At 36.2% G+C, this 72,089-nt stretch overlaps 5 protein-coding genes and 1 pseudogene across 21 annotated transcripts; 5 read left to right on the top strand and 1 right to left on the bottom strand.

Annotated features, from left to right (window-relative positions):
• The first annotated feature begins 11,901 nt into the window (after positions 1–11,901).
• On the top strand, positions 11,902–15,665 carry LOC110912832 (protein NRT1/ PTR FAMILY 5.10). Its single transcript, XM_022157649.2, has 4 exons — positions 11,902–12,125; positions 12,244–12,461; positions 13,186–13,718; positions 14,709–15,665. The coding sequence occupies exons 1-4, from the start codon at positions 11,981–11,983 to the stop codon at positions 15,523–15,525; spliced, it is 1,713 nt and encodes a 570-aa protein (XP_022013341.1). The 5' UTR covers positions 11,902–11,980; the 3' UTR covers positions 15,526–15,665.
• Positions 15,666–18,599: 2,934 nt separating this feature from the next.
• On the top strand, positions 18,600–21,451 carry LOC110912842. Of its 17 annotated transcripts, none has more exons than XR_002578215.2 (8): positions 18,616–18,725; positions 18,841–18,966; positions 19,036–19,141; positions 19,483–19,691; positions 19,810–19,870; positions 20,548–20,606; positions 20,712–20,800; positions 20,992–21,447. XR_002578215.2 is itself a non-coding variant. In XM_022157661.2 (5 exons), the coding sequence occupies exons 1-5, from the start codon at positions 18,710–18,712 to the stop codon at positions 21,192–21,194; spliced, it is 477 nt and encodes a 158-aa protein (XP_022013353.1). In that variant the 5' UTR covers positions 18,616–18,709; the 3' UTR covers positions 21,195–21,451. The 17 variants fall into 17 exon arrangements, 2 of the variants coding, with proteins under 2 accessions (XP_022013353.1, XP_035835708.1); XR_002578203.2 differs by having other exon boundaries at positions 19,071–19,141; positions 19,478–19,691; XR_002578194.2 differs by having other exon boundaries at positions 19,071–19,141.
• A 16,027-nt stretch (positions 21,452–37,478) lies between these two features.
• Positions 37,479–46,290, top strand: LOC118484662 (annotated as a pseudogene).
• A 2,116-nt stretch (positions 46,291–48,406) lies between these two features.
• On the top strand, positions 48,407–54,683 carry LOC110912808 (protein NRT1/ PTR FAMILY 5.10). Its single transcript, XM_022157635.2, has 4 exons — positions 48,407–48,622; positions 48,705–48,922; positions 52,410–52,945; positions 53,687–54,683. Exons 1-4 carry the CDS (start codon positions 48,478–48,480, stop codon positions 54,501–54,503), a joined length of 1,716 nt encoding a protein of 571 aa, XP_022013327.1. The 5' UTR covers positions 48,407–48,477; the 3' UTR covers positions 54,504–54,683.
• A 2,465-nt stretch (positions 54,684–57,148) lies between these two features.
• Positions 57,149–57,877, bottom strand: LOC110887808. The gene has a single exon (XM_022135377.1). It carries the CDS (start codon positions 57,875–57,877, stop codon positions 57,149–57,151), a length of 729 nt encoding a protein of 242 aa, XP_021991069.1.
• Positions 57,878–61,100: 3,223 nt separating this feature from the next.
• LOC110912824 (protein NRT1/ PTR FAMILY 5.10) lies at positions 61,101–65,229 on the top strand. Its single transcript, XM_022157643.2, has 4 exons — positions 61,101–61,402; positions 61,492–61,709; positions 63,166–63,698; positions 64,226–65,229. The coding sequence occupies exons 1-4, from the start codon at positions 61,243–61,245 to the stop codon at positions 65,052–65,054; spliced, it is 1,740 nt and encodes a 579-aa protein (XP_022013335.1). The 5' UTR covers positions 61,101–61,242; the 3' UTR covers positions 65,055–65,229.
• The last annotated feature ends 6,860 nt before the right edge of the window (positions 65,230–72,089 follow it).

The raw sequence follows: 72,089 nt of genomic DNA on the forward strand, positions 1-72,089 counted from the left end.
CTATGCGGATAAAAGGCTAAAACCTCTGAAGTTCGAGGTTGGAGATAAAGTTCTGCTTAAGGTATCACCCTGGAAAGGGGTGATGCGATTTGGTAAGAAAGGCAAATTAAGCCCAAGGTATATAGGACCATTCGAGATCATCGAATGTGTAGGAACAGTGGCTTATAAGTTAAACATACCTGAAGAGCTCAGTGGTATTCACAATGTATTCCATGTCTGCAATCTGAAGAAATGTCTAGCTGATGAATCGCTAGTCATACCACACACAGATGTGCACATAGATGAGAGCTTGAAATTTGTGGAAAAACCTTTGTCGATTGAGGATCGACAGGTAAAGAAGCTTCAAAGGAAGCATGTGCCTATTGTCAAGGTGAAAATGGGATGCCCGTAGAGGTCCGAATATACGTGGGAGTTAGAGTCCACAATGAAAGAAAAATATCCTCAATTGTTTCAGTAAATCTCGAGGTCGAGATTTCTTTTAAGGGGGTGAGGATGTAACACCTCGTAAAATCATACCCAATAAAATAAAGACACGTGTCATGTAAGACAAACGTGTCAGGAACCCGGATCAAATAAAAGATGTATGGTAGGATTTATGAAGGGCGACATATTTTTAAAATACCTCTGAGCGACCCAAGTTATAAATCCCAAGATCCTTAAATCGTTACGATAAACATCAGACATATTAGCCAGTTGTTCTTAAATAGATAAATTCCATTTTTATATGGAAATTAGGTTCTTTAAAATGTTACTACAAAATCCTGATTTAATTCTTGTTTAAAAGAAGTTGAATTTAGTTTACTAAGGCATGGCCAACCTCCATAAGAATCCAAAGGTGAATTCTTGATATTCCGACACTTCAAAAACCTTGCATAAGGAGCCAAAGTGGTGTAAGTGCATGCAAAGCATGCAAGGGCTAAGCAAAGAGACCCTTAACTGAAAAGGATGGCATGAGATTCGGACTTGTAAGAGTTGCATGGTCAAAACTTGAAAGTTGCAAAATTTTTGTCCTCAGACCATCGGTTACGGACCGTAAGGGTCCAAGCTTACGGTCCGCAAGAGGCATACCTGGGCACATCAGACCAGGGTCGGTTACGGACCGTATCCGTATAGGCTTACGGTCCGCAACGGGAGCTTACAGACCGCAAGGGCTTCAGCTTACGGTCCGTAAGGCTGTCGCTGGCAGCAAGTTTTGGACAGCTGCCTGTTCAGCCTGTTGCACCGCCTTATTTAGGTGGTTTTCGAAATCAGGGGCCTTTCAACTGGTATATAGCAACATAGGGACACCTGGGATGATCTTGCAACATTAGTAGACTACTTTGGCATCATATTGTGACATTTTGTTCACTATATAAAGGAGTAGAAGTTGCAACATCGTGTTCACTTCATTCAACTCACTTCAAAACTTTCCTGGAGCTTATCTGATCAGCAACAAGCCATCTTAGGATCCTCAAGCATACTTAGGACTCTTGTAAGTGTCCTTAATCCTCTTTAATTTAGTTTAGCTTAGTTAATTAGCTAAAAGTCAAACCATCGTAATTAAGGTTTGACTTCGAGATTAAACAACAATTATCCAGTCAAATCTCGAATTAAAAATACCTATAAGTAGCTAATTATGTGGGTAATAAACCCTTAAAAGGGTATTCTCAGATTCCCAATCTAACTATGTCAATTGTCGGGTCAAAGCTAATTACAAAAAGTCAACAGAAAGCTTTATTTCAAATTAATACATAATTAGCAATGTAAATGTAACTTGGTAATTAATATAAGAACATGTCTAAACATGTTCAACTCGACAATTTTCAGTTTAGCCTCGGTTTGGAACCGAAAGTCGCATAGTTTGACTTTTGCTTTTACTTTCAGTTCTGACCCGTTTAAGCCAAGTTTCGGATTGCCCTAGAGCTTCTTTTGGACCTATTTATATGTTAGTATAACCCTCTGTGATTATACAACTTGGTTCATTAGATATCCGAATCATATGCATGTTTCCGTTAATTGCCTAATCGTTGACTATTATGCCATTTTCACCTTAAATTATGATTTTTGAAAATATAAAAGAGTAGACACCTTAGTTACTGATTTATAAACTTGTACCTAAAATTTGACATCAGTTTGAGGTCTAGATTTAGAGTTATGCTCATTAGCGTAATTAGAAGCCTTCTTAGTAATTAAATGGTGTAATTAGCATATAGCCTATCTAAACCCAAATTTTAATATCAAACATTTTACCTACTGATATAAAATAATACTTTGGAATTTTTGGAGATTTTTATTTATTTTTAGGCTGAGCATAACTTAGAGTTTTAAGCTTATTTCGGTTATTGCCGGTTTTGCCCTTTTGGGCTATAAAATGAGTTTTATAAATCCTTTTGACCTCAAACCATTTTCTACTGATTCATTATGTTAAATAAATTATTTTGAGCCTTCTGGAATATTAAAAATATCAGCTTTTTATACAAAACCTGGAAATGGCTCCAAATCGCATTTTTAAGCATTTTTACGACATAGTATGTATCAAAACTGGTTTATATATATAAAGTTTGATACCTACTGATATATTCAGCAAATTTTTATATTATAATAGTAAACAAAGGCTTTAAATTAGATTTTCAGTTTTGACCTTTTAGGCTTATGTGAAATTACCAAAATACCCCTTCGGTGCATAGTATGGTTATAATTAATAAATTTCACATATATATGATACCCTACTGTTATAACTTATTAAATTAAGTATAATTACTAAATAAATCAGACCTGTAACTCAGATTACAATTAAACTCTTTTATACCCTTTAAAATGACCAAAATGCCCTTATGAGGCATAGTTTGCAATTAAAATCATTTTGGGCATAATAGAAGATATCTTACTGATGTCACAACATATTTAGTGCATAATAGCTCAGGGAACGTGTATATGATTCATATGGTTACTTGTTACGCACTTTCCGCGTTCGGATCGGCTTATGTAACTAGTTTACACATTTTAGCCGAAACGGGTCAAACCATATCATTATTGTCTCAAAATCCAGAATGTGTTTAAGTTACCCATATTAAACGAGCATGCAAGCTTGTCGGGTCAAAACCACATTCTAAACCGGTCTTCGCCTTCCATGCGATCGAACCGTATTCTTTCTTTAAAACTAACCGCTCTAAGCTTAGGCTAAATTAAAGACCCGTTAGGATTCTAATAGGTTATTATAAACCTTCGTTCCAGAATAGGAGATCCAGTAAAAGCTATTTGCACTTGCTTATTGTGACTATACTTGCTCAGGTAAATACTTTTAACTTATTTTCCCTATACGGGCTTGGAGTACGGTATATAAAATACCGCTTGGTCGGGCATTGAATCTTTAATCAAATGTAGGTTAAATCATTGAAATGACCCATTAAAATTGTTTTGTTTGCTTAAAGCCTTTGGGGGGTTAATGACCATGTCCCGGATATCCTTGGCATCATTTTACGAAATGGCCACGACCTAAGCATACGGGTGTAGGCGTAGACCCGTTGTGCATAAATATTAAGGTATAATCGCCGGTTTTGGGTTAAACCGCTGCGAGATTATATCATGTGGTGTGTCTATTGATCTTTAACTCGGTGTAGACCCGGGCTACTGGACGCATAAGAAACATGTAAATCTTTTACAAGTTTATATTCAAATAATTATCCCAAGTTATAAAAATCTTTTTGTGCCATGTGCATTCAAATCAATTTTAAACCTTTTCAAAATGAGTCAGTTAAATTGTATTTACCAGTGTAAACTGACGTATTTTCCCAAAAAGATTAAGTGCAGGTACTACGCGTAATAGGCTGGCCTCTCCTTAGCATCATTTAGAGTCTCGCAAGCTTGGATGCAAATAAATCTGTTGAACAAATTTCCTTTTTCTTTTGATCCGCCTGCGGATCTATTTCAACTGTTTGTGATACTTAATATTACAATATTTATTCGGTTGAAATAAATCTATCTTTTTGCTTCCACTGTGCATTTTAAATTTGTGTTGTTTGACTATGATGATATCAACTACGTCACGATACTCCCCACCAGGCCCACCGGTGACATGTGGAAAATAGGGGTGTGACACATCCCCAAACAGATGGACAAAGTGAAAGAACGATTCAAACCCTAGAAGACTTGCTTAGAGCATGTGTAATAGATTTTGGTGGAAACTAGGATGACCACCTACCATTAATAGAATTCTCCTATAACAATAGTTACCACACCAGCATCAATGCTACCATGTTTGAAGCACTGTATGGACGAAAGTATCGAACTCCCGTATGCTAGGTAGAAATAGGAGAAAGTCAATTATCAGGGCCCGAGATTGTTCAGGAAACCACCGACAAGATAACTCAAATCAAGGAAAGACTGAAAACGGCTCGAGATTGCCAGAAAAGTTATGCAGATAATCGACGTAAGCCGTTAGAATTTCAAGCTGGAGACAGGGTACTCTTGAAAGTTTCTCCTTGGAAAGGAGTGGTTCGGTTCGGTAAGAAAGGAAAGCTAAGTCCAAGGTACATAGAACCATTCTCAGTTACCCAACGAATTGGACCAGTTGCTTATAAATTACAACTACCAGAAGAACTAGCCGGGGTACATGATGTGTTTCATGTATCCAATCTCAAGAAATGTTTATCTAATGAATCCCAGGTAGTACCTCTTCAAGATATAGAGGTAAATGAAAAGTCAAAATTTGTTGAGAAACCTCTTCAAATAGAAGACAGAAAGGTCAAGTTCTTCAAACACAAGAGACTGGTGCTGGTCAAAGTAAAATGGGATTCGAAGAGAGGACTTGAATACACATGGGAACTGGAATCAGAAATGAAGCGAAAGTACCCTTACCTATTTCAGTAAATCTCGAGGACGAGATTTTAAATAAGGTGGGGAGGATGTAAGGACCTGTAAAAATGTCCCACAACCCTTCGTAAGTGAAAACCCGGACCCCTAAAACCCTAATCCTTGTGAAAAATCAAGAAATTCAAATTTGTTGATCTGTCGCGGGCCGCGTAAGAGATAACCGAGGCTTACGCGGGGCAAAACAGCTTGAAAGTTCTCCGGATAAGCTTTAGGCCACGTGTCAGACACGTGGCAGACCTACACCGTGACACGGCATCCCTAGCCGTAGCTAGGGTGGCCCTCACGGGCCACGTAGGTGTTCATTCGAGTTTACGCGGGCTGCGTAAAACTCAAAAATCTGCTATCAATGGGACGTTGCATGGCTTTCTTCTGTATTCGAAAAATCAGTTCAAAACGTCAATATTCTGCTTAGATACGAGTGTTTAAGTGTCGAAACGCTGCTACGATTACAGGGTAATAACTCGATCACTGCTACGATACAATGTCCGATCGATTGAAACCGATCTGATGGATGTTTGAGTGCTTCCCGAATTCGGGCTATACTTTGTCATTCGTCGTGAGGGTTTTGATTTCGTCAGCTTATCGTAAATGTTGTACTAAGTTACTAACCTAGTTTCGTTTGCGTTCTTTAACTAGGTTACCAAGCTTAATCAGTAGGCAAAATCTGTCCAGTTAAACTTGCAATGTGAGTCATTATCTTTTTACCAAGTTGTTTCCAAAACCCTATTTATTTTCAAAGTTATAATTATAGGGATTAAGTCTTTGTAGTCTTCAATTACAGCCGGTATGTGGGGTTTTGTATACATTACTTGATAACCGTCACCATTGGACAACGGGTTAGCCAATGGGTGATATGACCATAGTCATAGAAACAGGTCGAGTGACAAACACCATTAGGTAATTGGTTGATATAAACATTGTAATCGCCCTTAATACTATAATTTATAACAATGTGTCGTTTTGTGCAAATTGAATGACTCGCCAGTATTTCCCGCTGATAAAATCTTTTTAAACATGTTTTAGGTGATTTACTGTGAACAAGGAAAAGTGCCGCGTAGCACTACCAGCTTGGATAAAGTGGCTCTGTAAATAAATAAACATGTTTTTGTAAATAGGGAATTTCCCCGTGAAATTCCTTTATTGTAAATTACGGGGTTTGTCCCGAAACGTGAAATAAAATACTTAGGTATTTTCAGTTTAAATGATCCTGTTAAAATTTCCACTGCCAAATTAAACACCAATACCATGGGTTTCTGTCACCCGGCCTCTGAACTGGGTAAAATCGGGTCGGGGGTCGTGACACCAACCAACAAAATTTGAACTATAATAAAATAACCCAACCCAAATCGCCACTTCCTATTTTGTTTCTCCCGTTTTCTCTCGTGACATCCTCTGCCTCTGTGATCCTCGTCCCAACGACAACAGCCATCCAACTCCAATTTCTTGCCAGAAATCACAAATATCCGGCCACCAAACTCACCGGAATCCAAGAAATACAAGGTACCATAGCTTTTTAATGTTATATTGTTGTTTTATGTTGTTTTTTTAGAAGAAATAGAGTTATAGAGATGATAAAAAAAAATGTTTAAAATTTTATGTCTATTAATGTTTTTTTGGTTGTTCTAGACTTTAGTAGGGTGATTTTGTTGTTTAGATAAGTTTTCGGTTGTTACATATTACAAGACACAAGTAATCAACAATTACTATGGCTTGAAAAGTAAAATTGAAAATTATGGAGTGATTCGTATGTTTAGTACTTTAGTGTTGATTTCTGAACTTATGGATCAATTTATATGTGATAGGAACCATGAGTAGGGAAGTAATAGCGCGATTTCTCAGGAGGAAATGGGTTGAACCACTTTTTTTCGCTGGAGTCTTCTAATTAAAGACCAAGGTATGTTTTAGATAAGTTTTTTTGTTGTTTTATTTAATTATTTGGAGAAATAGAAATAGGTAGGGTTTGAACTTTGATATTTTTTGTTACTTTACTTACTTATGATGGGTTTTTTGTTGTTACTTTACTAAGTATGATGGTTTTTTATGTTGTTTACTTGTTTTACTTGAAACTTTATTTGTTAATGTGATAGGAAGTTAGGAACTAGGATGATTGTTTGAAAATTGACCCAACCCGATCCGATCCAATATATGAAAGTATGGGGCTGCATTGTTGAAGCAAAACTTTACAATCCTATCCTAAGGAAAGTTGACGCTAAAACAGTTACCTGTTTCTTTATCGGGTATCCTGATCACTCAAAGGGTTATCGTTCCTGGAGGATTTTAAGGTCAATGGGAGCAGTGCCAACCATTACGAAGAATTACAAGACACCCGGGGGGGACTCGTCACTTACCATAACTCTATTTACTCCTCTTATACCCGATGTAACAACTGCACCTAATGTCACTGCAACAACTCCAAATCTAGCTCCATAACCAAAACCCGTTATACATGATAACAAAGGCACATCAAGCGCTCAAAACCAAGACAACGCTGAACCGGATAATCAACTCAGGAGGTCATCTAGGTCCAGAAGGCCTACTAATTGGAACGATTATGTTACTTACCTGACTGAAGCTGAAATAGATGTCGGAAAGCTAAATGAACCTACCTATTATAAAGAAGCCACTAACAGTGATCAATCTTTTGAATGGAATAAAGCAATAAACAATGAGAAATGGCGTTTGGGATTTGGTAGAATTACCCAACGGTGTCAAACCTGTAGGATGTAAAAGGGTATTCAAAACAAAATTGGATCCGAATGGGAATGTTAAATGCTACAAAGCCAGATTGATTGCAAAGGGCTACACTTAGAAAGAGGGAATTGATTATCAAGAGACCTTTTCGTCTGTCTCTCTTAAAGATTCATTAAATATCGTTATGGCCCTAGTAGCTTATTTTTATTTAGACCTGCATTAGATGGACGTTAAAACCGCTTTCTTTAACATAGACTTAGACGAAGATGTGTACATGAAACAACCAGAAGGCTTTAAACCTGAAGGTCAAGAACATCTAGTCTGTAAGTTGAAGAAATCGATATATCGGTTAAAACAAGCATCACGTCAATGATATCTCAAGTTTGATGAAGTCATGAAGAAACAAGGTTTTGCGAAGAATCAAGTGGATTAGTGCACCTAACTCAAGATGAGTGGGAGCAACCTTACTATACTTGTTCTTTAGGTAGATGATATTCTCTTGAAAAGTAATAGTTTAGACATGTTGAATAAGTTGAAGCGATTACTCTCGCATAACTTTGACATGAAGGATCACGGAGATACTGGCATCAGAATTCACTGACACTGACACAAAAGGATCTTAGGATTATCTAAAAGGGCCTACATAGATCGTGTCCTTATGTGCTAACACATGCAACACTACAAACACTCAGTCGCTCCAGTAGTTAAGGGAGATGTTTTCGGTTCATTCCAATGCCCGAAAACAGAGGTTGAAAAAGAGCAAATGAGATGCGTTAGTAGTCGGGAGCCTAATGTATGCTCAAGTCTATACTCGCCTAGATATTGCTTATGTTGCGAGAATTCTAGGCCGTTCTCAAACTAATTATGGCCTAGATCACTGGAAAGCAGCTAAGAAAGTACTTCGATATCTGTAATGGACGAAAAACTATAAACTGACTTATTGAAGAAGTGATCATTTAGAAGTGGTAGGCTATTCTAATTATGTCTTTACCAAATGCAAATACGATAAGAAATCCACTTCGGGCTATATCTTTATGTTAGCAGGCGGACCAATTTCATGGAAGAGTTATAATCAATAGTTAACCACAACTTCCACAATGATGTAGAATACATTGCTGTTTATAACGCAACCTGTCAAGGAATGTTGCTTAAGAATCTGATCACTGAACTAAAAGTAGTTAATTCCATTTCTAGACCATTGAAGGTTTACTATAATAACTCAGTTGTTGTTAGTTTGTCAAACAATAATTGGAGCTGATTTATATCCCGATACAAAGTACTTGTTCGTACATGAATGAGTTGAGGAAAAAAATCTTTGTATTGAGTATATAAGTACCAAAAATATGCTTGCAGATCTGATGACTAAAGGTCTCCCACCTAAAGTTTTCGAAGAACATGTTTCAAATATGGGTTTACTAAAGACCTTATTTAATTGCATTTTCTACTTGTGTTTTATTTAATGAAATTTACTCAGTTTTGATTATGTATGTCTCTAAGATAGGTTCTTATGATGTAATGACATATAGACAAATAATAAATACAAATCAAACGTTTAAGGGACTTACTCGTATATTTTGATCATAACTGTTAGGTTTTAAATTGAGGTTGTAGTATGACTAATGGGGTCTTGAGTTGAATGATGACTCAACGGTTGTATTTCTCTATTACGGTTCTTGGTTTAAAGCTAAAATGAGTATTAACTTCTGATGAGACTTATCCTATACTCATAATAAATGATTACTTGGCTAACTGGGATAATGTAAGATTAAATATATAATTATACGTATTTAATCATGTAGCCATTATAATCATTTATATTATATACAGATCAAAATAATAATTATTATACCTTATTAATATTAGTTGGTAATTGTTGATAGACCGATTTACCCTTATTAACTAATAAGGTTTCCCCTTGGGTGTATTTAAGGAGACGACTAAAGAGGGTTTTATCTTAGACTCTCATAATAACGTCACATATATCTCGACCTCTTCTCTCTCCATAATCACGAGTTCTTCACCCTTACGAACTCGGAACTACCATCAATCATATACACTCTAAACGGTAACCAAATCAAGCTAATTGACATGTCGAACTCCATGGCTGCATCTGTTTATCGATTATCTGCCGGCCTGAATGTTGTAACACATATTACTATTACATGTTTTCTATTACATATTAACATAACTGATTAACAGTGATGTGAGATTGCTCCCACATTGGCCTATGTTTAGCTGGTATAAGTATTAGTATGCTAACTTTTGTATCCACTATGTATCATCACGTTGCTGAATTATGTTGTAAGTGGTATTTGTTGTGAATTGATGCATCAGGATGTAATTGGTGCAATAATTGCTTAAATTAGTGGATGTACATGGCTTTTTTTTTTTTTTTTGAGGATGTGACCTTTAGTTTTATTTGAGGATCTTTTTAGTTTTTCTAACCAATATCCTTTTTTTATATGATGACTTTATTTTTTGGGTTTTTCTCTTTCGGTTGCTATATTGATTGCCAATAGTAAACCGATACCTTAATAAACTAACCGATACCAACTTAACTGCGCCGCAACACGTGAGGAAATTCCAATAGTTGTCATAAATAAGCAACCAGTGGACTTTTGAAACCATCACTAGGAAAACAAAATGGTAGTCCTGGATGGGGCATTGTTGCGGCAAAACTTGTTTTAAAAAATGAATATACCACTGGATGTAGAGAATGAAATGTGTAATTTTCAGTATAGTTATAGGCGTGTAAAAGTGTAATTTTGTCTACATGTTATTTGTTAAGGACATGTTAATTGTACTATTATTTGACGGCTGATTAGTAAGATATACATGCCAATATTCATTTTTATTGTTAAAGATATAATCTAACATCAATTCATTCATACTAAGGATATTTGGGGCATAACTCGGGTGGTGCGTTCGAGTACATCAGGTTTCCAGTAACACCAGCACCAACCCTTCGGCTTCAATATTCGGTTGTGATTATGGTGACTACTACTCGATGTATCAGTTTGTGAAATGCGAGGTGAATTTGGTACTCTTCCAACACCACACCAAGTGATTTGGGTAGTATTTTATGAAAATGGGTAAAAGTAAGACGTAACAATTTAATTGGTTCTTCAAATTATGCTTTCAATTATGCTCCTAGTACCCTAACCAGTATTGTCCGTGTTTATCATGAAAATTTTCTTAGCACATGTAATTTTTGAATTCATTTCTCAACAAAAGTTACAACACACAAAACGTGTTAGTGGTATTTGAGCCGATCACTCCTAATGTTCCAGTATCAAGGGGTATAGTGTTAGGAGCCGTAGCACGGGCTACGCTCAACCCGTATTCGTAGTGTTTTTTCCGGTTTTATACAAAAGATACCCTTAAAAAATACGAAAATAGCCCTAACCAAAAAATAGAATACTTGATATTACTAAAATCCAATTTTCTTTTATAAGCCCAAACATTTTACAACCCGAAAACTTATAGAATAATTAAGCCCAAATTAACAATAATAGAATTGAAATGAGGCCATAAATATAATTAATAAAGTTATCCAAGACCCAAAACAATATTATAATTGAAAGAGACCCATTTTGATTTGTGATTTTGGGCGGCAATGCAAACCAAAGGTCGATTATACAGAACAGAAGCCAACAATCTAAACAAATTATACTTTGTTAATGTTTTATAGTTTATGTTCAAAAACTTATATTTTTCTATTTTTTGTTGTTAAACTAGGTAGTTGATTAGTTGAATTCATTGATTTGAAGTGAAGATGAAACCACAATCTAAAAAACAATCTCTAGTTGGAACTTTTTTAACATAAAAGAAACTTTTTGACAAAATAAAAGAAAACAATGTGATGAAACGATTTCAAGCTATGAAAAAATAAAGAGGACAAATATATTATTTGTTTTTACTTTATTTATTATCATTTTTTTATTATTTTATGATTGCATGGTAAAAAAAAATACGAGATACCTCTAAATTAATGGGCTAGCTTCGCCACTATTAGTGTCTCATCATTGAACGGAGGTTCAGGTGTCAGTTAAAGTCTCGATAACCAAACAATCTGATTTATAACACACGTCCAGACCAGTCTCTTTCATGCATCACATCAAACACTTGGAAAATGACTTCAATATCAGTAAGCTGAAAAGGCCAGTAATCCCATTTATAGATAAAATGCAATTAGAGACGATTAGAATTGGTCATGAATTCATTATTTTTCCCTTACGTATCAAGTTTAAAAATGTCACACATCGAATATATTAAGCAAGTTTATATTTCCAAAATCTGACCAAAAAAATATATAAAATTTTCACATGTATCAGGTGGCTGATAGTCTTTTAATCATCAAATTGAAGTCTTTATGGAGAGATGTAGAGAGGATCAATTATACATCCCAAAGTTTCATAAAGCCTAGACTGAAACTAAAATGGATAATACTGACACCGGTACCGATTACTCTAGAGTCAACTCTCCGCTACTCAACAACTTCGTTGATGGAGCCGTTGACTACAAAGGCCGTCCAGTCCTCAGATCAAAATCCGGTTGCTGGCGATCCGCATATTTCATCATTGGTAATGTTAGTTAAGCCCCTCAAAAAAAAAAAAAAAAAAAAAAAACACTCATATTATATTTTTATTATTATTATTTGTAGTAGTATGAGGTTTACAAGTTTTTAATGTTGAACTTCAGGTGTGGAAGTGGCAGAGAGATTTGCATACTATGGAGTCAGTTCAAATCTGATCACCTACTTGACGGGACCATTGGGCCAATCTACAGCTACTGCAGCTGAGAATGTCAACATCTGGTCTGGAACGTCGTCGCTTCTTCCCCTAGTTGGAGCTTTCATCGCGGATGCTTATCTCGGTCGATACCTAACTGCTATACTTGCTTCTCTGCTCTATATCCTGGTTTGCAATTCTTTCATCGTCGCTTTGCTATTTGAATCTCCGCTAGAATTTAACAAAATAGCCTTGACTTTTTAAAATTACCAATCAAGACAAGGGTAATTTAGCGCAAAAGATTTCAATCTGGGTCAGGAGATTGGATACTTTTAGGGGCGTGAGTTTTTTACACGACATGAAGTTCGCGGTAAAAAGTTGAGCTCGTGAACCTGTTTAGCTAAACGGGTCGGGTTCATATCAACCCGACGGTAAAATTTACAACGTAAAAGTGAATTGACATAAAATTTTATAACTAGAATGTAATTGTTTATATACATTTGTATTTTTGTGTTAAAATTTTAAGTTTAATATATTAAAATACGAAAAAAAAATAATAAAAAAAAGATTGCCATTAAACGGGTCGTGTTCAGGTCAACCCGCGAATATTCGTGTCGTGTAAAATATTCATATGTTTGACACGATTTTCGTGTAAATTTTCGGGCTCATCCAAAAGTTTCAGTTTCGGGTTAGACCTGTGAACACAACCCCCTTAGCACCCCGAGATCTTTTAGCGCAGTAGGTTGAAAATGGCATAGCAGATTCTATCATTTTGGCGCAACAAATCCATAGCTGTGCGCCAAAGTCCACGAATTAAAAATTGTTCCTTTTTAAATAATAACGTGGCGCAAGAGATTTCACTCCGGCACAAGAATATTTGTTTAATAGAGGGACTAAAACAATTGATGAACAGGCACTTGCATTGCTGGCTTTTTCAACATCGATTACATCTGACTGTACAAACTCCATTGATGGCTCATCATGTTCACCTCAGCTCCAAGTTGTCATATTTTTCATTGCTTTGTATCTAGTGGCATTTGCCCAATGTGGACACAAGCCATGTGTTGAGGCATTTGGGGCTGACCAGTTTGATGCAGATGATCCAGAAGAACTCAAATCCAAAAGCTCATTCTTCAACTGGTGGTATTTTGGATTGTGTGCAGGAGCTACAGTTGGGATCTTTGTTCTTAGTTACATTCAAGATAACCTTAGTTGGGGTCTTGGCTTTGGGATTCCTTGTGTTATGATGGGTTTTGCCCTAATAATGTTCTTGTTTGGAACCGTCACTTATCGGTTTGGCGAAAAAACCCAAGAAAAAAACGCGTTTGCGCGAATTAGCCACGTGTTTCTTACTGCGGCTCGGAATCGAAGGGTCACGTCTTTAGAAATATGTGCAGAAGAGGAAGCTTCTGGAATAATGCATCATCAAGATTCTCAACAGTTCAGGTAAAAGGCTTTATTGATCTTGGTTAGTGGTAAAACTGATATAGAATGTTGTATGCATTAAAAGAACACTTTGTGGTGACCTTTGACCCGTTCATGTCCTGTGACCCGTTACGTATACAAAAAATATCAAATCAACCAATTGATAAGTAAGCGGGTTGAAACTATCACTTCTAGTGGTTGAATTATGAGTCCCTAAAAAACTAGATCTATGTGTACTTGTATAGTTATATGTATTATAACTAGCACCTATGCAGTTAATAGCGGTGCTATAGCGGTTAGCGGACGTCTGGGTTTGTAGCGGTCCAAATAGCGGTGGTTCATAACGGTTCCGCTATTAGCGGCGCTATAGCCCGCTATTTGGCTGCTATTTGCCGCTATTTGGAAACATGTATAGCGGTCAAAGTCAAATTAGGTCAAAGTTTGAAAAAACCGGTCAAAAGTCGCCTATAATCGGACCAAATCGGTTAAGTGAAACGAATTGTTACCTTAATTCGAACAACAATCAGTTGTTGCTCCATGATTTTGAACCATTGTAGAGATAACTAGGTACTATGCCTGATGAAGAAGAGAAGGGGAGCGGGAAAACGGCGTATGATGAAAGTGGGGATGATTAGGGTTATTTAAGTTTGGGTATTTTAACATATAATCCCCCTTCATCTTCATTAGTTTATATTTAGTCCTCATACTTGTGAATTTATATATAAAAAATATTAAATTAATGGTATATGTATATAATATATATAAAAATACATAAATTATGCATGGTATAAAAATTACCGCTATATCACCGTTGTACCACCGTTATAACCTATATATCATATAGCGGACCTTGACCGCTATTCGATTTTGGACCGCTTTAACTGCTTAAAGTAGCACAACACAAATCATATTGCTATTTTGGAATAAAGTTAGGTGTAAGATTGTAAATTATGATCCAATGTGATATGGATTAAGTTTCTAAGATTTTGTTGATATTGGGTTTTATGGCAGATTTCTCAACAAAGCTTTGGTTTCCCATGACGGGTCAAATGAACATGGAACCGTTTGTAGTGTTGATGATGTGGAAGAAGCGAAGGCGATTCTTAGACTTATTCCAATATGGGTCAGCTGTTTAGGTTATGGAATTGTATTTGCTCAAACTTCCACATTCTTCACCAAACAAGGATCTACCATGGACCGGTTAATCGGCTCAAGCTTTGAGATTCCACCTGCCACACTACAATCTTTCACTGGTCTCTCGATTATGATCCTCATTCCCATCTATGACACCATTTTAGTCCCTTTTACCCGAGCAATTACAAAGAAGCCATCTGGCATAACAATGCTTCAAAGAATTGGAATCGGCATTCTTATATCTATTGTTTCAATGGGTGTTGCAGCAATCGTCGAAACAAAAAGACTCAAAGTTGCTCGCGAATATGGATTACTGGATGATCCAGATGCAATGATCCCGATGAAGATATGGTGGTTATTACCTCAATATCTATTGGTTGGAGCTGGTGAAGTGTTTACAATTGTGGGTATGCAAGAATTCTTTTATGACCAAATGCCAAGTGATCTAAAAAGTATAGGCTTGGCACTTTACCTAAGTGTTTTGGGGATTGGTAGCTTTCTGAGCGGATTTATAATCTGGATCGTTGAGAAAACGACTGGTGGAAATGGTCAAGATGGATGGATATCTGATAACTTGAATCATGGGCATATTGATTATTTATACTACCTTCTTGCTGGAATTAGTGCTGTAGCATTTGTGATGTTTGTATATTCTGCGAAATCTTATGTTTATAATGGAGAAAGAGGCAAGTGATCTTGTTTAACTATGGTGAAATTAGTGAAGATTTGTTGTAAATTAATGTTCATAGATGCAGCTGGATGTAATGGTTGCTTGAATTACTGAATGTACTTGGCTTTTACTACCCTTTTACTAATAAAAGTGGATTTCTAGTACAATGAAGCCTCTATAACTGTCCATGTCTAGCATTGCCTTTTTACCATGTATACCGAAATTAATTTAGACTAGAGGTGGTATTGGTAAATTAGTCGGGTTAAATAAAGGGACAAATAAGAGCTTTTCTAGTACAAGATTGTAGAAACTAATGATGTCAACAACTCACAAGACTGAACACAAACTAATTATTGGAAGAATCTTGTTCCGTATTTTCTCCTTTTGCTAGTTCTGGAAGAATCTCCGTCCGTATTTTCTCCTTTTCTAGTTCTCGAAGAATCTCGTTCCGTATTTTCTCATTTTCTAGTTCTCGAAGAATCTCATTCCGTGTATAGATGTCAATGATAGATGTCAATAAAAGTTACACAAGGCAATTAAACCTTACAAACACCATCTAAAAAGTTATATAATATGCTCCAAGCATTCTGAACCCTAGCTATAAACAACCCAACAAACCCTAACTTTCACATGGACAGTTGTTAGGAATTGTCTGAAAATAATTTGAAGGCTCACAAATTTCAATATCAGATCTATATCCGGTCATCTTTTCAAACTGCAACACACAAATGTATGGTTCCCATCACAAAGCCACTGTGTTTACATGCAGTGTACAATGTTCTAATATCACCATATTCAAGCATTTTGAACTCTAGCTACAAACAACCCAACAAACCGTTATCTGCTACATGTAGTGAATAGTTGATATGATTAGACCATGAAAGTACTCCATCCGGTAGTTAACAGACGATCATCGGCAGGGTTCTGGCAACAACCCACATGAACAGTTGTTAGGGTTCAGAAGACGATAACTCGTTATATGTATTTTTATGTATCAGCCTGCGATTTCTTCTGGAAGGTTCACCTATGGTAGCGTTCTTCCTTCAATAATATTACCATATTCAGGCATTCTAAACCCTAGCTACAAACAACCCAACAAACTCCGGATACTTAAAATGATATCTAAAGAATTACTAAAATTATTAAACAACAACAGGTCCGCAAAGCCCATCAACGACTGCGTGTTGTGGGCATTGAGACAACAACAGATAATGAACGAATTGGTGAACTTCTTGTTCCAAATGCAGCTGTAGGATCCGTACTTAAAGATCTCTCTCTCTCTCTCTCTCTCTCTCTCTTACATGGTTGATATGATTAGACCATGAAAGGACTCCATCCGGTACTTAGCATACGAATACCAGTATTATTAATGAAATTTAACGTACATATCGCTTTCGAAGATCCTTGCATCACAAAGCCACTGTGCTTACATGTAGTGTAAAGTGTTCTAATATCACCATATTCAAGCATTCTGAACCCTAGCTACAAACAAACCAACAAACTCTAGATGCTGAAAACGTTATCTAAATATACATACGGGCCTATAAACTTATACAGCCTATAAAATGTTTGACCAAAGCCTAATTTTTTTTTTTGGAGATTTTTCCTTATATAAAACTAGATTTACCAACCGCCGCAATGCGGCGGGGGATTCAATAGTTATATATCATGTTAGATGAAAGGCAAATGTTTCTCACATCACCACGAGCCTGTGTGTAAAACCAAGGAAAAAATAACTAAGTCGATCTCTGTCTCGCATGTTGCAACAGACCTATTAAATGGTGAAAAATAGACGCGCTACGACGGACATGTCAAACAGGAAAAAATAGATGAAAAAACGTTGAACCCCACACGCACGTTGCGGCGTGTTAAGTCGGAAATTTAGAACGACACGTTAAACGGAGAACTTATGAAAGATGAAAAGTATATAAGAGACTAAAGTTGAAAGTAACAAAAAATGTTGAGATTAAACTGCAAAAGATGAAAAGTTTTGGATTGAAAGTAAAAAAAAAATAAAGGGGTTAAATTGCAAAAGATGAAAACTTCTGAATTAGAAGTGAAAAATTAAATTAATCAAAAGGGTTAAAATACCAAAGATTGAAACTTTAGACTTAAATTGCCAAAGATTGAAATTTTAGAGTTAAAAAATAAATCAATTAAACAAAAGAGATAAATAGATTTAGTTAAATTGATGTTTAATATTATTATTTGAGATCCTGTACAAACAGTGCTAATTATAAGAACCGTAAGAACAGATCTGAACCATTGTTAATTTAAATCAAGGGTTGATATTGATTATAAATAAAACTCTTATAATTAAAAATTACTACTAACAAATTAGGGGTAATTTTGTAAAATTGCTAGTCATTTGACCATTTTCTATTAAATACAAATTCCACCAAGGTTTTTTAAACTAAAATAACTTTTATATACTTCATTATTTTTTTTAAAAATATATACCATAAAATCAAGTATTTTTTTATCTTTAATATGAGTACCATATTGCTATACCTTTTTGTATTTATAAAAGTGTTTTTTAAAAAAAGTTAACAAAAGGTGTTTTATATTTGTGCTAATAAGGTGCTGATTATGTGTTAATTACAAAATAATACAAACAAACACCAAAAGTAGATATAATCAGCACATCTGGTGTGCTGATAATGGAGAACGATTGAAGATGTTGTGCTAATGTCGTTTATGTTGATAATGGAGAACGATTCGAGGACGATGTGCTGATAATGAAGAACGATTAATGATGTTGTGCTAATTATATAGTGTTGTGCTGATTATATTTTTTGTAATTATTTTTAATTAGTTATAAATAAATATGGTCAAAAAGTCTAAATTACCCCTAAACTAATTTTTTATTGATGGACACTTGTCAATTATGTATTGGTTCTTATAGTTCTTACAAACTTAAGTGTTTGTATTTGATCCCATTCCATCTATTATATATAATAAACATATATTTGGGCTGACGTGTCAGCTTGTGATGATGCAACCTCAATAGGTTTTTGGGCGGGAAAACATATGAGCAAATTGGGAGACGGGATCCGGTTCTAAATCGGGTTGGAATCTGAATTCGGGTCAAAATAACTGGATCGTATATATTGTCTTTTCCAAACAACATTACTTTACAACCTCACTTTTCTAAACCCTAGCCTCCCTCTCATTCAACCTGTACTGGATCCATCATCGTCTTCCCCAAATGATTCACCAAACAGGTAACAATTCTTTAAATATAGATTCATGTATATGTACATCTTTTAATTTATGAAATTTTTCAGTTTATTCCTTTTGATTTCACGTATTTGATATGTTTTCGCCCTTTTGTATTAGAAATTATATCGGTATATATCACTCATACTACCGGTATCGTGATGACAAGCCATAATTTGAACCGATATTGTTCTCTGGGTCTGGCAATTGATATCTTCAATCGAGTCACTGTTCGTTCGCTCTCTGGTATTCTTTATCCTCTTTTCGATTTCACCATTGTTTTGTGTTCGTTATGTTAATTTCATCACAAACCAGGTTGTTTTCGTTTCTGTTTCGGCTGTGTTGTGTAGGCCGTAGATCTGGCTTCTATGGTTTCTGGAATGTGATTTACATCTGGTTTCTAAAGACACAAAACATACTGGTACATTGTTTTAAAATGGTTGGTTTTTAGGATTTTAGGGTGGTGTGTTTTGTATCGAGAAGATGGTAATCTTGTGTTCTTTTTTATTTCTTTTTAGTTTGTTTATCTTAGGACTTGCAATTACGCATTTATTTTAAATATTATTCTTAATGCGTTCAAGTGTAAACTGCTTTTGAAAATGATTGAGAATTAATGTTCAGTAAGAATAGTCTTAAGAGTGGTTAGTGGGTGTTGAATGATTAAAGACTCCCGATGTGTGGTAAATCCAAGATTTAAGGCCAATTTTATATTGTTTGTTTGTTTGTCTCTGAAATGGAGTTAAAAACTATGTGCAAGGTTAGTGTTTTGATCATTAAGAAGGTGAAAATATGAATCAATGAGTGAGCAATGGTGGTGGCCAGAGTTCTTTGAGCTATTTGTTTTGATAGTGATGAAGCACCAAATCCATCCCAAAAGGCTAAACAATTTGCTCCATCTGTAACACCAGTAACAAACAATGTGACAGCTGCAAAAATCGATGTTACTAAGCACATTCCTGTTAGTATTCATGGTAATCCTTCAAACAATTACTTTAGAGCTGATGGTCAGAATACCGGGAACTTCATTTCGCTAAGTCACTTTTTAATAATAATCTAATTATTATTTATGGTCATTTTTTGTTGCTTTAGGTCAGTACAGAAAGCTTAGCAACGGGAGAGAATCATGATCTTCAATCATTCATCTTAGTGGGTAAGTGTTCCTAACCCAAGAACCATAGAATCCAGTAGGGTTGCTCCCATGTTTGTTGTGGGTGTCAAAAAGAGGGAATACGCCTCAGATCTTCACATCATTTTAAACACCAACTGGACCACCAACTGTTTTGCTCTTCTCACCAAGGTTTTTGTTTGCTAACAGTAACCAAATCATTGTTTTCTTACTTCAAATTTGACTCACCTAATACCATGTGGGTGCAAGTTATAAACTTTTGACTCACTTAATACCATGGGTTGAAGGTAAATATGACTATTCAGATATCTAAGTCTTTCGAACACTTTTTGATTCTTTTACCATCAGATCTGCTAATTTTCTTCATGCTTAAAAAAATTGACATTATATTTTTTTGTGATTTATGGTTTCTTTCTGGCCGATCAGTATGTGTACTCGAAATCCATGAAATTTGCTTTTTTTTGGTTGCGATTGACTTTTGTAATAATAACTTGTAGGCTGATGATCAAACTCCATGTTGTGGTTGTTAGGTTTATTATTTATCTAATTAAATGGATGCATTCAAATTGGAAGCATTCGTAATTCTTTGCTTTTGGTATAATAGTTTTTGTTCTGTTTCAATACAGAAAGCTTCCCATGTTGCCCATCTCGCCAAAGTTTAGTTTTATTTATTGTTTCAATATTGTTCTTTGCATTTTTAGGTTGAAGAAACTGACACCAATTGGCTAGCCGATGTGAAATTGTGCACGTCTCGCTAATTGTACGCGTTATATTGAATTTTTATACTAAAACAAAAGCATTTACTTTCTTGTATTCGATTATTGTAAGAAAATAATTATTTGAGACTAATGTTGTGTCTTTGCAGAAATTTTGCTTGGTCTTGCCGAATTATATATGGCACAACAAGGTGACCTCAATGAGAAGACAGGAGCAAAAATAATTAACTGGCCCATTGTAATTATCTTTCTTTTCTATGTTTTCTTATTTAGCACTGGTAATGGAATATATTAACTTAATGTCAGTCATATGAAGTTCCTTACAAATATTTGGAACAGGCATATGTATTAGATTGATCCACAAACACTATATTGTGTATTTTGTAATCTTATAAATAAGTAATGTTATAAATGTACAACTACTTGTAGGCCCCTGCTCATGCTCCAACCTCCAACAATGGATGATCATCAGTCTGATCTCGATAACTAAGAGGCATTCAACCGGATATAAGTGCATTCAACCGGATATAAGGGCATTCAATGGAACAAATTTTGATGTAAAGAGCCCCTTTTTTTTCTACTGGTACATTATTGTTTCATTTTATTTTGTTGTTCAGGAACATCTCAGTTGAGTATCTATATGAATGGTAGTTTCAAGAGGAAAACCTATAAAATACTGGCAAATACGATGGGCCATTGAGGTTGTGTAACGGGTCAAAGTGGGTTGGCGTGATGTTACAATTTGGGTGACGTTTAAACCATGTGGGGTTGAAGTGTTACTAATTTAACCTTTTCAATTTCAATCATGTAATATGCCAATTTGTTTGTTTGATTGAAATTATGTATTAATTGTTATTATAATTAATATAAATAACTTGCTTCTAACGTTTACAAGGTTTGTAGTTTTTTTTAAGTATACGACAAATTGATTTATTAAATAATATATATCCGTATGTATAATTTTTGTGTTCCCTTTAGGTATAATGTCATTGATTGGTGTGATTTGATAAGAGGAGAGGACATGTCAATTGGTGATTATTGTGTTTTTAAATGGTCATGGAGCGAAATAGCATTTACGGAGTTTGATGTTTTCATTCATCTATTCACTTATTATTAGTATTGTATTGATTTCTTATCGTTAAAATTTGTTGAACAAACTTTTTATGTGTAATATGTTAACTAATTTTTTAATTGTTTTAAAAAAAATCCTTCAATTTTTAATACAAAGGAATTTATAAACACGAATCATAAACAATCAATAAGTTTTTAAGTCTTATTACACGTTCACAACTCGTGATTAACTTATAAAAAATTTATAACTCCTTATAGCGAAGACATTACTATGTCGTATTATTGTATTAAGAATTAAGAATAAGAATGTCCTGACAAAGTTTAATGAAATAATACATTATATTTTAAAAAAGTATACATGTTTAATAAGTAATAAAGTAAAACTATCCGGGAAGCATTCCCGGGTGATAACCTAGTTATTTAATAAAAGAGATAAATAAGAAAATAAGTGTGAGAAATTACCAGAGAGTGACACGTGTCCAAAAAAGATTTTTGTTTATTAGTATAGGAAGTCCTAGACAAGCGGACCTTATTTTAACAGCCGGAACAGTAACAATGAAAATGGCTGATAAACACCAGAATAAGCGATATTCACCGGCCCAGGAGCACCCCCTCGAGTAAAAGCCTCTTGAATTGTTTGAACTTTGATGTAAAAGATTTATAGACGGAGTTCAGAATTCCCGTCGAGAATGCCCGGATATCTGAGATTACAACGATCTGCACATGAGTCACATGGTACGACCGACAATAGTCTAGATGGAGAGAGAGAATCAATAATGTTATCTATCCTAAAATTTCAAAATACTTCTGTCATTGACATGAAGAATGACAACGATAACGGCACCAGCACCGGCACCGGAGTCGACTCACCGCTACTCAACAACTTCGTGTACGGCGTGATTGACTACAAAGGCCGTCCAGTCCTCAGATCAAAATCCGGTTGCTGGCGATCTGCATATTTCATCATCGGTCACGTTTGTTATTATTATTATTAGTACTAGTATTAAGCCCCTGCGTTGCAGCGGTTGTCATAAAACTGTATTAAGTAGTGGCAATACTATATCATTGTCAGCGACCACCAACATCTGAAAAAGCTCATAAAAAGAAAATAAATAAAAACGGGAAAAAATAACGCCGAGCTAAAAGCAGACGTAAAATCTTTGAATCACGCACGCTCGTTGCTGAGAAATTAAACCGAAATGTAAAACATACAAAAAAAATAACCAAGTCCATCCGGGAACCGCGTGTTGGACGAACTTGTCAGATGCAGAAAAATAGATGTGACGCGACGGGCCAGTCAAACGGGAAAAAATATACGAAAAAATGTTGAACCCCACACGCACGTTGCGGTGCATTAAGTCACAAAATTTAGAACGAAACGAAAAACTTGGGAAAGATGAAAAGTATGGTGGACCAAAATTGAAAATAAAAAAAAGTTGAGATTAAATTGCAAAAGATGAAAACTTTGGATAAAAAGTAAAAAAAAAAAACAAAGGATCTAAATTGCAAAATTGAAGTTATTTATTAATTTTAGATAAAGATAAGGATAAAAATAAGTGATGTCTATATATTGGTTATTAATTAATATTAATATTAAAAGAAATTTATCAAAAAAATTTAAATAAAATTTATGAGGTTGAATGAGAGAATGCCATATGGCATTATTTGGAGTCTTTTATTATAAGTTAGATTATTATAATTGTTATAATAAGGTTTATAAGTTTTTGACGTTGAAAATATGCAGGTGTGGAAGTGGCAGAGAGAATAGCATATTATGGGGTGAGTTCAAATTTAATTACATATTTGACCGGACCGTTGGGGCAGTCAACGGCTACGGCGGCGGAGAACGTCAACGTCTGGGCCGGAACGGCGTCGCTTCTTCCCCTTGTTGGAGCTTTTATTGCTGATGCGTTTCTTGGTCGATACCTGACTGTGATATTAGCTTCTCTGCTCTATATTCTGGTTTGTAGATCTTTTCATCTTCGCTTATGAGATATTAATGATCACCGGATTAACCAAATGGATTATCATTAAAATATTTGTTTTGGCGGAGAAAATTAACAAAATAAGCCTTGATTATTTTATTAAATTCGGATCAACCTAAGCATGACAAGTGTATTTTAGCTCAATAGATTTTTTTAACGGCAAATCATCTTTATATCTGTATATAAAGAGTCACCAAGCCGCTTGGAAAGCTTACAAAAAAGAGGAGACGACAAAAACAGATTACAAAAGACCCGAAACATCAAAATCTAACCAACCCACCCATGACACGGTTGGAAGTTTCGAACGATGCTTTAACCACAAGTAGGAGTCTTCTTTGATTTGCTCAATAGATTTTAATTTGGCTAACTAGATTGCTTGCCACAAAAGTAGTGTGGGTTAGATCCATAAATGCCGCGGCAGATCCATAGAGCTACACCATAGACCCCCACGAGTTAAAAAAAAACATTATTGTTTTTTGAAACTTAAACGTGGATAGGGCTGGCAATTCTGACACGAACACGGTAACACGACACGTATCTACACGAAGTTAACAGGTTTCGTGTCTATAACAGGTCGACACAATAAGACTGTTTAATTTCGTGTCCTGTTCGTGTTTACCTATTTCGTGTTTGTGTCTTATCATGTTCGTGTCTTAACAGGTCATATCGTGTCCGTGTCTTAACAGGTCATGTCAGACACGATATGACCTGTTAAGACTTAATACCATTATACAATACCTGTTAAGACTAGTCATCGGCTAAATATCAAACATGTAGTAACAGGTCATGTTCATGTCTTAACAGGTTGTATGATACGTTGGTAAATTTTTTGTGTCTTAACAGGTCATTTCGTGTAACCTGTTTATTATGAGGTTCGTGTTCGTGTTTGGAAAACCTGACACGGTAAGATTTCGTGTCATGTTCGTGTTTTATCGTGTTCGAGTCTTAACAGGTCGTGTTGACACGATATGTCAGTCCACATGGAATTAAAAAAACATTATTTTTTGAAACTTAGGGGGCGTTTGGTTAGCGGAATGATTTGGAATTGGAATTGGAGTTGGAATTTGTATAGGAATTGGATTTGAAATTTAAACATTCCAATTAGAATTGGAAATTGTTGGAATTGGAATCTCAATTCCATTTTTTTTGTGTTTGGTTGTCAAATGAATTGGAATCAATCACCCTGGCACCAACAACCACCGGTTTGGGTCAAAACGGTTTGGGTCGAAACGGTACGGGTCGAAACAATTCGCGTCGAAACGGTTCAATTCGAAACGGTACGGGTCGAAACGGTTTGCATCAAAATGCTTTGCGACGAAATGGTACGGGTCGAAACGGTTCGCGTCGAAATGGTTCGATTCGAGACAGTACGGGTCGAAACCGTTTGCGTCGAAACGTTACGGGTCGAAACTGTTCGCGTCGAAACGGTATGGGTCGAAACAGTTCGAATCGAAACCAGTATGGGTCGAAACGGTACGGGTTGAAACGGTGCTAGTCGAAACGGTCGAAGATTTCAATGAATTACTTTAATTCCTTCACATATAGAAAGGATTTTGAATTCCTTTAGTTAAAGGAATTTGAAGGAATTCATGCCTAATTCCAATTCCAATTTCATTGTCAACCAAACACATGAAGATTGAAATTGGGATTCCAATTCCATGAAATTCTATGAACCAGACATCTTAGGAGATGGAATTCAAATTCCAATTCACTTAAATTCCATTGAATTCATGCGAACCAAACGCCCCCTTAAATGTGGCGCAAAAGATTTCACTCCTGAATTATTGTGACGCATGTCCTCCAGTGATAGGTGGAAATTTAAGATAAAAAAAGTACAACTATTTTCGTGATTTTCAAATAAATCAAGTTTATTCTGTTAATTTCCTCGGACAATATAAATATTTTTGTTAGTTTCCGTTAACCAAATTAGGTTGAAAGTTGTAACGAATGGTTAACAGGCACTTGCATTGCTGGCTTTTTCAACACTGATTCCATCCGACTGTACAAACTCCATTGATGGCGGCTCATCATGTTCACCTCAGCTGCAAGTTATCATATTTTTCATTGCTTTATATCTAGTGGCATTTGCCCAAGGTGGGCACAAGCCCTGTGTGCAGGCATTTGGGGCTGACCAGTTTGATGCAGATGATCCAGAAGAACTCAAATCCAAAAGCTCATTCTTCAACTGGTGGTATTTTGGATTGTGTGCAGGTCCTACAGTTGCGATCATTGTGTTGGAAATTTCGTGTAACTTTTCGAAAATAATTTTAGCCAATTTGTCAAACAAACTGAACGCAGCGGAAAACATGTACACGAGGTTCGGTTCTAAACCGTTTCCACCAGTGATCTCATTACAATCAAAATAGGTTATAATAAAACTAAAGAATCGTGACATCCAAGAAAGACACCTTGGTTCAACGAACGATCTCGCTAGATGATCGTTGACCACGAAATCATATTTGTTCGTTTGAAACGATTTCAAACGAAACCTTTAAACTAAAGAAAAATAAAGTTCAAAAACTTTACTTACCTTTTTGCGTAATTGAAGAAACACGAACTTAAAGAATTACTCCTCTCTCTCTCTTTTTCCTTTTTGGACGAACAAGAACAATGAAGTTCCTATCCCTTTTTCTCCTTTCTGTTTCTTTTTGACCCTTTTTCAAAAAAACCTTCGAACCTTTTAAAGTTCCATATATATATATATATATATTTTGATTTGAGAGTCCTATTTGACACTAATTAGTAATCCTTTTATTTAACTTCTGTATATCTTTTTAGCTATCAAAACATTTGATAGATAATCATAGAGATTTTTATGGAAGTCTTTTATTAAAGATATACAAGGATTAGGAATTGTAATCTAATCACAACTCCTCCATAATTATCTCATAATTAAAACCCTCCTTTTAATTATCTAGATAATTAACTATATATATATATATATATATATATATATATATATATACGATCTATTATAATTAACAAGTTAATTATAATATTAATCGGCTCTCCGTAATTATTCCAAATAATTACCCGTTTCTTTCATTACGCTTATTATTCGTGATCCGATGATTAACGATTTAAACACCGTTGCATGTTCGTTGCCCAAAGTGTAACTCTTTGGGTCGTACCTTGACGACAACATTGAATTATAATCGACAATTGAACATTATATCCAACAATCTCCCACTTGGTCAATTGGCCGATTAAGTTTCAATGTAGACAATAGTGGGTGCCTAGCTGCATCATATTGCCCCCGACAAGGTATGACAAATTTATGTCAACTAATTCTTTGCACTAATCAAACCTTTGGTTATGCAAATACTATAGCCCTGGTTATCGACTCATTTATCCCTCTATATTGAACACTTGTTGAACATGAGACATGGATCCAATTCATTCTCATATATTATTCAACCATTTCTAATTTCGTTCCTGATTTGAAGTGGTTTATCAAACTACTACTAGTTTGAGCGTGGCCACACGTTAACACCAGTTCAAACCAACGAAAGGCGCCAGAGTGTTCCTCTCCTAAGTATAGAAGCACAGATCCCTTTGGCTACAAACAACTCCCACTAAACTTCAGATCATTCCCAAAACTATCCTTATTACTGCCAGTTACGTACAGCGTTAGATAGAATCAAAGAGCAACCATTCATTTAAGTTAGTTCTAGTATGTACCGTAGGTCTAAGGATACAATGATCGTACCTATTCAAAATGTCTTATGATTAAGATCCATGAAGATCATTTTGAAACGAGTTACGCCCAATATGATTCAACTAATCATATCAGTGAATATGGTTCTCAACACTTTGAGTATCCATTATATAGATCAACAATCTAATTCACAATAGTCTTTTACCAGATTAGTTCTCACGAATCTGATAGACTACGGACATTTTAGAATACAATATTCATAGATACTTAACGTACTAATATTTGAACACGGATATAATAGTTTAAAAGACATTCAACCATTAAATTCAAATAAACATAAAATATTGTTTACAGTTCAATATGCACCAAATTACTAAATTACAAAATCAGACCCACTGTCTAGCATATCTAAGACCTATACTATCAGCATGCTTCTCGTGTCTCACTTGAGGTATAGGCTTAGTAAACGGGTCCGCTAGATTCTGATCAGTATCAATTTTCTCTACTACGATGTCTCCTCTTTCCAAAACTTCCCGTATGTAGTGGAATTTTCTGAGAATATGCTTCGTGCTGTGATGCGACCTTGGTTCCTTTGCCTGAGCAATTGCACCTGTATTGTCGCAAAATATCTCGATAGGCTTCTGTATGCTTGGTATAACTTCGAGATCAACAATGAACTTTTTCATCCAAACAGCCTCCTTAGCAGCTTCTGAAGCCGCTATATATTCTGATTCAGTGGTCGACTGGGCCACCACGCTTTGCTTAGAACTCTTCCAAGTTATAGCACCACCATTTAAAGTAAAAACATAGCCTGTCTGAGATCGTGAATCATCACGATCCGTTTGGAAGCTTGCATCAGTGTAACACTTTACTCTCATCTCTTCTTCCAAACCGCCAAATATCAGAAACATATCCTTAGTTCTTTTTAAGTACTTTAGGATATTTTTCACAGCAATCCAGTGACTTTTACCAGGATTCTGTTGATATCTGCTAGTCAAGCTCAGAGCAAACGATACGTCCGGTCTAGTACATAACATGGCATACATGATGGAACCGATAGCAGAGGCATATGGAACCTTTTTCATATCCTCTTTATCTTTGTCCAATTTGGGACACTGATGACTATTCAGTACGGTTCCACTTGCCATTGGCAAGAGACCCTTCTTAAAATCTTGCATTGAAAAACGTCGAATGACCTTATCAATATATGTACTTTGACTAAGTCCAAGTAGCCGCTTAGATCTATCTCTATAAATCTTTATTCCTAGAATATAAGCAGCTTCTCCAAGATCCTTCATTGAGAAACATTTACCAAGCCAGGATTTAACGTCCTGCAGCATCGAGATATTGTTTCCAATGAGAAGTATGTCATCTACATACAGGATTAGAAAAGTAATAGAACTCCCACTTGCCTTTTTGTAAACACACGGCTCATCTTCATTTTTGATAAAACCAAATTGTTTGATTTTCTGATCAAAATGAAGATTCCAGCTTCGAGATGCTTGTTTCAATCCATAAATGGTTTATTCAACTTGCAAACTTTCTTAGGATTCTTAGGATCTACAAAACCTTCAGGTTGCTCCATATAGACATCTTCTGTAAGATGTCCATTTAGGAACGCGGTTTTAACATCCATTTGCCATATCTCATAGTCATAATACGCGGCTATGGCAAGTAGAATCCTAATAGACTTAAGCATGGCTACTGGCGAGAAGGTTTCCTCATAATCAACTCCTTGAGTCTGAGTAAATCCTTTAGCAACCAACCGAGCCTTATAGGTTTGCACATTTCCATCCATGTCTGTTTTCAACTTGAAAACCCATTTTTCTCCTACAGTCCGACATTCGGGAGGAAGTTCAACCAAATCCCAGACTTGGTTGTCATACATGGATTGCATCTCGACGCCCATGGCTTCGAGCCATTTTTCAGATTCGTTACCTGAAATCGCAGCTTTGTAGGTTGAGGGCTCTTCTTGATCTATTATCAAGACATACCTATCAGGTGAATACCGATTAGGTTCATGACGATCCCTCGTACTTCTGCGGACGCCTAGTGTTACATCAGATTCCTGAATCCTATCAGGTTCAGGTCCAACAATATTTTGTTGAGAGGCAGATTCGACTATTGGTTGATCAATTTGTGGTTCTCGAATTTCCTCAAGATCCACAAGATTATCTCCAATTCCTCGCGCCATAAGCTCATCCTCTAGGAATGTTCCTCGACGCTTAGTGAAAACTCTATTTTCAGCAGGATTATAGAAATAATAACCAACCGGATATGCATATCCAATGAAAACAACTTTTTCACCGCGAGGATCAAGTTTGTCCGAAGACTCACTGGTAACATAAGCGTTACATCCCCATATGCGAAGGTAAGAGACTTTAGGTCGTTTACCATGCCACATCTCATATGGTGTCTTTTCTACCTTTTTAGTAGGAGTAATATTCACAAGACGTGTAGCAGTTTCAAGAGGATAACTCCAAAAGGGGTGTGGTAAGTTTGTACGACACATCATTGATCGAACCATATCTAATAAGGTTCGATTTCTCCTCTCAGACACACCATTAAGTTGTGGTGTTCCGGGTGGAGTTAGTTGGGATATAATCCCACACTTCTTGAGATGTTCATTAAACTCTTGATTAATGTATTCACCACCTCGATCGGATCGAAGTGCCTTAATCGTTTTCCCTAGTTGATTCTGTACTTCATTTTGGAATTCTTTGAACTTTTCAAAGGTTTCATGTTTAAACTTCATAAGATAAACATATCCATATCTACTATAATCATCAGTAAATGTAACGAAGTATCTTTCCCCGTTCCTTGACATAGTCCTGAATGGACCACATACATCAGTATGTATGAGTTCTAACAGGTCTTTGGCCCTTTCACTAGTTCCGGTAAAAGGGGCCTTAGTCATCTTGCCACTTAGACAACATTCGCATAAATCATAAGTCTCCTGGCCCGTGGATTCTAGAATCCCTGCGGTTTGGAGCTTCCTCATGCGATTGATGTTAATATGGCCAAGACGACAATGCCAACGATATGTTTGATTAAAGCTAGTTTTAACACGTTTAGAGGAAAGAGTGCATACCATATTATTTGATCTATTGTTAGAAGTATCTATTTCATAGACACCATTGTGAGGCTTAGCCTCAAAATAGAACACACCATTTAAAAATGCAGAAATGCTACCATTAACAATATCAAAAGCATAATTAAAACCTTGTTCTCTTAAAGCAGAAACAGAAATAATATTCTTAGTCAAACTAGGAACATAAAAACATTGTCTAAAGTAATAAACAATCCAGAAGGTAATTCAAGAATAAATTCTCCAACTGCCTTCACAGCAACATTCTGCCCGTTCCCAACGTGCAGCTCTAAGTCACCCTGCTTCAGCTTCCTAATCCTTTTTAGTCCCTGCAAATCATTACAAATGTGAAAACCACATCCAATGTCAAACACCCAAGATTTGCTCGAAAAGGAAAATAGATCAATAACATGTATACCTGAGGATTCACCTATTTGCAACTTCTTAAGCTTCAACTCAGCCAGGTACTTGGGACAATTCCTCTTCCAATGCCCGATCTCATCACAGTGAAAACACTTGGCATCTTTATGAGGCTTTGCCTTCGGAGTGGCAACCTTTTTGCCTTTGCCCTTGTCTTGCTTACTCGCCTTGACTTTTCCCTTGGATAGCTTCTTCTTGGTAATTCTTCCTTCCCTGATCGCTAGCACTGGAGTTCCCTTAGTTGGGATGTTTGTCTCAGCAGTTTTCAGCATCTGATGCAACTCTGGGATCGTTCTTTCCCACCCATTCATGTTATAGTTCAAAACAAACTGATGGTATGAATTGGGTAGCGAGTTAAGGATCACATCCGTGGCTAACTCATTACTAAGGGGTGCGTTCAGACGCTCCAGTTGATCAACGAAAGACTTCATTTTCAGTACATGAGAACTGACCGAAGTACCTTCCTGCATGCGACATGTAATGAGAGATCTCATCACCTCAAAACGCTCATGACGAGCTTGCTACTGAAACATGTTTTTCAGCTGCTCACTCATCTCATATGCTCCCAAGTTTTCCAGATTCTTCTGAAGTTCTGGAATCATCATAGCAAGCATAAGACATGTCACATCTTGGGAATCATCAACATGTTTTTCCCATGTCCTACGGGCTGCACCCGTATTAGCAGCAGGTGCTTCGGGAATTGGTCCTTCAAGGACATAAGCCTTTTTCTCCGCCCTGAGAACAATTTTCAGGTTGCGGTACCAATCCATGAAGTTAGAATTATCAAGTTTAGCATTTTCAAGGATGGACTTAAGCGAGAATTTGGTGTTATCGGAATTGTTTGTAGACATCTGTAGAATTTAGAAGAAAATTTTATTAGTAATTTTCATGCAATAACCTAATTCAATTTTGACCCAAGATTTTTCAAAATTTTAGGAATTAGGATGAGATCCCTTCTCCCCATAACTCAGGGAATGGACTTAGCACTCTTCACTGGCATAGATTGAAGGGTAGGTGACGATCACCAATTGTGTCAACTACACAATTCTCGGTTTGGGGTCGCATGACGAGTGTTGTCAAGCATTGGTACGTTAACCCCAACTACACCCACTTTCACAACCGTAGAAGACGAATGCAGGGTAAACACTAACATTCGCTCTCGTGTCGCAAAAGTGATATTTGTCCTCAAATCAGAACTGTAGCCCGGCCCATGTAAGCATGGAAATCGCGGAACTACCCCTAACCAAAACCGTAGGCCTGGATGCAGGGTAAACACTAGCACCAGGGGTTCGGATAGATCAGTTCGGGTGTTCTTAATTTAGGGTGGCGTAGAATATCGATTTTAATTTGGGTTATATTTTAAAATTACCAGTTCGGGTCGTTTTAAAATACTTGTACGGCCTATGGCATGAACATAGGCTATACAATTCCTTTGTAAAAATCAATTTTACGTTTTAATTTGTGACGACTTGAAACACCTTTCAATCACTCGACCGATTAATTTTAAATACCCTATTTAATCTAAGTTGGTCGTGTCGCAAATTTATTTTAATTAATAACGTTTATTAATTACGATTTTCAAATTAACTTTTAATTTTTGAAAAACCAATTTTGATTTTTTGTATTTTAAAATAAACTGTTTATTTTAATTACCTATCCAATACTTAATAAACCTTTTATTAAAATTGTCGTTTTAATGATCGTGTATTAGTTATTAATTTTATGGCGTAATAAACATCTCATGGCAAAACGCAAAATAAATAAATAAATATGCAATTCCGGGTTCATAATATGTTCGGTTCGTTCAAGCCCAAGAACGCGAACCGAGCCCATTAAGTGTAGCACAAACCCTTTTGTGCTCCCACTTAATCTTGGATCCAATCCTAAAAAAAACTTCCTTTTTTTTGTTTGTTTAAATTTCCGATAAGGAAAAATTTAATGAGTTCTGATTTTTCTTAATAAAAAAAAATATATCGCTTTGATATTAAAATCATTATTTCAATATTTCCAACTTTTTAATTTATTTAACCGCGTAGCTACAAAACTAATTATGTGCGCGTTTCATAAAAAAAAATTCTAAACCCGAATTTGCATAGTACGATCATTAAGCTAAACGAAATAGGTTAAGGCCAAAAATTATTTCAAAGAAGACTTTGACAAGTGTTAGTTTTGGCCTTAATACAAACTTGCCTACAATTATTGTATGTGACAGGTTCTTATGCCAAATCTACTCGATTTTAAGCATGCAATTCTATAACTATTTTATAGATCTATAAACACATTAACCTACTTTGATTTGTAAGGTGGCTCTGATACCAATGTTGGAAATTTCGTGTAACTTTTAGAAAATAATTTTAGCCAATTTTCAAACAAACTGAACGCAGCGGAAAACATGTACACGAGGTTCGGTTCTAAACCGTTTCCACCAGTGATCTCATTACAATCAAAATAGGTTATAATAAAACTAATGAATCGTGACATCCAAGAAAGACACCTTGGTTCAACGAACGATCTCGCTAGATGATCGTTGACCACGAAATCATATTTGTTCGTTTGAAACGATTTCAAACGAAACCTTTAAACTAAAGAAAAATAAAGTTCAAAAACTTTACTTACCTTTTTGCGTAATTGAAGAAACACGAACTTAAAGAATTACTCCTCTCTCTCTCTTTTTCCTTTTTGGACGAACAAGAACAATGAAGTTCCTATCCCTTTTTCTCCTTTCTGTTTCTTTTTGACCCTTTTTCAAAAAAACCTTCGAACCTTTTAAAGTTCCATATATATATATTTTGATTTGAGAGTCCTATTTGACACTAATTAGTAATCCTTTTATTTAACTTCCGTATATCTTTTTAATTCATAGCTATCAAAACATTTGATAGATAATCATAGAGATTTTTATGGAAGTCTTTTATTAAAGATACACAAGGATTAGGAATTGTAATCTAATCACAACTCCTCCATAATTATCTCATAATTAAAACCCTCCTTTTAATTATCTAGATAATTAACTATATATATATATATACGATTTATCATAATTAACAAGTTAATTATAATATTAATCGGCTCTCCGTAATTATTCCAAATAATTACCCGTTTCTTTCATTACGCTTATTATTCGTGATCCGATGATTAACGATTTAAACACCGTTGCATGTTCGTTGCCCAAAGTGTAACTCTTTGGGTCGTACCTTGACGACAACATTGAATTATAATCGACAATTGAACATTATATCCAACAATCTCCCACTTGGTCGATTGGCCGATTAAGTTTCAATGTAGACAATAGTGGGTGCCTAGCTGCATCATATTGCCCCCGACAAGGTATGACAAATTTATGTCAACTAATTCTTTGCACTAATCAAACCTTTGGTTATGCAAATACTATAGCCCTAGTTATCGACTCATTTATCCCTCTATATTGAACACTTGTTGAACATGAGACATGGATCCAATTCATTCTCATATATTATTCAACCATTTCTAATTTCGTTCCTGATTTGAAGTGGTTTATCAAACTACTACTAGTTCGAGCGTGGCCACGCGTTAACACCAGTTCAAACCAACGAAAGGCGCCAGAGTGTTCCTCTCCTAAGTATAGAAGCACAGATCCCTTTGGCTACAAACAACTCCCACTAAACTTCAGATCATTCCCAAAACTATCCTTATTACTGCCAGTTACGTACAGCGTTAGATAGAATCAAAGAGAAACCATTCATTTAAGTTAGTTCTAGTATGTACCGCAGGTCTAAGGATACAATGATCGTACCTATTCAAAATGTCTTATGATTAAGATCCATGAAGATCATTTTGAAACGAGTTACGCCCAATATGATTCAACTAATCATATCAGTGAATATAGTTCTCAACACTTTGAGTATCCATTATATGGATCAACCATCTAATTCACAATAGTCTTTTACCAGATTAGTTCTCACGAATCTGATAGACTACGGACATTTTAGAATACAATATTCATAGATACTTAACGTACTAATATTTGAACACAGATATAATAGTTTAAAAGACATTCAACCATTAAATTCAAATAAACATAAAATAATGTTTACAGTTCAATATGCACCAAATTACTAAATTACAAAATCAGACCCACTGTCTAGCATATCTAAGACCTATACTATCAGCATGCTTCTCGTGTCTCACTTGAGGTATAGGCTTAGTAAACGGTTCCGCTAGATTCTGATCAGTATCAATTTTCTCTACTACGATGTCTCCTCTTTCCAAAACTTCCCGTATGTAGTGGAATTTTCTGAGAATATGCTTCGTGCTGTGATGCGACCTTGGTTCCTTTGCCTGAGCAATTGCACCTGTATTGTTGCAAAATATCTCGATAGGCTTCTGTATGCTTGGTATAACTTCGAGATCAGCAATGAACTTTTTCATCCAAACAGCCTCCTTAGCAGCTTCTGAAGCCGCTATATATTCTGATTCAGTGGTCGACTGGGCCACCACGCTTTGCTTAGAACTCTTCCAAGTTATAGCACCACCATTTAAAGTAAAAACATAGCCTGTCTGAGATCGTGAATCATCACGATCCGTTTAGAAGCTTGCATCAGTGTAACACTTTACTCTCATCTCTTCTTCCAAACCGCCAAATATCAGAAACATATCCTTAGTTCTTTTTAAGTACTTTAGGATATTTTTCACAGCAATCCAGTGACTTTTACCAGGATTCTGTTGATATCTGCTAGTCAAGCTCAGAGCAAACGATACGTCCGGTCTAGTACATAACATGGCATACATGATGGAACCGATAGCAGAGGCATATGGAACCTTTTTCATATCCTCTTTATCTTTGTCCAATTTGGGACACTGATGACTATTCAGTACGGTTCCACTTGCCATTGGCAAGAGACCCTTCTTGGAATCTTGCATTGAAAAACGTCGAATGACCTTATCAATATATGTACTTTGACTAAGTCCAAGTAGCCGCTTAGATCTATCTCTATAAATCTTTATTCCTAGAATATAAGCAGCTTCTCCAAGATCCTTCATTGAGAAACATTTACCAAGCCAGGATTTAACGTCCTGCAACATCGGGATATTGTTTCCAATGAGAAGTATGTCATCTACATACAGGATTAGAAAAGTAATAGAACTCCCACTTGCCTTTTTGTAAACACACGGCTCATCTTCATTTTTGATAAAACCAAATTGTTTGATTTTCTGATCAAAACGAAGATTCCAGCTTCGAGATGCTTGTTTCAATCCATAAATGGATTTACTCAACTTGCAAACTTTCTTAGGATTCTTAGGATCTACAAAACCTTCAGGTTGCTCCATATAGACATCTTCTGTAAGATGTCCATTTAGGAACGCGGTTTTAACATCCATTTGCCATATCTCATAGTCATAATACGCGGCTATGGCAAGTAGAATCCTAATAGACTTAAGCATGATCAAGATGTCCATTTAGGAACGCGGTGTTAGAAACATCTGCAGAAGAAGAAGCTTCTGGAGTAATGCATCATCAAGATTCTCAACAGTTCAGGTAATAAGCTTTATTGACCCTGACTAGAGGTGGAAAAACAGACCGGTCGGGCTAGTTGGGTAACGGGTCAAAAGTGTAATGTTGTAGTTTTTTTCCCAAAACTTTTAAGTTATTTATAAATAAAGGGTTAATTCTAATCGGAGTTGAAGTGGGTTCAAGATAATTTAAACGAGTTGTAGATGAAGTTTGGTTTATTTATTATTATTTAGATATTGGGTCTAGATAAGTATTAGTATTTTAATGGGATATATTTATCTAGTTTGGGTTTAATAATTATTTAATTGGTGTTTGAGTCATAGTAGATTTGGGTTTAGTTTAATATAAATAGATGGTCAAGGCTATAATTAAATGAGTCGAACTAGTTGTTCAATCTCGTGTCTTTTTTTATGTTCGATTAAGGGCCAGATTTTCCAACAATAAATAAGTAGTCTAGATGAGTATGATTATAGCTATATAACTATGCTAATAGTAACGGTAAAACTGAAATAGAATGTTGTATGCATTAAAAGAACACTTTGCAGTGACCTTCGACCCATTCAAGTCTCGTGACCAGTTTCTTTTTAAGATTCTATTTTCTTAATAGTACTCTTTGGGCCTGTTAAGTATAAAAAAATCTTAAATCAACTGATTTATAAGTAAACGGGTTGAAACTGTCACTTCTAGTGGTTGAATTATGAGTCCCTATAAACTAGATCTATGTGTACTTATATAGTTGTATGTATTATAACTAGCATAACACAAATCATGTTGCTACTATGGAATAAAAATAGCTGTAAGATTGTAAATTATGATCCAATGTGATATAGATTAAGTTTCTAAGATCTTGTTGATATTGGGTTTTATGGCAGATTTCTCAACAAAGCTTTGGATTCCCCTAACGGGTCAAATGAACATGGAACCATTTGTAGCGTTGATGATGTGGAAGAAGCGAAGGCGATTCTTAGACTTATTCCAGTATGGGTCAGCTGTTTAGGTTATGGAATTGTATTTGCTCAAACTTCCACATTCTTCACCAAACAAGGATCTACCATGGACCGGTTAATCGGCTCAAGCTTTGAGATTCCACCTGCCACACTACAATCTTTCACTGGTCTCTCAATTATGATCCTCATTCCCATCTATGACACCATTTTAGTCCCTTTTACCTGAGCAATTACAAAGAAGCCATCTGGCATAACAATGCTTCAAAGAATTGGAATCGGCATTCTTATATCTATTATTTCAATGGGTGTTGCAGCAATCGTCGAAACAAAAAGACTCAAAGTTGCTCGCGAATATGGATTACTGGATGATCCAGATGCAATGATCCCGATGAAGATTTGGTGGTTATTACCTCAATATCTATTGGTTGGAGCTGGTGAAGTGTTTACAATTGTGGGTATGCAAGAATTCTTTTGTGACCAAATGCCAAGTGACTAAAAAGTATAGGCTTGGCACTTTACCTAAGTGTTTTGGGGATTGGTAGCTTTCTGTAACACCCCGAAAACGGATTTGGTAGTCAAACTCCGTTAATACTAAAAGACGGGTAACGTACCATTAATAGTAAAAATAACCCGGTAAATATTTGGATTTAAATAATCCTAATATTTTATACGAACGAATCAAAGTTTTAAGGAATTAAGTTTATAAGAGCCTGAGTTAACGGGACTTAAAATAAAACGGGTTATAACTCCCGGAACCAACTAAATAACTAGGAATATCAACCTAGTTAGTCTAGTGTTTTAAAAATAATGAGGAACTTGATGTAGTAACCTTTATAAACCTGGGTAAAGTTGAGGGACTAAAATGGTTAAAGTGAGAAAATGGGTTTTTATTAATTAAAAATTAAAAACACCAAAACACACCTTTGTGTGTGTTCTGGTCGTACAAAACACAGAAGACAAGAAGAGCTCTCAAGCTCAAACCCTAAAACACAGAAATTCATCAAATTGAAGGAGCAAATCAAGCCCGAATCGAAATCCAAGCATAGATTAATGATCCCCATTGCAAGGAGATCATAAGGTATGTAAAATTTGACAAAAATTCTCTACTTGAAATTCTCATGAATTTAGAGAACTTGAAATCTGATGATGCATGTATGAATTGTAGATGAATTAGGAACATTAAAATGTCTGGGAGTAAACCCTAGAGAAGTACATGTTGAAATTTTGCTAATTCTAGTGAAATCCATGGTCAGGTGACTAGTGGGTTATGTAGAACTTGATAAACACTAGGAAATTTGGGGTTGTTCTAGTGTAATTTGACATATGTAAAGTTATTTCAGAATTGTAAAGGCAAATAATTGTGTTAGATAGTTGATTGATGCAAATTCGGGTTATATGACAAGTTATGAGCTTGTTATTGAATTATGTAAAGTTATACCCGTTAGGTGTTCGCTAAAATGCCTAAATGAAAAATAAATGTTGAAAATCGGACAAAAACGCATGTTTGATGGATATGGCAAATTATGCGTTAAGACTTATAAAAAGGGTTCTAAACGGATCGTGAATTGAACTTTCTAGGCGAGGAATCCGGATCGTCAAGTGGACAAGCCGGTGGAAATACGCGTTTAAAAAGGATGCTTAAAAGGTACGTAACTACGATTCCGTTACGTTATGCTTGATTTTGTATTCTCGCTAGTAGACTTTAAATTAGCATGATACATGGAATTGGAAATTTGTTGAAGTGACGAAGATCATTAGGTAAATAAACGGGTCAAAAGGTGAAATTATCACCCTTTGACAATATCGACTAATGGTTTGTCGAGTTACATGTTTATAGGAATAAATATCAAATGGATACGCACATCGCTATTGCTTAGTGGCTAATAAGTCAAGGTATTGAAACGGGTCAAAATATTGATCCGAGCCAGGTATGTATAATGATTCAACTCATCATGTAGAATTTGGAGTTCTATAAGAGTTAGACAAGGTTAAATTATAGATATTTGGTTATCTTTTAGGTAAGCCGAATAAATTGAGTTATGATTATAATGTTTTAGAAGCACATGGGTTTACAAACAAGAACTATGGTTAAAAGGTCAGATTTTGAGTCAAAAAAGTATTTAAAAATTCCTTGTAATAATAAGAAGGATGAAAAATTTACCAAATTGCCCTTATAGGCTAATTTGAACAAACGACCCTTAAAAAGGGGTTCGGAAACGAGTTTTATGATTAAATAGATGCTTAGAATAAGAAAAGATAGTGAAAGATGTAAATTCTTGGGTCGAATGACTTTATATGAGTCTTTGACGTAAAACAATAATCCGAGGGGTAAAACTAGGGATTTATAGGTATCCACATTTAATCCACCACACGAATAGTTGTGGTGGAAGATTACTTGATAAGAAATGTAGGAATATGAATGCTAGAAATGAATGAAAGCGATTTTAAGCTTTAAAGCGCTTAGATACCCTTATAGGTCAAAATAAACACTTGAGCGTAAACGGGTTCTAACTAAGTAAGAAACCCATGATTTATGATTAATTTGATAGGAGATATTGGAATTGTGATTCTCACGAGTTTATAGATTAAGTAAACATGTTTGTTTGTTAAAATCGCAAACGGGTCAAAATTTGGTAAGAAGGGTAATAAGCCGAAGACTTAAAAGTCTTAAATTTTGTTAATCTGGATGTTGGATTTTAACTCCATGTGATGGAGGATTAAATTACAAACACGTAGGAAGAAACGGTAGGTCAAACGGACAAGCGGATTGAAAGATACGAAAGTTTTCGTGTCAAAAACGGCAAAAATGAGAGTTCTGATACAGGGGCCACCGTAACTTACGGTGCCCACCGTAAGTTACGGTGGAGCTGAAAGCTTTACGATAGCTTCCTACTGATTTACGGTAGGAGCACTTTATACCAGGGGCCACCGTAACTTACGGTGCCACCGTAAGTTACGGTGGAGGTCAGTTTTATATCCTTGTTTTTGGAATCAAGACATCCATGTTGGAATTTCTCGATTTCCTTGTTTAATTCAATTATTCGACTCAATCATCCTTATTGTACTAATTATTTAATTATCAAAACTAACTTTTAAGTTGGTTTTGATCACAGGTGAATGTCAAGAGTCCCGGATGAAGATCAAGCATCGAGCAAGAACCGAACACACGTTATACGAAGCTTCCGCAATGCTGTTTCCTCGTTATTCTAAAACGATGAATTAAATTACTCTATGTTGTTTTGCTTTCAAGTTTAGAAAAGTTTTAACAACCCCGTATTTTCCTTGTAATTGTGGTTGTAATCATATGATTATGGACGTAACATATACGAAAAACGTAAAATAATAACAGGGTGTTACAAGTTGGTAATCAGAGCTCATGGTTAAAGAGTAAGGTGTGTTCGGTTCGAGGCTTGATCGCAAATCCGGTAAGTACATGTATGTTAATAGATTAGCATGCTAAAGTGTTGTAAACAACACATAGGGCTATCGTGTGATACAGTTACCCCAATTAAAATGATTAATATGGTTGACGAAAATATGCGCGTTGACGCGTATAGTAGAAAAAGCCTTGTATTATAATACGGGCGATTATTGAAGTTAAAATTACTAACTGTTGTGAATGTTTTAATTGAAGGACACTCGCATCTGAAGATGACGAGAGTTGAACAAATTGTGGGTATGATGATGGAACGGTCCGAGATATGACAAGAAGAGCATACTCATCAAGGACCTAAATCGCGTAACAATAGCAAATAAGTAATGGCAAGAAAGCCCGTTAGGGCAAGCAGTTACCAGGTGCACATTTCAAATTTAATTGCACATATAGTAATATGCAACAAATACGTTGAGATTGAAAGTTGCATATGCAGATTGAAAACTTGGAAAAACCCGAATAGAAAACCTATCCGGGATATGGTTTCCAAGAGAAACGAATAGAGGCATTACTTGCATTGGGTGTAATGTGAAAATTTTAAAAAGGGCTTGTATACCAGGTGTTGATCATTTACTCTGGCCAAGTAAGTGGTGAGCACGTGGTACCATAAACTTTTTATAATGGACATGCTTACACCCGATGTAGTAAGGACGGGGTGAGTGGGACAAATTAAAAAGTACCCAAATGAATCAGATAAGCAAAATATTTGATCATAATGTAAACGCACAGCCGAGTGACGGAAGCATATTATATTAGTATAATGAACCCGAAGAATATAAACATGTAGACATGGAAACATGTAAAATGATGTAGACATGTATTGGGAGGGGGTGTACTTACACTCGAACCCGAAGAATATAAACATGTAGACATGGAAACATGTAAAATGATGTAGACATGTATTGGGAGGGGGTGTACTTACACTCGAACCCGAAGAATATAAACATGTAGAATGATCAAGATATGCACTGGGAGGGGGTGTACTTACCTCGAACCCGGAAAATGCGAATATGTCTCAAAATGGGTCGTTTTGTAAAATGCCAAACTCGAGGACAAAGTCGGAATATAAAGATGAAGCGAGATCTTAATGCATACCGGGAGGGTTGCAATAATAACGACTTCGGTAGAACACCCGGTTGATGGGTAGGAATTAAACACATGCGTAGATCGAGAAACGGGAACTCGGATGGAAAGTTAAAAGACTCGGGTTTTAGGGTCATAACTAAAAGATGACAAGATAATGTAAATAGAATTGTGAATAAATTATGTTCAACTATTTTAAAGTTGAACGGGTCGAATATAATATCATGCCGGACGGCATGAGTAAACACAAGCGGGACAATAGTAACATTAAAAGCAAAAGAATAATGAGCCCGGTAATGGGACATAATCAAATACGAATGTATGTAAACTGGATAATGGTGAGCATAAGATAAACCGACGCATAAATGACGTGAGAATTTATAAAGTCAGAAAATTTTTCCGAAAGGAAACAAATGTAGCCTTAGACTACGGTCAAGGTCAAAGAAATATACCAAGGCAAAAATAAATAATTTTAAAACAAAAACAGGGTGCCTTGACACCAAACATGTATTTTAAGAATGACATGAGTAAAAAAATGATCTACGGGGTCAACATAACCTTTAGGGTTATAAACAATGAAAAGGTCTACGAGACTAAAACGACCTACAGGTCATGACTAGAAAGAAATAGATTATGAGTACCTCGCCTTAAAGAGGTGAAAGTCTGATAAAATAGCCCTAAGGCTAAGTGATAAAACCTACGGGTTAATTAGACAAAGTGAGGGAATCAGTTGAGAATCCTCGCATAAAACAAAGACTGCAAAAGAATAAATGTCAAGTCATCAAAATTTCTTGACATAAATTAAAGATAAAACGTTCAACTAAAATACAGTTTTAGTAAGAGATAACGTTTTTACAAATATAAATTCTGGTAGGAACTTAAATAGTAAGCATGAAAGATACAAGTCTTGACACTGATAGGCGCAAGACGATATATTCGAAAAGTGATATTTTCGAAAATGAAAGGTGGATATAAATTAAACAGGATGTGACGCGATCACGGTCAAGAAATGCAATGTGGGGTAGAATCACATTATAACCAAGCGAGCGGTAGAAATAACCGGACTAATAAGTCTAGTTAGTGAGACCGGTTAAGGTCAGTAATTCAAATCAAGAAATTTGGTTTGCTTGTAAGCGGTAGATTCGGTATAACTGAACCGAATAAATAAATTTGAAAACAATAGAATTTGTTGCTAAAAGTGAAAGATTTCACTAAAGACCTTTAAACGGGTCAAAGTAACGGATTCATAAAGAATTCGATAGTATATGATAGCGATGGATATCGCTAAGTTAACTAAACTAGTGGAAATAACGAGATTACATTGTTTCAAGTTACACTATGTTGTTTGAGATACGTAGACAATTAGTGACCAAAAAGATGTTACCATACTTATCTGGTAATACGAACAATTGGTTAAAAGTATAAGTAATGTTTAAAAGATATCTCAGATCAAATACATTGAGTTTGAACTCAATGAATTATGTAAGAAAAGGTTTCGAGGACGAAACCTCTTTAAGGGGGGTAGACTTGTAACACCCCGAAAACGGATTTGGTAGTCAAACTCCGTTAATACTAAAAGACGGGTAACGTACCATTAATAGTAAAAATAACCCGGTAAATATTTGGATTTAAATAAGAAATCCTAATATTTTATACGAACGAATCAAAGTTTTAAGGAATTAAGTTTATAAGAGCCTGAGTTAACGGGACTTAAAATAAAACGAGTTATAACTCCCGGAACCCACTAAATAACTAGGAATATCAACCTAGTTAGTCTAGTGTTTTAAAAATAATGAGGAACTTGATGTAGTAACCTTTATAAACCTGGGTAAAGTTGAGGGACTAAAATGGTTAAAGTGGAGAAAATGGGTTTTTATTAATTAAAATTTAAAAACACCAAAACGCACCTTTGTGTGTGTTCTGGTCGTACAAAACACAGAAGACAAGAAGAGCTCTCAAGCTCAAACCCTAAAACACAGAAATTCATCAAATTGAAGGAGCAAATCAAGCCCGAATCGAAATCCAAGCATAGATTAATGATCCCCATTGCAAGGAGATCATAAGGTATGTAAAATTTGACAAAAATTCTCTACTTGAAATTCTCATGAATTTAGAGAACTTGAAATCTGATGATGCATGTATGAATTGTAGATGAATTAGGAACATTAAAATGTCTAGGAGTAAACCCTAGACAAGTAGATGTTGAAATTTTGCTAATTCCAGTGAAATCCATGGTCACCATTGTAGGTGACTAGTGGGTTATGTAGAACTTGATAAACACTAGGAAATTTGGGGTTGTTCTAGTGTAATTTGACATATGTAAAGTTATTTCAGAATTGTAAAGGCAAATAATTGTGTTAGATAGTTGATTGATGCAAATTCGGGTTATATGACAAGTTATGAGCTTGTTATTGAATTATGTAAAGTTATACCCGTTAGGTGTTCGCTAAAATGCCTAAATGAAAAATAAATGTTGAAAATCGGACAAAAACGCATGTTTGATGGATATGGCAAATTGTGCGTTAAGACTTATAAAAAGGGTTCTAAACGGATTGTGAATTGAACTCTCTAGGCGAGGAATCCGGATCGTCAAGTGGACAAGCCGGTGGAAATACGCGTTTGAAAAGGATGCTTAAAAGGTACGTAACTACGATTCCGTTACGTTATGCTTGATTTTGTATTCTCGCTAGTAGACTTTAAATTAGCATGATGCATGGAATTGGAAATTTGTTGAAGTGACGAAGATCATTAGGTAAATAAACGGGTCAAAAGGTGAACTTATCACCCTTTGACAATATCGACTAATGGTTTGTCGAGTTACATGTTTATAGGAATAAATATCAAATGGATACGCACATCGCTATTGCTTAGTGGCTAATAAGTCAAGGTATTGAAACTGGTCAAAATATTGATCCGAGCCAGGTATGTATAATGATTCAACTCATCATGTAGAATTTGGAGTTCTATAAGAGTTAGACAAGGTTAAATTATAGATATTCGGTTATCTTTTAGGTAAGCCGAATAAATTGAGTTATGATTATAATGTTTTAGAAGCACATGGGTTTACAAACAAGAACTATGGTTAAAAGGTCAGATTTTGAGTCAAACAAGTATTTAAAAATTCCTTGTAATAATAAGAAGGATGAAAAATTTACCAAATTGCCCTTATAGGCTAATTTGAACAAACGACCCTTAAAAAGGGGTTCGGAAACGAGTTTTATGATTAAATAGATGCTTAGAATAAGAAAAGATAGTGAAAGATGTAAATTCTTGGGTCGAATGACTTTATATGAGTCTTTGACGTAAAACAATAATCCGAGGGGTAAAACTAGGGATTTATAGGTATCCACATTTAATCAACCACACGAATAGTTGTGGTGGAAGATTACTTGATAAGAAATGTAGGAATATGAATGCTAGAAATGAATGAAAGCGATTTTAAGCTTTAAAGCGCTTAGATACCCTTAATGGGTCAAAATAAACACTTGAGCGTAAACGGGTTCTAACTAAGTAAGAAACCCATGATTTATGATTAATTTGATAGGAGATATTGGAATTGTGATTCTCACGAGTTTATAGATTAAGTAAACATGTTTGTTTGTTAAAATCGCAAACGGGTCAAAATTTGGTAAGAAGGGTAATAAGCCGAAGACTTAAAAGTCTTAAATTTTGTTAATCCGGATGTTGGATTTTAACTCCATGTGATGGAGGATTAAATTACAAACACGTAGGAAGAAACGATAGGTCAAACGGACAAGCGGATTGAAAGATACGAAAGTTTTCGTGTCAAAAACGGCAAAAATGAGAGTTCTGATACAGGGGCCACCGTAACTTACGGTGCCCACCGTAAGTTACGGTGGAGCTGAAAGCTTTACGATAGCTTCCTACTGATTTACGGTAGGAGCACTTTATACCAGGGGCCACCGTAACTTACGGTGCCACCGTAAGTTACGGTGGAGGTCAGTTTTATATCCTTGTTTTTGGAATCAAGACATCCATGTTGGAATTTCTCGATTTCCTTGTTTAATTCAATTATTCGACTCAATCATCCTTATTGTATTAATTATTTAATTATCAAAACTAACTTTTAAGTTGGTTTTGATCACAGGTGAATGTCAAGAGTCCCGGATGAAGATCAAGCATCGAGCAAGAACCGAACACACGTTATACGAAGCTTCCGCAATGCTGTTTCGTCGTTATTCTAAAACGATGAATTAAATTACTCTATGTTGTTTTGCTTTCAAGTTTAGAAAAGTTTTAACAACCCCGTATTTTACTTGTAATTGTGGTTGTAATCATATGATTATGGACGTAAAATATACGAAAAACGTAAAATAATAACAGGGTGTTACACTTTCTGAGCGGATTTATAATCTGGATCGTTGAGAAAACGACTGGTGGAAATGGTCAAGATGGATGGATATCTGATAACTTGAATCATGGGCATATTGATTATTTATACTACCTTCTTGCAGGAATTAGTGCAGCTGCATTTGTGATGTTTGTATATTCTGCAAAATATTATGTTTATAATGGAGAAAGAGGCAAGTGATCTTGTTTATAACTATGGTGAAATTAGTGAAGGTTTGTTGTAAATTAATGTTCATAGATGCAGTTCGATGTAATGGTTGCTTGAATTACTGAATGTACTTTGCTTTTACAACCCTTTTACTAATAGAAGTGGATTTCTAGCACAATGAAGCCTCTATGACTACTTAATTACTCTAGATTTAATGACATGTTACTAACTGTCCATGTCTAGCATTGCCTTTTTACCATATATACCGAAATTAATTTAGACTGGAGGTGGTATTGGTAAATTAGTCGGGTTAAATAACGGGACAAATAAGAGCTTTTCTAGTACAAGATTGTAGAAACTAATGATGTCAACAATTCACAAGATTGAACACAAACTAATTATTGGAAGAATCTTGTTCCGTATTTTCTCCTTTTGCTAGTTCTCGAAGAATCTCCTTCTGCATTTTCTCCTTTTCTAGTTCTCGAATAATCTCGTTCCGTATTTTCTCATTTTCTAGTTCTCGAAGAATCTCATTCCGTGCATAGATGTCAATGATAGATGTCAATAAAAGTTACACAAGGCAATTAAACCTTACAAACACCATCTAAAAAGTTATATAATATGCTCCAAGCATTCTGAACCCTGGCTATAAACAACCCAACAAACCCTAACTTTCACATGGACAGTTGTTAGGAATTGTCTGAAAATAATTTGAAGGCTCACAAATTTCAATATCAGATCTATATCCGGTCATCTTTTCAAACTGCAACACACAAATATATGGTTCCCATCACAAAGCCACTGTGTTTACATGCAGTGTACAATGTTCTAATATCACCATATTCAAGCATTTTGAACTCTAACTACAAACAACCCAACAAACCGTTATCTGTTACATGTAGTGAATAGTTGATATGATTAGACCATGAAAGTACTCCATCCGGTAGTTAACAGACGATCATCGGCAGGGTTCTGGCGACAACCCACATGAACAGTTGTTAAGGTTCAGAAGACGATAACTTGTTATATTTTTATGTATCAGCCTGCCATTTCTTCTAGAGGGTTCACCTATGGTAGGTGTTTTCCTTCAATAATATCACCATATTCAAGCATTCTGATCCCTAGCTACAAACAACCCAACAAACTCCGGATACTAAAAATGCTATGTAAAGAATTACTAAAATTTATTAAACAACAACAGGTCCGTAAAGCCCATCAGGGACTGCGTGTTGTGGGCATTGAGACAATAACATATAATGAACGAATTGGTGGACTTCTTGTTCCAAATGCAGCTGTAGGATCCGTACTTAAAGGTCTCTCTCTCTTAGTTGATATGATTAGACCACGAAAGGACTCCATCTGGTACTTAACATATGAATAACAGTATTATTTAATGAAATTTAACGTACATATCGCATTCGAAGATTCTTGCATCACAAAGCCATTGTGTTTACATGTAGTGTACAGTGTTTTAATATCACCATATTCAAGCATTCTGAACCCTAGCTACAAACAAACCATCAAACTCCGGATATTGAAAACGTTATCTAAATATATATACGGTTTATACAGGTCTTAAAACCCAATAAATTGATCAACCCTCAAACAATAAACACATTTGGCCCAATAACATTATATTGCTTGTATACACATGTATTTAAACCATTTGAAACTTAGATGGCTATTTTTTAAAAAAATGTTTGATCAAAGACTATTTTGGAGATTTTCCCGATAGAGTAAAATGCACGAATAGTCTCTGTGGTTTGGTTAAATTTCACCTTTAGTCCCTAACTTTTCAAAATTACACTCTTAGTCCCTGTGGTTTGACAAGTTGTTACTCGGATAGTCCCTAAAGCGGATGAAGGTTACTCGGTTGGTCCCTGTGGTTTGACAAGTTGTACTCGGATAGTCCCTGTGGTTTGACAAGTTGTTACTCGGATAGTCCTTGTCATTTCACACCCACTTTACAAGAAAAACTAACCTCCATCCGCTTTGGGGACTATCCGAGTAACAACTTGTCAAACCACAGGGACTAAAAGTGTAATTTTAAAAAATTAAGGACTAAAGTTGAAATTTCATCAAACCACAGGGATTATCCGTATATTTTACTCTTCCCAATATAAAATCTGCACATGACTCACATGATACGACCGACAATAGTCTAGATGGAGAGAGAGAATCAATAATATCCTAAAATTTCAAAATACTTCTGTCATTGACATGAAGAATGACAACGATAACGGCACCGGCACCGGAGTCGACTCACCGCTACTCAACAACTTCGTGTACGGCGTCGTTGACTACAAAGGCCGTCCAGTCCTCAGATCAAAATCCGGTTGCTGGCGATCTGCATATTTCATCATCGGTAACGTTTATTATTATTATTAGTATTATTATTATAATTGTTATAATAAGGTTTATAAGTTTTTGACGTTGAAAATATGCAGGTGTGGAAGTGGCAGAGAGAATAGCATATTATGGGGTGAGTTCAAATTTAATTACATATTTGACCGGACCGTTGGGGCAGTCAACGGCTACGGCGGCGGAGAACGTCAACGTCTGGGCCGGAACGGCGTCGCTTCTTCCCCTTGTTGGAGCTTTTATTGCTGATGCGTTTCTTGGTCGATACCTGACTGTGATATTAGCTTCTCTGCTCTATATTCTGGTTTGTAGATCTTTTCATCTTCGCTTATGAGATATTAATGATCACCGGATTAACCAAATGGATTATCATTAAAATATTTGTTTTGGCGGAGAAAATTAACAAAATAAGCCTTGATTATTTTATTAAATTCGGATCAACCTAAGCATGACAAGTGTATTTTAGCTCAATAGATTTTTTTAACGGCAAATCATCTTTATATCTGTATATAAAGAGTCACCAAGCCGCTTGGAAAGCTTACAAAAAAGAGGAGACGACAAAAACAGATTACAAAAGACCCGAAACATCAAAATCTAACCAACCCACCCATGACACGGTTGGAAGTTTCGAACGATGCTTTAACCACAAGTAGGAGTCTTCTTTGATTTGCTCAATAGATTTTAATTTGGCTAACTAGATTGCTTGCCACAAAAGTAGTGTGGGTTAGATCCATAAATGCCGCGGCAGATCCATAGAGCTACACCATAGACCCCCACGAGTTAAGGAAAAAAAAAACATTATTGTTTTTTGAAACTTAAACATGGATAGGGCTGACAATTCTGACACGAACACGGTAACACGACACGTATCTACATGAAGTTAACAGGTTTCGTGTCTATAACAGGTCGACACGATAAGACTGTTTAATTTTGTGCCGTGTTCGTGTTTACCTATTTCGTGTTCGTGTCTTATCATGTTTGTGTCTTAACAGGTCATGTCAGACACGATATGACCTGTTAAGGCTTAATACCATTATACAATACCTGTTAAGACCAGTTGACGGCTAAATATCAAACATGTAGTAACAGACTAACAGGTCATGTTCATGTCTTAACAGGGTATGATACGTTGGTAAATTTTTCGTGTCTTAACAGGTCGTTTCGTGTAACCTGTTTATTATCAGATTCCTGTTCGTGTTTGGAAAATCTGACACGATAAGATTTTGTGTCGTGGTTACCTGTTTCGGGTTCGTGTTTTATCGTGCCCGGGTCTTAACAGGTCAAGTTGACACAATATGTCAGCCCACGTGGAATTATAAAAACATTATTTTTTGAAACTTAAATGTGGCGCAAAATTGTTGGCGGAAGCCGTTGATCTTCATCTTCATTATAGTGGGGTTTTGGAGGTTTGACACGAAACAGTGGATTACTACCAGAATTGGAAGACATGATTATAACAGTGTGAATGAATAAACTTGAATAGAAGATGGACAGACAATAACAAATGTTATGAATGTCTTGGTACCAAGGGATGTTCCCGGCAACAAGTATATATATTGGATAGATAAACGGTTACTAGGTAGTTTGGTTTTGGCGGGAGTAACCGTCAAGTTTGAAACGTTTAACCTACCGTCACAACCGCTGGTCTACATCGTTACATACATACAAGTATACTGACACAATAATAATAATGTATAATACAAATAACTATTGAAATATAATTATGTTTATATCTATATATAACTAATACTCTCCCCTAAACATAATTATGTTTATGGGAGTTCTTGATGACGCTGTAGTTAGCTTCAGTTATAGCCTTCTTTGCCCTTGAGAAATCGAACTTTTTCCTTTGTTTCAGTTTCTTGAGTCCATGCCAATCACCACCACCATAGAATGCATAATGATCTTCAGCTATATCTTGAATTGTTTCCGACTGTTCTTGTAACCCACCGACTGCACCTGCTTGATTTGTAAATAAGGCATAATGTTTCACTTCCTTCTCCACTGCACCGGTACTACTTGAACATTCAGCAATCTCCGTTTGACCTGCATCAGTTATAATTTCCTTATCTCCTTCGCTCATGCTCTGTTTGGGATCCACCGTCTTCTCTTCCTCCATTCCGATTGCCTTTTCCTGTGTTACCTTGAATTTGTAGTAGTATACAAGTACGTCCAGATACATGGCGTATATCAGACGCATGTATTCACCATCTTCATACTCGAATCCTGTATCCTTTGCTATCATCGCCCACATACCATTCTCAGTGATTCGCCGGTGACCCCCTTCTCTCTTCACCGCCATATACAGGTCTAATAATCCCACTTTCCGATTTCTTGTTGCATATGCAGGCAACGGTCTTGAGCGAATTTCCAGTTTTTCTTTAATAAACCATTCTATCATGTTATCGAATGCAGTTTCCAGATAATATTTATACTTGATGACATAGTCTTCATCTTCAAGCATGTTAAGCAAAGCCTTGCAGTCTTGAAAGTTCTTAAAGGACATTGCTTGTAAAATCAGAATGTTCCAGTCTGGTTCATTGGTTGAGATGTTTAAATTTTCGAAGTATTCATTTAGAAATTCTGTTTTGAATTTCTCATGATCGGAATTCTTACTAACCACATATTGCTTTTCTAATTCTCCGATCTCCTCTTCTTTCGTCAAACCGGTATGACCATTCCTTTTATTGTATACAGGAACACTAAATGTTGGGAATAATTTACATACATCACCCATGAACTTCACTGTGAATCCCTGTATCATTAATTGATCGAAACTCAAGACATTTCTATCAATGTCTGGTGTGTAGAACACACTTTGTACTCGAATCTTTTCGGATCCTGTTATAACATCAACCGCACCGATTCCTCTAATAAAGAAAAAATTGTTTTCCCCCGTCTCCGTTTCAACACAAGACATATTTTTCATACGTTTAAACATGTCTATATTGCCAGAAAAATGAGGTTTGAAAGTTTTACTAACATACCATATATCCGACCAGTATCCACCGTCAGTTCCGATCACCGTATATTCCTGTCTCTGATTGTTTTGTTGATTGATCGCTTCATCTAGACGTTTTTGCGTTGCAGTATTGACCGCTAAACGTAATAACTGACTTTCTTCATCCTTTTCTTTTTCTTGGCATGCAGAAATTTTGTGGCCTGGTCTGTTGCAGTAATAGCAACATCGCTGCATCCATTTTCGTTCACGTTTTTCTTCAGTACAGTGCATGCATGGCATCACGGTTGACGACGGCTTTAAATCATCATCACTGATATAACCGGCTCTGATACCACTTGTTGGCGGAAGCCGTTGATCTTCATCTTCATTATAGTGGGGTTTTGGAGGTTTGACACGAAACAGTGGATTACTACCAGAATTGGAAGACATGATTATAACAGTGTGAATGAATAAACTTGAATAGAAGATGGACAGACAATAACAAATGTTATGAATGTCTTGGTACCAAGGGATGTTCCCGGAAACAAGTATATATATTGGATAGATAAACGGTTACTAGGTAGTTTGGTTTTGGCGGGAGTAACCGTCAAGTTTGAACCGTTTAACCTACCGTCACAACCGCTGGTCTACATCGTTACATACATACAAGTATACTGACACAATAATAATAATGTATAATACAAATAACTATTGAAATATAATTATGTTTATATCTATATATAACTAATAAAAATCAAGTTTATTTTGTTAATTTCCTTGTACAATATAAATATTTTTGTTAGTTTCCGTTAACTAAATTAGGTTGACAGTTGTTACGAACGGTTAACAGGCACTTGCATTGCTGGCTTTTTCAACACTGATTCCATCCGACTGTACAAACTCCATTGATGGCGGCTCATCGTGTTCACCTCAGCTGCAAGTTATCATATTTTTCATTTCTTTATATCTAGTGGCATTTGCCCAAGGCGGACACAAGCCCTGTGTGCAGGCTTTCGGGGCCGACCAGTTTGATGCAGATGATCCAGAAGAACTCAAATCCAAAAGCTCATTCTTCAACTGGTGGTATTTTGGATTGTGTGCAGGTCCTACAGTTGGGATCATTTTTCTTAGTTACATTCAAGATAACCTTAGTTGGGGTCTTGGCTTTGGAATTCCTTGTGTTATCATGGGTTTTGCCCTCATAATCTTCTTGTTTGGAACTGTAACTTATCGGTTTGGCGAGAAAACCCAAGAGAAAAACGCGTTTGCACGAATCAGCCACGTGTTTGTTACTGCAGCTCGGAATTGGAGGGTTACGTCTATAGAAATATGTGCCGAAGAGGAAGCTTCTGGCATAATGCATCATCAAGATTCTCAACAATTCAGGTAAAGGGCTTTATGGATCTTGGTTAGAGGTAGAAAGACAGGCGGGTCGGACAAGTTGTGTAACGGGTCGAAAGCTTGTATGCATTTTAAGCACACTTTATGGCGACTTTCGACCCATTCAAGTCCTATGACCAGTTTCTTTTTAAGTTTATATGTTTTAAATTTTTCTCTTTTGACCCGTTAACTAACAAAAGTAACCCAAAATGACCCGTTCATAATTCAATGTTGTAAAACAATGTCTAGAAAGCCGAGTACTCGCCGAGTAATCGCTACAAGGTACAGTGCCGATGCGATTTTCTGCAACTCCACGTCATTACTCGGAATCAGTTAGAGATAGTCAACTTAAGCTAGAATCGGATTTAGTCGGCCAACTCGGGATGAGTTTGACTAAAAGTAAAAAAAAAAATGAAACATAATTTATATGTCAAATATCAATTTTTGAAATACTTTAAAGACTTCAGTATTTGAACATTTATCTTTTTTATTTATATTGGTATTCACGTATTTTGTTATAAATATTAGTAAAATTATCATATTTGACATATATATAATTTACCAAAAATTAATTTCTTTATGATTTATCATGTCCGGGTACTCCCCAAGTACTCTCCGTCTAGACCGAGTACTCGCAACTCCCAGTTAACCGACCTGGGAACGCCTAGCGACTTCTTGAACCATGGTTCATATTATGTGACATGGAATAAGTTTGTAATATCTTGTTGATATGGGGTAAAATGGCAGCTTTCTCAACAAAGCTTTGGTTTCCCGTGGCGGGTCAAATGAAGACGGAACCGTCTGTAGCACTGATGAGGTGGAAGAAGCGAAGTCGATTCTTAGACTTATTCCAATATGGATCAGCTGTTTAGGTTATGGAATTGTATTTGCTCAAACTTCCACATTTTTCACCAAACAAGGAGCTACCATGGACCGGTCAATCGGGTCAACCTTTGAGATTCCACCAGCCACCCTACAATCTTTCATCGGCCTCTCGGTTATCATCCTCATTCCCATCTATGACACCATTTTAGTCCCTCTTACGCGGGCAATTACAAATAAGCCATCTGGCATAACAATGCTTCAAAGAATTGGAACCGGCATTTTTATATCTACTATTTCAATGGTTGTTGCAGCAATCGTTGAAACAAAAAGACTCAAAGTTGCTCGAGAGTATGGATTATTAGACGATCCGAATGCAATGATCCCGATGAAGATATGGTGGTTATTACCTCAATATCTGTTGGCTGGAGCGGGTGATGTGTTTACAATGGTGGGTATGCAAGAATTCTTTTATGACCAAATGCCAAGTGATCTGAGGAGTATAGGTTTAGCACTTTACCTGAGTATCATGGGAATTGGTAGCTTTCTTAGCAGTTTTATAATCTCGATCGTTGACAAAACGACTGGTGGAAACGGTCAAGATGGTTGGATATCCGATAACATGAATCAAGGGCACATTGATTATTTTTACTATCTTCTGGCTGGAATCAGTGCAGGTGCATTTGTGATGTTTATATATGCTTCAAAATCTTATGTTTATAATAGAGAAAGAGGCATGTGATGTGATGTGATGTTGTTGCCACGTTTGCCTCTGCGTAGCTCGTCTAAGTATTAGTCTGCTAACTTTTGTATCGGCGCATTGTATTGTGACGTTGCTGAATTATGTTGTAAGTAGTGAAGATATGTTTTGAATTGATTTCATGGATGCAAAAGGATGTGATTGTTGCAATGGTTGCTTAAATTTGTGGATGTAGGTTTGGCTTTTACTACCTTCTTTCTTACTAATAAAACTCTCTTTGGGATTTCTAGTACAATAAAACCTTTATGACTACGGGGCCGACAATTTTTGAATGGGTAAGTGCTGAACCAGTAAGAGTCTGAACCATTAAGTGTTGAACCAGTAAGAGGTTTGAACTATTAAAAGGCAGTATAATGTTTAACAATTCAAAGGTAAGAGGCAAATGCTATAATAGCTAAGATAGGCAAAAGTGCTTAATAATAGCTAAGATAATCAATCTAATTTAAGAACAAATTTTATGCAATGTTGACACATGATTGGTTGGATAAGCATATCTTATCGATCTTTCTAATGAAAATTCTTTTAGACTAGATTTAATATGTCAGTTTTTTATGTAAAAATACTTTTCCTTCTTATTTTAAATTATTCATTTTTAGTTTATCATTAAGTTCTATATAATAGGTTAATTAATAATATGTGGCATTCTAAATGTGGTTGATAGTTGGTGAAATTTGACCTCATCTAAGGTATGAGGTGCACGATTGAACTTTGATTGTTTCATGGGGTATTGTGTCACTTTCATATGGTAGGTGGTTTGGATAAACAATGTTAGTTTTCTAAGATGTAAATCCAAGGTTGGTGGTTTGGATAAACAATGTTTGTTTTTTAAGATATAAATCCAAATTTTGTTATTTTATTTTATTATCAGCTATAATGAGGCATTCGTAATGATAGATATTATAAATCAGAAGAAAAAAAATTCAATATGATCAGGGGCGGACCCACATTGGTGCCACCGGGGTCCCTGGACCCCAATCTTTTTTAAAAAAATAGTAGATTCGGTATATTAAATTGTATATGGACCCCATAAATACAATTAGGTGGACACCATAGAAATAAAAAGAAAGCTGGTGTAGTGGTAAATCTCCCTCTTTTTCACCAAGAGGTCATGGGTTCAATCCTTGATAAGCCCATTTTTCTTATTTTTTTTTTAAATCTAGTTCAAACCTCACTTTAACTCGACCCGAACAAGGACCGACCCGAAAATGGACCCCATTGAAATAAAATTCTGGGTCCGCCACTGAATATGATCCTTGTATATCAATTATTTTTTGAATTTACATCTAGATAGTTGGTAAACGGGCAACAAGCTGCGCCGCTACCTCTTTTTAAATAGCAACACTAAATCTTTTAAAAACTACATCAATAGATCTCGGTGTCATAACATTACTATGCGTGACCCTTTGAACTCGACTAAGTAGGTCCATAGCCTCTGGCGCCAGAAAACCAAAAGTATCAAAGGCAAGTGGGATAAACACGTGCTGGTTGTCAAGGCACATTTTCTTGTGTTTGGTCACTTTACCCGAAGCAGCCTTTAAAGTAGCATGACCCACCGTGAAAGCACTACCCTCTAAGCCCACAAGCGGGGAAACCCCTGTTAGATCCACACAGGCATGTTTTCCTCCTACCCATCCAAAGACCAAAATGTCGGTTGGTCGAAGTGTAGATCTCCCTTCCAACAGTTCAATTAAGAAATTAACGGGTGTCTCTTTCTTAGCAGAAATACCAGTGCGTCTGAATATGTCAAAATGGACATCGCTAACCAAATCATGTCGGTATTTGAACCTCGGGAGCTCTCTACAATGAACTACATGCTCCCCAAAAGAATCCAAACACACCTTATGACAAACAGGGCATACCTCATCAACTGGGAATAAAGGAATCGTGGGGCGATACTTAAGGATAGTACGGTACTCCATCGGCGACATATGCTGGCCTAACCCATCTATAGGTATAGCAAGAAGAAAATCTTGTGCATGTGGTGCTCGTAGACACTCAAAAATGGCTTTTTATCTAACGGTCAAGTCAAACTGTACTTCAATGTCGTGGACAATTTTACTAAAAAGAGCACTCGCCAATGCATGTTGGGCTTTAGGGGGTGCGGTGTACTTATTAGTGAAACCGCTGAAGTCAAAGCTTGGAACCGTGTCACAAAGATAAGCCAAAGCACAAACATAATCAGAATCCATACACATATGCCATTGTCTCTTAAGATGTGGTCTTGTAACACCCACGATTGGGCCCTCGAAGCCACAAAAGCATAGGATGAAGCTTCTACATCCGAATACAACCCCAAACCTAATAGGTAAGGAAGCAAGTCACCACTTGAAGCCTCCAAAGAAAGGACCTCCACAAACTATCAATTCCTCAATCACCTCACGCAAACCTTTGTCAAAGAACAACGCTACATCTTCCCTGTGTACAGGTTGGCATGTCCTCAAGCCAAAGAAAAGTTTGGCAATGCCCATACAGGATCGAAGCAAAAGTAGTTCACTCTGCGGGTCACCTAATTTGGGTAGAATACACATCAAATTTACCGCCTTAGCAGCTCTTTTCTTTGCCAACCCACTAATAAAGCTTGCATCTCTACTAACCCCCCCCCCCCCCCCCAAAGAAGCTTCACCCCACTAATGGCCTCCCGATGTCCGTAGAAAATAACCCTTCACGAAACTTGCTACCATCACAAGAAGGCCAAAATAGCTCAATTTTCTTAATATTAAGTTCAAGACCCAATGTTGGCCCATCACCTTAATGATGTCCAACACTCTAGCCACCTCTTCTGAACCTCCAATGACAGTCCCATCATCAAGATACCAAGCATGAAGGAGAAGCTTGCATTTGTTTCTAATTTGATGCACAAGGGGGTGCAAAATAAGAGCGAAAAGAAGTGGTCCCAATGGATCCCCTTGCTGAACTCCCGTGGTAGACCAAATGTGCCCATCTCTAAGATACAATCTTGCTGGTTGCCCGTATAGAAATTCTACCCACAAAGAAATAGAAAGGCACCTCATCCTAACCTCACGAAGTAAGGCTGATCTATCCACCTGGTTAAAAGCATTAGAAAAATCTATAGTAAGCATTGCAAGAGACCCATCAATGTGACGTTCATTTAAAACCCTGTTGACGGTGTGTAAAATGGCCTCAACGCCACCCCACACGCCGACCCTAAATTGAAAATCATTAAGGTACTCGATCATTTCTTTACCAACACCCTTCATAGCAACCTTGGAAATCAAACGCCTCCATATAGTACCCACTGCAATAGGTCTAATCCCATTTTCGGTTTTTAAGAGCGGTGTAAGGGGAGCAGACGCCATAAGCTCTGCCAAACATGATGGGCATTTTCCCCTAACCATAAGTTGACTACCGCAGTGATAGCGGATAAGAGATCAGTGGAAACTAGCAGGCCCCTTTCCACATAAAGCATCCAAAATGTGTTGTGCCCTCAATCCATCCCTCCCACATGAGGTTCCTTTAGGAAACGATTTAATTAATTGTATATAAAATTCAACAAGTGGTTTATGATTGGAGTGTCGGATTGGGTTTCTAGGGCTAAGTCACTAAAAGTTGTTAAAACCGGTGGATTATGGACAGGATAGTTGTGTTTATTAATAATGCATTCTTCTTTTCTAAACAATATTGTTTAAATCATGTTTATGAAGATTATGATTTTTTAGATCTTATGATTTGGATTTCGTTCAATAAAGACGAGTAGGTCTTGCATAGGTACACTGCAAGCTTATGATGTTATACGCGGTCACGCTACCAGTCATACAATCGAAACATTTTGATCCAATCCGTTCTTCCTTAATCAATACTCAATCATATGATCGAAATATTTTGATCCGGTCAGTTCATGCTCAATGAATTACTGAATTAAAAGACTTTACATAGGCTGACTTTTGAAATAAAGTTACAATATTTATGACTCAATAAGTTGTTTTTAAGTCGAGGGTCTCTTTAAAGACAACCTCTCTATCCTTATTTCCTAGGGATAGAGGTAAGGTTTGTATACACCTAACCCTTCTCAAATCCTACCAATAGCTTTGTTATTTTTCAGATTTACTAGGCACTGTGGGTATTGTTGTTGTTATGAGCCAATAGGCTAAGGCGATCGAATAAAAGTGACATTTATGAAATCATTTATGGTCAATAGCTATATTATACTATTGATATCTTTTACGGATTTTATGAATGTAGTAACTTTCTTCTTATAATTTTACGACTGAGGTCTTATTTCGACCTACAATTGCAATCTTAAGTTGTTTCAAATGTTCAAAAACATAATGTTGATAACCAAAAGCAAAACACACATCTTCTTAGCCGCATTAACCCTTTTTCGGCCCAGTACTTGGGGGGTTTCCAAGGTGGCGATGAAAAAGGTCGGGAAAGACATGGCCCATACTTGGGGGACTTCCAATTTGGGGTAGGGACGCCAAATGGGGCAGAGGCGGTGCTTCATAGTGCGAACAGGTTTCTCAACTCATTTCATGCAGATGGTTCCTTGGCCTTGCTTACTTTGGACTTCTCCAATGCTTTAACATGGTTGACCGCACAGCCTTCCTCTAAGAGGTTCATCAGCGTTGCCCGTCAATTTATCGGTGGGTATAATTCCTTTACGCCCAGCCTGCTAGGTTGTATGTTGGTAACGAGTGTACTGGGCTACTACCGGAGTGCAACAAGGAGATCCCTTGGGGCCCCTTCTCTTTGCCCTTGTCTTACACCCCCTTATTCTTTGGGTTCAGGACCGTTGTAACCTCCCGTTTCATGCTTGGTACTTGGATGATGGGACGATTATCGGCAACGCGTCTGACGTTGCTAAGGCCTTAGACATCATCAACAAGGAGGGGCCATCTTTGGGGCTTTTTCTCAACATTAAGAAAACAGAGGTTTTTTGCCGACATGCAACAGGCGGAAAGTTCATGACGGGCTTTTCCCGAAAGGGATTGGTAGACCAAAGAGGGGAGTTAAGCTCATTGGTGGAGCTGTTAGTCGTGATCCTAGCTTTATTGGGGAGTTGGCAGAGCGGCGGCCTCAGTGGCGGTTGACCTCATGAAACTCTTGCCCTGCCTTAGGGATCCCCAATGTGAACTCCTTCTGCTAAAGTCGTGCATGGGGGTTGCTAAGTTACTTTTTGGGCTACGGACTTGTCAACCCCATTTGATGGTGGATGTGGTATCTCGATTCGATGATGCCCTCCAGGAGGCTATAGAAGACATAGTCGTGGGTGGAGGCCCCTTCTTTAGTGACCTCCAGTGGCGTCTGGCATCTCTGCCAATGCGTCTAGGTGATTTGGGCCTCCTCTCATCTTGAGATGTTGGGGCTTATGCATTTATGGTGTTTAGAGCTCAGTCTTAGGAACTACAGGATCATATACTTTGAAACAGTGGGATCGTCGGGCTTGACCCAGACTTTCAGCAGGCGCTTAAACGCTTAAATGTCTCTCTCCCAGATTTTGATGTTGGCGGTTTCTCTAATAAGGCACCGCCCCCTCGAAGCAATAAAAAACTTTGGCGAATGCTCTGTTTAGCAAAATCGCTCAAATCCTGGGAGAAGTTTTTGATTTGTCACCCCGCCAGAAGGCGGTGTTTGAGTGCCTGAAGGGTCCCCATGCTCAGGATTTTTTGACCGTTATCTCGATTGAGAGGTTGGGACGATGCATGTCTGCAGTAGAATACAGAGTCATTCTCAAATACCGGTAGATGATCCTTATGTACCCGGAAGATGATACTTGCCAGATATGCCGTAAAGCTTGTATGGATAAATACGGGGAGCACGCATTTCATTGTAAAGAGCTCCCTGGGTTCAAATATCGGCATGACTAGGTGCGAGATGTTTTGTAGGACATCCTGAGAAGAGCTAGGATTTCTACTAAGAAAGAGGCCCCTATGAATTTCCTTACAGACCCTATGGAAGGGAGATCTACTCTGCGACCAGCGGATCTGCTCGTCTTTGGCTGGGCTGGGGGGAACATGCTTGTGTGGACCTCACGAGGGTTTCCCTTTTGGTTGGTTTAAGGGAAAATGGGTTTGTAGCTGGAAAAATAGCAAGAAAGGCAGAATCAAAGAAAGTGGATAAGCACGCTAAAACTTGCGCAGAGAACCAGCATGTCTTTGTCCCTTTGCCTTTGATACATTTGGCTCCCTAACCCCATAAGTTGTCTACTTCTTAACCAGGGTCCAACGGGTCATCAACAGCAATTGTTCAGCCCCAGGGGGCAGGGGTTTGTCTTTGGAAGGTTAGAGTTTGCTATTCAGAAAGGGGTAGCGACGTAACTTGTTCCCCGTCTACCTTCTGTTATGATCTAACTTTGCAAATTATTTAGTGAAATAAACATTGGTTTTATATAAAAAATTTAAACAATAACAAAACTTCTAAAATCCATGTACTGTGATAACACTCAGCCGACCCACACTACTTAATAAACATGCAAATAGACCAAAAGGCCATGTAAAAAAGTCAAATATTTGTTTGCCAAATCTTCAAGTTTCCCAACAATAAACAACACATACAAGTAGAGTAGAGCAAGAGGGCAAGAGGCCATATAAAAATTCAAATATTCGTTTGCCAAATCCTCAAGTTAATTTCCCAACAATAAACAACAAGCAAAAAAAACAAAGAAGGAAAGAAACGGACAGAATCTTCACATGTCAGCATGGTTTCTTAAATCCTTCAAAATTATCCACTCAAACCTCACATAACTCACAAGTGTTTGTGAAACATGAAAGAGTCGAATGTAGTTGACGTTGACATAGAGACCACCACAACCGGACTCGATATTCCGCTGCTTAACAACTTTGTCGACGGCGCCGTCGATTACAAAAACCGTCAAGCCATCAGATCCATATCCGGCTTCTGGCGTTCTGCAATATTTATTATCAGTAATAATGTTAACCCTCATCATCTTATATTATTATTATTATTAACTTCTAGTTAGTTGTTTTAATGTTGTATACTTGTATATATGCAGGTGTTGAAGTGGCTGAGAGATTTGCATATTTTGGTGTTAGTTCGAATTTGATCACATACTTGACCGGACCCTTGGGTCAGTCTACTGCTACTGCAGCCGAAAACGTGAACGTGTGGCTCGGAACAGCGTCCCTTCTCCCGTTAGTTGGTGGTTTTATTGCTGATGGTTTTCTTGGTCGATTCCGAACGATAATAATGGCTTCTCTGCTCTATATTCTGGTTTGTTGTCTCTTCATCTTTTCTTTAAATTCCCAAAGTGAAATAAACTTCTGCTTTGGTTAATAATAGTTTGTTCGTTCATTTACGTTCGTGAACATTCGTTTATGTTTGTTGATTAAGGTTCGTTTATATCCGTTTGGTTTTGCATATTCATTCAATTACTTTAAAAATGTGTGATATATATAGATAGAGACAGTGGCGGATCTTGCCCGTTGAACGTTCCATGGCCGAAAGACACAGGCACTAAAAAAAGCCCGGGCAAGCCCGGGCCAAACATAGTATATATAAAAAATTTCGATCGAAATGCGGAAAATTAGCACTACGGCCGAAAAATTTGTCCGGGCCGTGGCCCTACCAGTCTCCTATTAAGAACCGCCCCTGGATAGAGAGACTCTGATTTGTGATTTGAATATTGTTGTTTACTTTTTTTTTTTTGAGTTAAATGTCATTTTAGTCCCTGTGGTTTGGGCCATTTTGCCAGTTTAGTCCAAGGGTTTCATTTTTAACCTATGTGTCCAAAAAGGTTTCACAGTTGCCATTTTAGTCCACTGGGTTAACTTCATCCATTTTTTCTGTTAACGAGAAGGCCAATTTGGTCATTTTGTATGTAATTCTGTTAACTAAAAGGGCAATTCAGCCATATAAAATTACCGAATTGGCCTTCTCGTTAACAGAAAAAATGAATGAAGTTAACCCAGTGGACTAAAATGGCAACTGAGGTTAAAAATGAAACCTTTGGACTAAACTGGCAAAATGACCCAAACCACAGGGACTAAAATGGCATTTAACTCCTTTTTTTTTTTACTTTTAGTTAGTGAATTATTTAGTATATTGTGATTTGAATATTGTTGTTTACTTTTAGTTAGTGAATTATTTAGTATATGTTTGTGCTCGTTTATGTTCGTTTAGAATATTAACAAACAAATATAAAGGAACGCGAAAAACATGTTTACATTAACTAACGAACATAAACAAGAAAACTCGTTCCTTTTAGGTGTTCGTGTTTGTTCAGTTATTTTAAAGGAATAGTTTTACTATTTGTAATAAGAGTTAAATGTTATTTTAGTTCCTGTAGTTTGGGTTATTTTGCCAATTTAGTCCAAAGATTTCATTTTTCGCATGTGGGTCCAAAAAGGTTTCACCGTTGCCATTATAGTCCACTGAGTTAACTTCATCCAATATTTCTTTGAATGGGGAGGGCAATTCGGTCATTTTAAATGGTCGAATTGCCCTTCTAGTTTACAGAATTACATATAAAATGACTGAATTGCCCTTCTCGTTAACAGAAAAAATGGATTAAGTTAATCCAATGGACTAAAATGGCAACGATGAAACCTTTTTGGACTCACAAGCGAAAAATGAAACCTTTGGACTAAACTGGCAAAATAGCCTAAACTACAGGGACTAAAATGGCATTCAACTCTTGTAATAAACTTTGATGCAATATGATTTATAGGCACTTGGCATGTTGGCCCTTACAACTTTGATCCCATCTAAGTGTGAAACTCTTGGTGGTGCCACTTCATGTTCTCCTCACTTCCAAGTCATCATGTTCTTCATGTCACTGTATCTTGTTGCATTTGCTCAAGGTTGTCACAAGCCCTGTGTTCTAGCATTTGGAGCTGACCAGTTTGATGCAAGTGACCCACATGAATGTACAGCCAAAAGTTCATTCTTCAACTGGTGGTATTTTGGAATGTGTATTGGTCCTATGGTTGGGATCTTTGTTCTTAGTTACATTCAAGAATACCTTAGTTGGGGTCTTGGGTTTGGGATTCCTTGTGCTGTCATGGGTTTGGCCCTGGTCATTTTCTTGCTCGGAACCATGACGTATCGGTTTCCAAAGAAAACTGAGGATAAAAGTGCTTTCGTGAGGATCGGTCAAGTGTTTGTTGAAGCAGCACGAAACTGGCGAACGACACAGTCAACGGTATCTCTAGAGGAACAGGCTTGTGAAACCTTCACTCGTCAGGGTTCTCAGCAGTTCAGGTATGAGTAAAAAGAGCTAGAGGTGTTGAACGTGTCGCTTTCAATCTAACCAAACATGCACTCATAATTGTGCCAGACACATGAACCCGAACACGACATGAGTTTTGCAGGTTAAAACGAACACGACCTAATTATTCCCACATTTTATTTTATTTTATTTTATTTTTTGTATATTAATACTCTAAAATTACAAATTTTCAACCAAAAATGCAAATATACTATAAAAGAATGATTCTCATTTTGTTTAACTTTAATCTTTTAAGTTATGATATAAAATTATAAATGCCCAATTAGATATACTTACGATATAAAGGCATTTTAATTCTTTAATATTTACACGTTAAATAGGTCAACCAGCAGACCCGTTGAGGGTTTGACCCAAAACTGACCTGAACCAATTTAGGCTAAACTCAAATCGAGAAATTTTATGTTAGGGTCATGTCGTGTCAAAAGTTTACACCACTAAATACAACCCGATAAAATATCAAATAAGTTGCAAACTTCTTTCTGATACTGGGGTCACTCAGGTTTCTCAACAAAGCCCTACTTTCACCTGATGGATCGAATGAAAGCGGGCCCGTTTGCAGCATTGACGAGGTGGAAGAAGCGAAGTCTGTTCTTCGACTCATTCCAATATGGGCCAGTTGTTTAGCTTACTCAACTGTATCATCTCAACAAACAACTTTGTTCACCAAACAAGGAGCTACCATGGACCGATCAATCGGGCCAAACTTTGAAATTCCCGCTGCAACACTTCAATCGTTCATCGGGCTCTCGATTGTCATCCTCATTCCCATCTATGACACCATTCTAGTCCCTCTTATGAGATCTGTTACAAAGAAACCGTTCGGTATAACAATGCTGCAAAGAATTGGAACAGGCATCTTCATATCTATTGTTTTAATGGTGGTTTCAGCACTCGTGGAGTCAAAAAGACTAAAAACTGCGACAGAATACGGGTTAATAGATGATCCGGGGGCGGTGATCCCAATGAAGATATGGTGGTTATTACCTCAATATGTGTTAGTTGGGGCTGCTGATGTTTTTGCAATTGTGGGTATGCAAGAATTCTTTTATGACCAAGTTCCAAGCGAGCTAAGGAGCATCGGTCTAGCTCTTTACCTTAGTGTCTCGGGTGTTGGTAACTTTCTGAGCAGTTTTCTGATCTCTACCGTTGTGAAAATCACAGCTCGGGATGGTGAAGATGGTTGGATATCGGACAATATGAATCAGGGACATGTTGATTACTTTTACTACCTTCTTGCTGGGATTAGTGCGGTCGCATTTGTTATATACTTGTATGCAGCGAATTCGTATGTGTATAATCAAAGAAGAGCTTGTGATGTTGCTAAATGATGAACATGAAGATATGTTTTAAACTGAAGCACAAGTATGCTGCAAGATATGCTGCTATGTGATATGAACTTGTAAGGGTTCATAGTTATATAAATCTGTATTCATTTAGTCGTATATATAAAACGCCTCGGGTAACTTGACAGTTTTTTCAAAGATTCATTTTCGTCTTCGTGCATCTAGTTAGCTCGCGCACTTATGCGTATTTTCGTAAAAATTTAGTGTTCTGATATGATACTTCGCGTGTGTGTATATTATTATTGCTTTACTAGCTCTGTTTAAAAATAATTTTCAATTGAAATTTCATGTGGTCAGGTCCAAATACATATTTAAATACGACATTATATGTTAAATAAGTATATATAAAATTTTAGGGAAAGATCCACTAAAAAGTGGATTTTGCTTAGGGGGAGGGGGGGGGGGGGGTTCACTAGTGATAGAATTTATCACTCACAAGCACCAATCAAGTTTCGCCATGTCATCGACCATTTTTTCCATCACTCACAACCTTTTTTAGGGTGAAGGGGGCACCCGCCTAATGAGGTGAGGGGAAACTTTTTGTAACCCAATCATACGTTGCCATGTCATTTCCCCTCTATAACTTCCCTCTTGTCCAAAAACGTACAGGGTGCACCCCTCTTAGGGGAATTGTTTTTTTATTAAAAAAAAAAAAGAAAAGTTTTCATTGGTTGTTACAAGCTATGGGCCCACCTTCTCTCTCCTTCTTCTTCGGTGACTTCTCCCCCAACCCCCTCCCCGATTTCCCTCCCCTCTTGGTTGGCGGCACCATCACCGCTCGGCAACATCAGTCCCCGAAGGGAGTCACCGAGGGTGCCCCCTTCACCCTTAGTGGGGGTGGTTATCACTCATCACCATACCCAACAATTTCCCCCCAACCAACAAATACCCTCCCAAAACAAATCATTAACGCGTGATAAAGATAAAGATAACGAAAATTTGATTTCGTTGAAGATTAACGCGTTGAACTTGTTGCCGGCGGTGGGATATAACGCGTGATGGATGGTGGCCGTGATACTATAACGCACGAGCCCGCCTTCTCTAAGTAGCCTAAGGATTGTGATGATGATATGTGACACTCCTAATAAGTAGGAATGAAGGGATTTTGGTCCTTATAAATAGGAGTGAATATGACATGTGCCACCCATTTTGTTTTTTTTTTTTAAATACAACAAAAAAATATAACACAAAAAATGTAAAAAATATAACACAAAAAAAAAATCTATTACAAAAAATCTAGTACAAAAAAATATAGCACAAAAAATATAGTACAAAAAAAATATAGCACAAAAAAATCTAGTACAAAAAAATATAGCCCGAAAAAATCAGCAAAAAAAATGTAATACAAAAAAATCTAGCACAAAAAATTGAGAAAAAAAATTTAAGATAAAAAAATCCAGCCAAAAAATTTAGCACAAAAATATAGTACAAAAATCCAGCACAAAAAAATGTTATACAACATAGAAATACAACACATTTTAGTGGGTTTTTTTAGTCTTCATTTTTTATATAGCAATATGGTACTCAAATTAAAGATAAAAAGACGCTCGATTATACGGTGAAATTTTTATGAAAAAATAATGTCGTATAAAAAAGTTACGAACGTTTAAAAAATGGGGTGAAATATGCATGTGTCTTGCATTTGGAGAGAGAAAGTCCATAAATAGGATTTTCCCAAGATACCCTTGCGCTCCTCCTTTCTCCTACACTCTCATCTTAACCATTGATTTAAAAAATGAATGGTTAAGATTCCTTCTAATTCTACTTAGGCAAAATAAACTTTTTATTTGATATTATCCCTAAAATTTTATGTTACAAAAAGATGATAAATTATCTCCCAAGGTCTAAGATAGTGATGTCTTGTAATTACTTGTTTTGTTTATGCAACTCATTGTGAAAAAAAAAAATATACCACATGATATAAAAGATACCAATATTGTGTTCAAATTAATCATTTTAATTTCAACCAAACATATAGTGGTGCACAAATCGGGTTTTCTGAATACCCGGTTTCGGGTATGGAATCGGGTTTGGGTACGATCGGGTTCTACAAAATCGGGTATTAACAATACCAGGGTCGGGTCCGGGTCCGGGTTTTATATAAAAAATGTATACCCTATATACCCGGGTTCGGGTAGGGTTCGGGTCGGGTTTTCTAATACCCGGGTATTATAATACCCTAATTTCGGGTTCGGGTATGGATCGGGTTGGGTTCGGGTTTGGTTCGGGTATGCCTCGTGTATTCATTTTTTTTGGATAAATCATAGAAATATAAAATGTAAAACCTTTTTATTTCATAAAACATAGAAATATATGACACCTAAATAATCATTGAGCCGGATCGAATAAGATGATGAACATAGATAGATTCGAATAACTTGATCGTCTTCGTTTATTGTTCGTCATCAAAGACCCCTTTTATAGGGTATAGAGATACAATGTAAACCAAACAAATGATCATAATACACTTTCTAACAGCTATATAGCCGTTACCAAGGTACAAAACTCGAAAAAAATAAAAAAAAAAACGAAAAAACCTGAACAGGGTATTGGGAAACCCGGACCGGGTATTGAAAAAATCCGGTTCCGGGTTGAAACCGGGTACTCGTAAAACCTGGGTTGAAAATGGGTATAAAAAAACCCGGTTCTGAGTTCGGGTTTTATAACAGAAATGCATACCCAACCCCTACCCTATGGGTAGGGTCAGGTTCGGGTTCGGGTATAAAAAACCCGGGTTTTATAATACCCAGTTCCAGGTTTTATTTTCGGGTTCGGGTCCGGGTTCGGGTTTTTTTGTAGACCACTACAAACATATGCTATACTTTAAGAAGTGTCTTTTTTGTGTGGACCTTGTTCTTTTTTATGGGCCAAACTAAAAGAGAAAGAAATGTGGGTGGTTGTAATTTAAATGGGCTTGACTATTGTGTTGTTCACTGGGCTTAGGCCTATTTGTTTAACGGTCACTCACATTCATTCATATTGTATTTGTACCTATGAATTGAAAATAACTAGTGTTTAACCCCCACGTTGCGGGTGTGTGGGTCGTAAAACCATGCCAAGGAATAGTAAGCAAATAATGACCAAAACCGAGAAAATTGTAAAACAAAAACGCAAATTTATATCGTCACGTGACATAAATGTTGCCAAAGATAAACACGAACTTATACCATTAACTGGCATAAAATGTAGCCAAACTTGAATTTACAAAAAAAAAACTTTAACTCAAAAACCCAAAAGAAAAAAGAAAATACAAATCTTTTAGTTCCAAAAACAAAGCATATAAGCATGAGGACTGAAAATGTAAACTTACTATAAAACAATTGGAGTGACAAAGAAAAACTTATTTTTATTTTTACTATAAAAATAAAAATGTAAACTTACTATACAAATCCATCGCTATTCTTATGCGGTGACAAAGAAAATGCAATTGGAGTAAGGCATTATTGTAATTATGTCTAAAATTATAGTTTTTCTTGTTATTGTAGACAAGAGTCTACCCTAATTATACTCTTATACAATTACCAACTTGGGTGACCTCTCTTTATTCAAAAGTCATATCCATTAAGTCACGTCCATTAGAATTTTTTTTTTTTTTTTTTTTTTTTTTTTTTTTAGAAAAGGTTCCCTAAAGTGAAGTGGCGAAAAAACGGTTATGAATACCACTCCTATCATTTGGAATATAATAATTAAATTGAAAAAATTACTGGAATATAATAATTAAATTGAAAAAATTACAAAAGTCAAAACGGTTTGTTTTGAAAGACGCGAATTTTCATTTCCCAGATAAATTGGTTATTAATACTACCTTTCATCCAAATTAAAAAAAAAAAAAAATGATATACATGCGTTTTCTTTTTAACGGCAATGATATAAATGGTTAGATATGTCAACATGCGTGAAGTAATATCTTGAATATGTACTTTGTTTTTTTGTTACTTTTGTTGTTCTCCCTTATTTTTAACTTTCTTTTTTATTTGATTATTTAATCAACAAGTATTGAAAATTTAATATTTTCATTTTTATCATGTAACAAAAAGTTATGATCCTTCAATCTATTTTGATCATATAATCGCCATGCGGACCATCACATCAGTTCATACGGCATGTTGATTTAACCGCCAACATAAAAAATAAGGGATATGTTGGTTCAAATAAAAAGCCACGACGGTTCATGAACCAGCATCCACGCTTGATTATTATTTAAAATAGTAAAATAACCTTATGTGTTTTATTTTTCTACGTGATTAATTAAAAATACATCTATAACCGAACGGTTGGTTAAGCACACACAAAAGTTATTTGAAAGAAAGCAAATGTTTATTTTTTTTTCGGCATTGCCAATCCATAATGAAATTGTCGAAAAAAAAAAACATTGACCAGGATTTGTAAGCATTGCCAACCCATAATCAAACATGGTAAGTTCCACACTTACACTATTAATTACCATATTTAATAAGCTGAAAATTATATATAAAAAAAGCAATCATTTACGTTCAAACATCATATAAAGTACATGTGTGTATATAGAACGAGAGAGGGAGACACACGGAGGGGTGGGGTGTGAGCGCCACCACCACCACCACTATCTAACCGCCATCGCGACAATACTAATAATTGAACGTCGCCATCACATGTAGCAGTTGCGAAAGTGACGAACAAAATCAAGTGTGTATTTGTTCTAATTTTTCAAAATTAAGCTCTAAGATCTAAGAAATTACAACTTACACCTTATAGTTTGTTCATAATTATATTTAACCCTAAAGTTTTATAAAAGAATATAACCAATTAAACTAATACAAGTATTAGCATCATTAGAATTACTTTTATTGGAGAACACGTTTGGCATATAACGGAAATCAATTAATCGACTTTTACAAAGTTATATACTCATTAAGATCGAACATATTATTTCAATATTTATAATAAAAAATCTAAAGACTTTCATTATCAACATCCCGCTGCAATGCGCGGAGTAGCGTTAACTCGTTGTTATTATATAGTAATATTGGTCAAATTAGGGTGTTAACATGCAACTGTTACCATGTATGTCAAAGTGTCTCAAGTCATTAATTTCGGTTTAAGTACAAACCATATAACATTTAGCACCCCACACACAGAAATTGAGCACCCTGAAATTTAAGTCTAGATATTCCTATGATGCATATCTAAATCTTCTATATCATAGTTATCAAATTCTGTTACTCAAGGGCCGATCGATTTGGAAAAAAATGAAAAAAATTAGTAGAAACTTTGTATGATTTGAAAAAAAAAATAGCGATAATTAGTGAGAATCTATCAAAAGAAACTCCCTGAAAAACTTCCTGAATCCGCCACTGCTGATACTCATATATCAAGTCAAATTTTTATTCACTAAAGACTTCATAAAGTAATTATATTAACCTCGGTCTATACTGAAAAAACAATTTTATAACATATATGAGTTTTATAAAAAGAACATCAAGTTCCCTATGTAGAAGTCGAGTTACTCTTGTATAATAAAGTATTATACAAGATCGCTTGTCATTTTATACACATACAAAAGTGATGACAAAATTCACTAATATAGTCCAAAATCTAGGCCTTGTCTTTATCAAGGGAATAACATCCACCTAAAATCACACACCACATATGTTTGGTCTAAGTAAATACAAGAAAATTTAAATACCCTTTAAATAATATCATACAAAATAATTACAAAAATTAATATTTTTTTTTGTGTAAGATTGTAACGACCCAAAATCTGAATGTTAATGTTTGTTGTATGTTATTATGTGACACGTCAGGAAATAAATAACTAGGCTATTTAACCTAGTTAAGGGTATGGTCAAAAGTCTTAAATGATAAAGGTAATGTCAGTTATGTTTTAAAAGTAAACCAAGGGGCTAAAATGGAACAAATGAAAGTTAAGTTATAAAATATCTAACACACACAAACACACACATACGTGTGTTCGAAAGAGAGAGCAGGAGGCTCCCATGGAGCCTCAAACCCTAGTTCCATCTTTATGCTCAAATCGGAAGGCAAGATGAAGCTCAAATCCATAACCGAGCATGGATTAATGATCTCCAACACGAGGGGATCATAAGGTATGTCGAAAATCTAAGATTGGTGATCATGTGTAAAATGGGTTATGTTCTAATCCGTGATTTCAAGTGAAATTGAGCATTGGTATGTGTTATAATCATCATATAGAACATGGATTATGCATGGTTTAGGTTAATTTGATGTTTAAGGGTGAAACCCGTTTGTTATGGTGAAGATGATGACATGGATAAATCATCTATGTCTAAATTCTTGCTTAAAATTGATGTATTTTGGTTTGTAAGATGGATTCTTATGAGGGGAATTGAAAGAAATGTGATACTAGTATGTTTGATGTTTATGCATGTATGATTCATGTTGATTAGAAGGAAGAAATTGATGAATTATGTATGAGATTAGAAGGATATGCATGAACTAGTTGTACACTATGCTTACAAGGTAGTACACATATCAAAAGCATGATGAAATTATGAAGAAATTAAGATTAGATCACTTGTAAGTGATTAATAAGTAGTTATGAAGTGGGTTTTAGATGATGTAATGTAAATTGATGATTTACTTATGTTAACAATGTTTGGAATCATACATGTGTGTGAGTGTTTAAAGAAATTGGATAAGAAATGGTGAATTGTTGTTAGATGAAGTGGACAAAATGTGATGATAATATGTATGCTAATAAGAATGTGTTTTCGATGACATGGAAGTATAGGAATCATGTCGAGACGGAATCAAGCACGGAAGGCTAACGGGTCAAAAGTGGCGAGGAAACGAGTATGAACATGGACGCACGAGGTAAGTGATTTCTTTGTAATCACTTCTTAGTTGTTTATGGAAAGTTATGTGCAATTTAATTAAGTATGATGATCGAGGTCAAGTAGGAAAGAATTGTATGAGACCGATGAAGTATCAAACGGATCTCCGAGCGAGGTATATGTGATTAAGAACTGTAGCTAAGTAGTAGGATTGGTTACTTATGCA

This window comes from Helianthus annuus, chromosome 2 (assembly GCF_002127325.2).
Source record: "Helianthus annuus cultivar XRQ/B chromosome 2, HanXRQr2.0-SUNRISE, whole genome shotgun sequence".
Taxonomy (NCBI): Eukaryota; Viridiplantae; Streptophyta; class Magnoliopsida; order Asterales; family Asteraceae; genus Helianthus; species Helianthus annuus.

What these genes read in the sequence shown, in the direction of transcription:
- LOC110912842 (XM_022157661.2), top strand. An exon ending in TAAAGACACAAAACATACTG is followed by an intron (nt 19,142 to 19,809) that starts GTACATTGTTTT and finishes TTGTTGCTTTAG; the next exon opens with GTCAGTACAGAAAGCTTAGC. An exon ending in TCAATCATTCATCTTAGTGG is followed by an intron (nt 19,871 to 20,991) that starts GTAAGTGTTCCT and finishes AACTACTTGTAG; the next exon opens with GCCCCTGCTCATGCTCCAAC.
- LOC110912832 (XM_022157649.2), top strand. Translation starts at nt 11,981, where the DNA reads ATGGATAATACTGACACCGGTACCGATTACTCTAGAGTCAACTCTCCG. An exon ending in CTTCTCTGCTCTATATCCTG is followed by an intron (nt 12,462 to 13,185) that starts GTTTGCAATTCT and finishes ATTGATGAACAG; the next exon opens with GCACTTGCATTGCTGGCTTT. An exon ending in CAAGATTCTCAACAGTTCAG is followed by an intron (nt 13,719 to 14,708) that starts GTAAAAGGCTTT and finishes GTTTTATGGCAG; the next exon opens with ATTTCTCAACAAAGCTTTGG.
- LOC110912808 (XM_022157635.2), top strand. Translation starts at nt 48,478, where the DNA reads ATGAAGAATGACAACGATAACGGCACCGGCACCGGAGTCGACTCACCG. An exon ending in ATCTGCATATTTCATCATCG is followed by an intron (nt 48,623 to 48,704) that starts GTAACGTTTATT and finishes GAAAATATGCAG; the next exon opens with GTGTGGAAGTGGCAGAGAGA. An exon ending in CTTCTCTGCTCTATATTCTG is followed by an intron (nt 48,923 to 52,409) that starts GTTTGTAGATCT and finishes AACGGTTAACAG; the next exon opens with GCACTTGCATTGCTGGCTTT.
- LOC110912824 (XM_022157643.2), top strand. Translation starts at nt 61,243, where the DNA reads ATGAAAGAGTCGAATGTAGTTGACGTTGACATAGAGACCACCACAACC. An exon ending in CTTCTCTGCTCTATATTCTG is followed by an intron (nt 61,710 to 63,165) that starts GTTTGTTGTCTC and finishes TATGATTTATAG; the next exon opens with GCACTTGGCATGTTGGCCCT. An exon ending in CAGGGTTCTCAGCAGTTCAG is followed by an intron (nt 63,699 to 64,225) that starts GTATGAGTAAAA and finishes GGGGTCACTCAG; the next exon opens with GTTTCTCAACAAAGCCCTAC.
- LOC110887808 (XM_022135377.1), bottom strand. Translation starts at nt 57,877, where the DNA reads ATGGTTAGGGGAAAATGCCCATCATGTTTGGCAGAGCTTATGGCGTCT.